The 63,185-nt window shown below is 38.3% G+C and overlaps 5 protein-coding genes, 5 long non-coding RNA genes and 1 pseudogene across 14 annotated transcripts; 6 read left to right on the plus strand and 5 right to left on the minus strand.

The window, feature by feature from the left end:
• The first annotated feature begins 1,991 nt into the window (after positions 1 to 1,991).
• LOC103511080 lies at positions 1,992 to 9,934 on the plus strand. Of its 3 annotated transcripts, none has more exons than XM_026824946.1 (3): positions 1,992 to 2,123; positions 4,671 to 5,012; positions 9,747 to 9,934. In XM_026824946.1, the coding sequence occupies exons 2-3, from the start codon at positions 4,820 to 4,822 to the stop codon at positions 9,917 to 9,919; spliced, it is 366 nt and encodes a 121-aa protein (XP_026680747.1). In that variant the 5' UTR covers positions 1,992 to 2,123; positions 4,671 to 4,819; the 3' UTR covers positions 9,920 to 9,934. The 3 variants fall into 3 exon arrangements, with proteins under 3 accessions (XP_026680747.1, XP_026680746.1, XP_026680748.1); XM_026824945.1 differs by having other exon boundaries at positions 1,999 to 2,123; positions 4,585 to 5,012; XM_026824947.1 differs by having other exon boundaries at positions 2,026 to 2,123; positions 4,626 to 5,012.
• A 966-nt stretch (positions 9,935 to 10,900) lies between these two features.
• Positions 10,901 to 21,042, plus strand: LOC103511072. 2 transcript variants are annotated; one of them, XM_017444847.2, is made up of 2 exons: positions 10,901 to 11,563; positions 20,172 to 21,042. In XM_017444847.2, exon 1 carries the CDS (start codon positions 10,933 to 10,935, stop codon positions 11,350 to 11,352), a length of 420 nt encoding a protein of 139 aa, XP_017300336.1. In that variant the 5' UTR covers positions 10,901 to 10,932; the 3' UTR covers positions 11,353 to 11,563; positions 20,172 to 21,042. The 2 variants fall into 2 exon arrangements, with proteins under 2 accessions (XP_017300336.1, XP_008474004.1); XM_008475782.3 differs by lacking the exon at positions 20,172 to 21,042 and adding an exon at positions 11,696 to 11,823.
• On the minus strand, positions 11,873 to 14,308 carry LOC103511081 (annotated as a pseudogene).
• LOC103511082 (tRNA-specific adenosine deaminase 1-like) lies at positions 17,006 to 21,662 on the minus strand. The gene is made up of 5 exons (XM_026824942.1): positions 21,351 to 21,662; positions 18,791 to 18,871; positions 18,073 to 18,347; positions 17,469 to 17,737; positions 17,006 to 17,169 (listed from the first exon to the last, which is right to left on the minus strand). Exons 1-5 carry the CDS (start codon positions 21,645 to 21,647, stop codon positions 17,150 to 17,152), a joined length of 942 nt encoding a protein of 313 aa, XP_026680743.1. The 5' UTR covers positions 21,648 to 21,662; the 3' UTR covers positions 17,006 to 17,149.
• Positions 21,663 to 23,233: 1,571 nt separating this feature from the next.
• On the plus strand, positions 23,234 to 24,055 carry LOC113468189. The gene is made up of 2 exons (XM_026824948.1): positions 23,234 to 23,460; positions 23,685 to 24,055. Exons 1-2 carry the CDS (start codon positions 23,367 to 23,369, stop codon positions 23,828 to 23,830), a joined length of 240 nt encoding a protein of 79 aa, XP_026680749.1. The 5' UTR covers positions 23,234 to 23,366; the 3' UTR covers positions 23,831 to 24,055.
• Positions 24,056 to 24,071: 16 nt separating this feature from the next.
• On the plus strand, positions 24,072 to 24,712 carry LOC113468190. The gene is made up of 2 exons (XR_003392038.1): positions 24,072 to 24,233; positions 24,416 to 24,712. It is a non-coding gene; the product is annotated as an uncharacterized LOC113468190 (long non-coding RNA).
• Positions 24,713 to 25,636: 924 nt separating this feature from the next.
• On the plus strand, positions 25,637 to 35,311 carry LOC103511073 (KRR1 small subunit processome component homolog). Of its 2 annotated transcripts, XM_026824944.1 has the most exons (5): positions 25,637 to 25,941; positions 29,516 to 29,794; positions 33,627 to 33,737; positions 34,340 to 34,804; positions 35,085 to 35,311. In XM_026824944.1, the coding sequence occupies exons 1-5, from the start codon at positions 25,828 to 25,830 to the stop codon at positions 35,097 to 35,099; spliced, it is 984 nt and encodes a 327-aa protein (XP_026680745.1). In that variant the 5' UTR covers positions 25,637 to 25,827; the 3' UTR covers positions 35,100 to 35,311. The 2 variants fall into 2 exon arrangements, with proteins under 2 accessions (XP_026680745.1, XP_026680744.1); XM_026824943.1 differs by lacking the exon at positions 35,085 to 35,311 and having other exon boundaries at positions 25,637 to 25,885; positions 29,460 to 29,794; positions 34,340 to 34,985.
• Positions 35,312 to 35,585: 274 nt separating this feature from the next.
• On the minus strand, positions 35,586 to 39,032 carry LOC113468192. The gene is made up of 2 exons (XR_003392040.1): positions 38,177 to 39,032; positions 35,586 to 35,628 (listed from the first exon to the last, which is right to left on the minus strand). It is a non-coding gene; the product is annotated as an uncharacterized LOC113468192 (long non-coding RNA).
• A 4,467-nt stretch (positions 39,033 to 43,499) lies between these two features.
• Positions 43,500 to 44,150, minus strand: LOC113468191. Its single transcript, XR_003392039.1, has 2 exons — positions 44,019 to 44,150; positions 43,500 to 43,648 (listed from the first exon to the last, which is right to left on the minus strand). It is a non-coding gene; the product is annotated as an uncharacterized LOC113468191 (long non-coding RNA).
• A 13,119-nt stretch (positions 44,151 to 57,269) lies between these two features.
• On the plus strand, positions 57,270 to 59,016 carry LOC103511075. The gene is made up of 3 exons (XR_541451.2): positions 57,270 to 57,290; positions 57,663 to 57,811; positions 58,918 to 59,016. It is a non-coding gene; the product is annotated as an uncharacterized LOC103511075 (long non-coding RNA).
• A 661-nt stretch (positions 59,017 to 59,677) lies between these two features.
• LOC113468187 lies at positions 59,678 to 60,122 on the minus strand. Its single transcript, XR_003392036.1, has 2 exons — positions 59,928 to 60,122; positions 59,678 to 59,797 (listed from the first exon to the last, which is right to left on the minus strand). It is a non-coding gene; the product is annotated as an uncharacterized LOC113468187 (long non-coding RNA).
• Positions 60,123 to 63,185: the final 3,063 nt, after the last annotated feature.

Genomic DNA, 63,185 nt, shown 5'->3' on the forward strand with positions numbered 1-63,185 from the left:
GTGTAAGAAAGGTGGATTTATTAAGGCAGTTGATTTGGTAAGTAACCTAAGGTCAGGGGTGAAATTTTGGTGATATTGCAATATTAACTCAAAAGTTACTTTAATACCTAATGGTCGGCTCTCTCTGAAATGGCTATTTGTAAAGGATTGGCTTAAATAAAAGAAGCAGAAAGAGAGGAGGGTAGATTTTCAGCCAAAATTAGAGCCTCTCTGAAAATTAGGTACTTAATCCTTGATTCCTGATCAAGTCATCACTATCATTTTTACTCAATACAAATCTACCAACCCACCCACTCAGACTTTAGGTACATACTCAGCTTCAGATCTGAAATTCTGAATCATACTTTCATAACATTGACTGAGACGGTCTTTGGTCCTCGCTGGGTAAACCCATAAAATGTCACAACGAATAGGTAGGTCTACACTTAAATCGTACGTGCACCTCATGTCAAACGACCTTGGTTTGTATCCTTGATTCCTGATCAAGTCATCACCATCATTTTTACTCAATACAAATCTACCAGCCCACCCACTCAGACTTTAGGTACATACTCAGTTTCAGATCTGAAATTCTGAATCATACTTTCATAACATTGACTGAGATGGTCTTTGGTCCTTGCTGGGTAAACCCATAAAATGTCACAACGAATAGGTAGGTCTACACTTAAATCGTACGTGCACCTCATGTCAAACGACCTTGGTTTGTTGGTTGGATCGAATTCTTGGAATTCAGAATAATTTCGTACCGGTCTGGAATCTAGAGCTTACTTAAAATGAAAGTTAAACCAAGTGTCTGATATTGGATATGCTCCAGGCAAGACTTTATCCATTGAAGCTATGCCGTATATGGACTTTATCCATTGAAGCTATGCCATATATGGACAGCATTAGGTAGAAAAGAACCATTCATAAGGCAGTTTCCCTTATCGATGATTCTCTTCTGCTTAATTCCGTCCATAATAATTATTTATGACATAGGATTGCGATCATCACACATGCACACAGACATTAGGAATAGAATATTATTTCGCTTTTTAGGTAGGTAGTTGAAAAATGACATGCAGATCATCAATTTTCCTTGTCACCTTCTTCTTCTCCTCCTTCGTTTCTACTTCGTGTAAGCTCAGCTTATCTGTTGATTAACTTGGCGATTTTACATTTAGTTTTTCTTCATTGTTCCGCGATTTTGGTTCCTACAGCTGGTCTGATACCTATTGAATCTCCTAAATGTTGATTGTTCCGTGATAACTCAAACCCCGAACGGTTCCAGTGGACAGTGGATTTCACCAATATTTTTTCAGCCCCTAGAAGACCTGTTGAGCTAACAGCCTGGTTCCATCTGACTTGGCGACTTTACATTTAGTTTTTGTTCATTGTTCCGCGATTTTGTTCAGCTGGTCTGATACCTATTGAATCTCCTAAATGTTGATTGTTCCGTGATAACTCAAATCCCGAACGGTTCCAGTGGACAGTGGATTTCACCAATATTTTTTCAGCCCCTAGAAGACCTGTTGAGCTAACAGCCTGGTTCCATCTGATTTGTACCTATAGGCTCTACATCTAACAGGAAAAAAGTTGCTGTATTTTTGTGGTGAAACATTCTAATTTTTCGACATTTCGTCAAATATTGACTGTCCTTTTTTTAAGGTAGGCACTTCTTATTACTTTCCGTTCTATACCTACCTATCTACTTTTTCCCGCAAAATGTACCGTATTAGAAGTCGTGTGATGTGCACACCAGATATTCATCGCGTGGTAGTTATACGAATGGCATGCGTGTCACAATACTTCTTACTACCAAACAACTCCTACAGTATTTTCTCTACTCTCCAAACAGTATCAAGATATTAAAGTTGAACCGAACACCTCAACAGTAGAGGAGGAGAACTATCGATAGTCGGCGCCATCGATAGTTATCGATAGTTTATCAAAAAACTATCGATAACTATCGATAGTTTTGGTACCAAACAACTCCTACAGTATTTTCTCTACTCTCCAAACAGTCTCTAGAATACTCAAGATATTAAAGTTTAACTGAACACCTTCAGTACCTGTGTTTATTTCAGTCAGTTTGTCTGTGCTGTGAGTGTGTCGAGTTAAAGATTGAATTCGCGATCTTTGCAGTGAGATATTTAGTATGTAATTATGTCATCAAAATTTCATGCCGCGAAACAAAAGTTATTGGCCTTCGTCTCATGGCCTCGGAAGTTATTGACCCACAGATGGGACTTTATAGACAGACTAGCAGACAGTATAGTTATGTAGCTTTACATCTTACTAAGTACATAATGTATTTATCTATCCATAAATTTTATTTATTCATCGATGGAGGCTATATCATTCATTCATTTATTCATTCATTCATTTTATTTATCAGAGGATAGAGGTTTCATTCATTCATTCATTCATTCATTCATTCATTCATTCATTTTATTTATTCTTAGATGGGTGCCAAGGTGAACGTTGTTTGCCAAAACTGATGCGACTTGTCGATTAGAGCTTTGTAGTCTCTGTCTACTGCCAGATGTTTCATCTCTTTATGACTCATCAACTCTCATAAGTGTTTATTCTGTTTATGTGTAGGCTTAATCCATGACAGACAATCAGTCTTAGTTGTGATAACCTTATCTTGATAATCATGTAGTCTTATCATTGGCTGTGCAATACTGTGGGTAAAGCGACAAGCCAACTAGACCAAACCTACTGCCGAAATCTAATGCTAATCAAACTTTGACTTGGCGGGGCGGAGCGCTACCGCGCTCCTTAATGAGAAAATTTCGTCCATGTAAAATTTCATCAGTATTCATCACAATCAGACATGTAATTATGTCATCAAAATTTCATGCCGTGAAACAAAAGTTATTGGCCTTCGTCTCATGGCCTCGGAAGTTATTGACCCACAGATGAGACAGACTAGTAGACAGTATAGTTAGTAGTAGCTTTACATCTTACTAAGTACACAATGTATTTATCTATCCATAAATTTTATTTATTCATAGATGGAGGATATATCATTCATCCATTTATTTTATTTATCAGAGGATAGAGGTTTCATTCATTCATTTTATTTATTCTTAGATGGGTGCCAAGGTGAACGTTGTTTGCCAAAACTGATGCGACTAGGGACTTTATAGTATAGACAGACTAGCAGACAGTATAGTTAGTAGCTTTACATCTTACTAAGTACTTAATGTATTTATCTATCCATAAATTTTATTTATTCATCGATGGAGGCTATATCATTCATTCATTCATTCATTCATTTATTTTATTTTTCAGAGGATAGAGGTTTCATTCATTCATTTTATTTATTCTTAGATGGGTGCCAAGGTGAACGTTGTTTGCCAAAACTGATGCGACTAGTCGACTATAGCTTTGTAGTCTCTGTCTACTGCCAGATGTTTCATCTCTTTATGACTCATCAACTCTCATAAGTGTTTATTCAGACAATCAGTCTTAGTTGTGATAACCTTATCTTGATAATCATGTAGTCTTATCATCGGCTGTGCAATACTGTGGGTAAAGCGACAAGCCAACTAGACCAAACCTACTGCCGAAATCTTTTTTTTTTTTTTTTTTTTTTTAAAAAATGGGTGGTCCTTTTAGGGCACAGGTCGTTCGCGCCGGCCGTTTCCACAGATTATTTCTACCGCATAGTTCAGCGAACTTTGAAATTCACTCACCCCGGTTTACGAACATCGAATTTTTTTAGCGGGCGACTCATTTAGCACGTTCCCAATGCTTCACTGAAGTTAAACAATGTTACCCGTGGCTGGTATCCGAATAGACGATCATCTGAGCAGTTGCATGCTGACTTTCTCCGGTCCCACTCAGGCTGGGTGAGGTGTGAGTAGGCGGATAGCTTGCGGCTTGCCCTCGAATGAACGGAAAAACCCCACGTCACTAAAAACCCTAGCAGGTACCTACACTACTCTTTCGGCAAGCCCAAAGCGTATTTCCATCATAAACGGTTGACTTGGGGTGTCAGAAGAAGACCTTTCCAGGCCCCCGCGATGACCCAATGTACCTAATTGAAAGTTTTATCAGCAAATGTCCTGTTTCCAAATTTTATAAAAATTGGACAATTGGATTTATATTATATTGTTTATCGCAAAACATTTTTTTTTAAAAGAGGTTTGACAGAGGGAACTGTAACTGCTATGGTCTTATCGTCCCGAAATCGCAGAGAGAAGGAAGACAGGATAGGAGAAAGCCAGCCGTTCCGAGAACGAACATTATCCCATCAGGATAAAATCCGCCCCGGGCGGGAACCGAACCCGCGGCCTAGCGCTTACAAGGCAGACGCACTACCAAAACTAAGCTAACTATAGGCTGGCTATCGCAAAACAAACGAAAAATCGTCGATTTAAAACAAAGAAATCACTTTTTTCGTTGAATAAATTTAAACCCGTGACCTGCCTATCTGCTGATCTGCTCGCTTATCAGTTATCATTTTTCTGTGTGACGTCATTGTTCATTATCTACTATGACGTCATAGTTTTGTATCTGTGATGACGTCACGAAATCTGGAGCACGCACAAGATTCAAGGCGCGAAAATTTGAAAATTTCAATTTTCTTTTCAGAAAAAAAAGTGTGGCGGAAAAAAAAGTCAAGCTTTTGTCAGTTTCTCTTTGATCATTTAATTTATTAACTTTATTTTAAATTAAAGTTAAACATGAACATTATAGTTCAATCCACGTTGAGAGGACAAAGAATCCATTTTGCCTGTTGGATTATGGACCTAAACACATCAAAAGTTTCATAGATATTGGTAAAAAGTGAAGAACCTAAAGAACCCTACAAGATCAAAAGTTCAATATGGTATCCCAACAGGTGGTTTTTCTTTTCATTGTGTGTTTGACTTCGATTTCAAATTCGTTTGCTGCTGTGACTACCACTCCGTATAATCCAGATATGGATGGGCTCATCAACTCTGGTCCGGGAGAACTAAATCAGCCTGAAGATACCGACCATCTTTTGGAGTCAGAAGAAGACGAGTTTCCACAAAAGAGTAAGTTGATTTCAATAAGAATTTTCAGCTTTATTTTTTAACAAATTTTGTTTGAACATCAAGCTCTCACAGCTGAGAATGAGTACGTAGGTACCTATGCATTAGGACAGTCTACATTCCTGAAAGCAACTAAGTATAACTTTGGCCTTAATAACTATCTCCTAGGGTGCATCAATGCATCTACACTACAGTTTATCAATATGTATCTTCAGATTAAGGAGCGCGGTAGCGCTCCGCCCCGCCAAGTCAAGAAAGTTTGACCGCGCTACTAGAGATATTATACGCAATCAATATTGATCAAAATTGCTTGGACACTATAAAATTACTGGGAGGAAATCCTAAAAATCCTATTAGGAACCGATAGCTTTCTCCTATCCTTTCTTCCTTCTCTCTTTGATTTTAAGACCCTAACAGTTAGGTACAGTTCCCTCTATCAAACCTTTTTAAAAAAATCCCATTTATTTTTTTAAATGAGATTTTGGTGAAATTGAGCATTTATACTTGCTACTTACCTAAGTATTAAAGTACCTACATAGAGTAGGCATGTTCCATTCAATGTCTTGTGAAATCAAAATAACAGAAGTGAGAAGTAGTGTTATAGAGATTAGAACTGAGTAGACCTTTCAGTTTGTTATTTGTCCTTCTTCAGTGTCAAGAGGTTCAACATACTGCTGCTAATAACTCATAGCACATTAAAATCATTAAATGCACCATTTCCTGACCAACAGCTTCCGACATTAAGCAATTTTGGGTATGATTAGTATCTGGGTACTTTAGTATGTGGCTAACTGAGATAATATAATAGGTATCAATGGTGTAGAACGAACCTGCCTAAATGTCAGCTTTTCAAGAGAGTCAAAACAACACTTTGTTTTTTAGATTAGTTCTAAGTTCCAAACTTCCAAACCATCTTACTTACTCTGATTTTCATGGAAATTAGTAGTTTTGTTGAAATCATTAAAAGTTAGATAACTGAAGAGGTAGGTTTTCATAGAGAAATAATAGAAAGTAAGTAAAAAGGGTGAGAGATTAGACAATAGATAAGGGGTAATTTCAGTAGGCTGGCCATTCAGAAGTATTACTACATATTTCTATTAATTTGTGTTTAGTTTGCTTTTTCCTGTAGAAAGCCATCTGTCTGCTCCCTGCTCTTGTGTTTTAAGTTCAAATAACAAATTCATATCTAACATAAGTACTTTACCTAGACCTAGGTACGCTAATGGGCAATTTGTAATAATCTTTCTCATTAGACACTATTAAGATTAGAACTAATTGATACTTTAACATCAGTCATTTGCCAAATTAAAGATTGCACAGGGTTATTTGCAGATACTTTTCAAAAACACTTAATTTCAAGTGCACTTCTTAAAACCTAAAATAATAGATACGAGATGAGTGTTTTATCTATTTTTTTTTTTTTTTTTATTTATTATAAACACAAAGTTAAAATAATACTAGATAAGATCTACATATAAACAAAAAATTGAAGTATTAGGTACCGTACTAGGTAAGCGTTTTATCTAAGTACGAGTATATGTAGATAGCCAGCCTAGTTAGCTTGGAGTCAGAAATACTTACCTTACGCTCAACCTTGCTAGAAAAAGGGTATTGTCCCAGTGCCTTTAGGCGTTACGTGTCCTATCTCAGCATCACATCACCATATTGCGTATTTAACATTGCCTTCCTGTGAAGTCAGCTGTCTTGCCACTAAGAAAACAATTGAACGTGCATTATTTAGCATCATTTGAAGAATCATTATTCAAGAGGAGTACCTCACACTTATGCGTAGTGTTGGCGTCGAATTGTCTGCGTTTAAACTTGGAGGGAGAAAAAATGTGGGTTGTCAAGTAATACTTACTTAACACTCACTTACGTTTGTGTTAGTCATTTCCGCCCAGTCGTGGATTTGAACCCAGCACCTCCGGGTTGAAAGTCAGTGCTCTTGACCACCCGGCCACAAAGGTGGGCTTCATCCATTTCTTACTGATTTTGATCTAAATTATGAAGTCATCCAAAGAGAGAAAAACTTAACCTCATAGTGTATGGTCCACGGTATATGACTCTAATCTCTACGCTCTATGGTAACTAGTAACAAGTAACAAAACTAAATTCAATTCCCTCAAGAAAACTAAATTGAATGGTACCTACCTATTTTACTATTCATAAGTCAGAAGGTTCAGAGCTTAGTGCTGATAACAGTGATTGTCACACAAGTCATGGCCTATTCTTATTGTGTACTCCGGAGTCCTCATTGTTTTGCATGAATTATACGTACGCTATTGTTTTCTTTATAGTTAAGACTTAAGGAATTCTTACGTACAGGGTCTAGCAGGAGACATTTACATATGAACATTATTGCAAAGCTTCGATATAATAATAGACTCGAGTGGAAGGTAACCGCTAGGCGAGGTTAACGCGGGAGGCGTTCTCTACCTCCTAACCTTTAGAGCTCCATTGTTATGTGGTCAGTGGTCACTTTATCAAATAAATGAGAATCTCGACTGGGATCGAACCCTCGCCCTCCTGTTTACCAGGCGAGCGTCTTAACCACTACGCCACCGAGGCCGACCTATTTAAAAATGGCATTGATAAATAATTAAATATATGCTTTTTCCAGAAGGAGATGCCCACATAACACAATTGAAATTCATTTTTCATGTTTCTTACCTTTTCAAACTCGTTTCTTCAGGCTTGTGATCGGTTCAAAAATGATTAAAATTTCACAAAACAAAACCGCCTTCTTGGGTCAGAAATAATATATAGGTATGCCATCTTTGATTGACAATTGTATAGGTATTATTCACAATCATTGAGACTATTGGGAGGTTACATAAAAAGTAAAAAACGTACCTACTTAGTTCATACCTAAAATATTACGTCACTGGTAAAAACCCAGATCTCTTAACCTACACATAGAGATGGTGTGACACTTGACTTGCTTAGTTAACGATGACAAGACCGAAACATTACCATGCAGCCTAGTTAGCTTGATTGGTAGCGCTTCTGCCTTCTAAGCGCTAGGCCACGGGTTCGATTCCCACCCGGGGCGGATTTTATCCTGAAGGGATAAGGTTCCTTCTCGGAACGGCTGGCTTTCTCCTATCCTGTCTTTCTTCTCTCTTCGCATTCGGGACGGATCAAACCTCTTAAAAAGAGAGAGGTTTGATAGAGGGAACTGTAACAAAACGGAGGTTTTATCGTCCTGAACTTGAAGAGAGAAGGACAGGATAGGAGGAAGCCAGCCGTTCCGAGAACGATCCTCATCTGTTTAGGATGAAGTTCGCGTCGAACGGGAATCAAACCCGTGACATAGCGCTTACAAAGCAGACGTGCTACCTTCCAAGGTAACTGGGCAGGCATATTAAGATAGAAGCGTGGTAGCGCTCCGCCCCACCAAGTCAAAATTTGACAGCGCTACTAAGAGATATTTTACGTAGGCACCTGGTTATCTTCTCGATTTATCTTGTGGACACGATAAACGATAACTCAAGAAACGTGTCTGAGTTAAACAATTTGTATTGAGTGTTTGTTTTGCTGATTAATTAACTGATAACGATATGTAGTTATCTAATTATGTTTATAGGTACGTAAAGATAATTCAAACATAAATATTCCATTAAAAAATGTAAAAAAATTACTCGTATATTCGGTAGATATAGGTACCTGATAACTATTGATCACAGTAATGCTATTGAATTTCCATTGACATGAATGCATTATTAGATATTGAATAGATTGAAACTGATCTAAGAAGAAATAAGAACTCATTGATAGAAGCCGCCCATAGTTTGAGGCCAAGGTCTATTCTCCATTGGAATCTTCGGATTTCGTCTGTTGTTCTCTATTGGAATTTTCCGATTTTGTCTGTTGGAATCTTTGAATGTTTTACAATCAGCATTAGCTGCAGGAAACGATTTTGTCTGTTGTTCTCTATTGGAATTTTCCGATTTTGTCTGTTGGAATCTTTTGATGTTTAACAATCAGCATTAGCTGCAGGAAATGAGCTGGCAATGAATTTAGGATGGGAGGATATTGTTCAGAATAATTAAAAACAAATATGTATGTACATTGTACATATCTACATAACCCAGCGGTGATAGCCCGTTAAATGCACCAGTTCCCAATAAATCACTGAAGCTAAGAAACGTTGCGCGTGGTTAGTATCTCAATGAGTGACCATCTGGACAATTGCGTGCTGCTTCCTTTGTCCGGCTCTAAAAGACTTTGTCAGCTGGGTGAGGTTAATATAGTGGGTAAAAACCCCGAAACTAAAGACCTTAGCAGTCATACAGTGACGTTAAAAGCAAAAAAGTTTTTTATCTGCAGAATTTGACCGCGTGCTGCTTCCTTTGTCAAGCTCTAAAAGAGTTTGTCAGCTGGCTGAGGTTAATGTAAGTAGGGTAGCTTGTTCCCAAATAGTGGGTAAAAACCCCGAAACTAAAGACCTTAGCAGTCATACAGTGACGTTAAAAGCAAAAAAGTTTTTTTATCTGCAGAATTTTACTCTGGCACAGAGGCACAATCGCACATCCTAGAAATTACACATCAGAGTATAATGAGATCACTATGATTACGAACGCGTTATCCACTACAGTTCACTACACCACTGACGTTGGTACTCTATTATTTATTTACTTATGTCTCAATAATATCACGCTTACGAAGTCTATGCTGATCTGTTTCTCTTCTTATTGTTTGAAATTTACCATGTTCTTCTTCTTTTATTTGACACAGGTGGCATGTACAATCCAATGCACGACATATTTCCCGGTGTCAACGATGATTATACGAAGATCAGTTGGATACATGCAGTCAACTCTCAGGATAAACTAGCCGCTGCTTTGAAAGGTGAGTTTTCCTATCTACTTAGGGTACCTACTTTTATTTTGAAATTTCAATCGCTTTAATTATTCATGCTTGTCACAAAAGCACAGATGTGAAAATCATAATCTAGGTAATGTTTTCTATATTTTATGACTTAACTTGGAATCGATGCACCAACTTCCAGATCCGAAATCCACCGCGCTAATCACTTGAACATTGAGGTTTGGCTAATTTCATATAATGTGTATTGTGTACCAATACTTAGATATTCTGATCATTAGCTACCTAATGGGATATGTGAGTAGGTATTAAAGTCTTGGATAATGACGCAAAATGTATACGTAATTGTAGGTACTTTTTCCGCGTGGCACCAAACATGAGTCCTACCAATGCATGTTTAACAGGCAGCTTGACAGACGGCTTGTCAAGCATGCTCGATGAGTGTGTGGTGGGCTAGGCTTATGCCGGCTACATACTCGAATTTTTTCTGGTCATAAGCAGCAGACCGCTATAGCGAAATAATCCACAATATCAAGATTTTGGACCTTTTACTTAAACCACTGAAAATTCCAATGGGAGATAAGTACCTACCCTTGTGTTATTGGTTTTTAGTCCGTCCTTCCTTAATTATTACTAATAATAAAAGGTATAGTGGACGGACTATTGTATTCGCTTCGGTGTCGTCTGTCTGTCTGTCGGTCGGTCGGTCTGTCCCCATAGAAGGACTTATCCAAACCCGGTCGACCTATATATCAAATTAAAGGTCTTTTTACCAGGAACACGAAAATGGTGGTGCAAATTTTGTCCAGAAGGACAGAATAGGAGAAAGCCAGCCGTCCCGAGACCGATCCTCATCTGTTCAGGATAAAATCCGCTCCGAACGGGAATCGAACCCGCGACCTAGCGCTTACAAGTCAGACACGTTACACTCCAGGCTAACTAGGCTGGAAATTCACTACTTATATCGCGACTTTCGCGAATACGGCTCTCGTTATTTTAATCTTAATTTAGATATAGCGCCCAGACAACGGAGTCTTTAATCTACCACTGCTTCTACTCGACAGGGAAATACACAAAGGACGACCACATCGAGCCCATGCTGAAAACTCTCAACAGGAACAAAGTCCTCACGCCGGTCACTTTTCCAGTACGCGCTGTGTTTGCCACTCAGTCCATCGAGTTGCTTCAATTCCTAATCGATACTTCACCTCTAGGAAGTTCCCTCACTATATGGATGAGTACAGACAGTGACAAAGTATGCATAAGTAAGTTGAAGGATCTCATAAGAACCATAGGAAAAGATAGAATTTTCCTAGACGTACCTGAATTTATTCGGGAGAAATTGAACTCCAATAATACAGAGCCTTGTCCGCAAGAGGATACACCAAAGGCAGAAGCAGACTCTGGTATCTTTGGTATTAGTTGGACGACACTGCTCATATTTGGGGTACTGGCACTTATACTAGTCCTAGTGGGTGTTTATATGAAGTGGAAGTCTCGTATTGACATCAACTAATGCGAGGTGGCATAGCCGTCCGTCTGTTGAGAAACAAACTGTACAATGTATACGGGAAAACTTATAGGTAAGTGATCTCTTACCTAATTGTTGAGTCTGAATAGGTAGGTAAGACTGGAACTTGGATTCTGTCGGGTTGTGACACCCTAAAGAAGAGGGAAAATTCAATTAATCAATTCGTAATACCGGTTTTAAGTTCGGGGTATAATAGGTAATCTAGTTCGGTTTTTCGAAGGGTTAAATTTTTCCCAAGTGAAATATTGAATTTGATTATTTGCTAATGCTATGTCTAACGCTTATCGTAATACAATATGTTTAAATATTATGAAAAAAAAAAGTATAGGTAATCTAGTTCGGTTTTTCGAAGGGTTAAATTTTTCCCAAGTGAAATAAATAGCATTGAATTTGATTATTTCCTAATGCTATGTCTAACGCTTATCATAATACAATATGTTTAAATATTATGAAATTTTTTTTAAAAAAAAAAAAAAAACTTAATGATGTAGGTATCTAGATAAAGTTACCAATATACCAATCCAAACCCCCTGCCTGGTTTAGTCCGCACCACTCCCGTCAGGTGAAACTCAGGCCCGGACCCTCGGGGATCTTGTCGTGAGGACCCGGGCAATATTTTGGCTCCCGTCCTGTGGAAGTCTTGCACCATACTGCCCACGTCTCCGCTGAGGGAGTCTTCCGCCCCTGATTCTTCTGAACTACTCGCGGCAAATATCTCCTGGGAAGACTCCTCGTTGGGAGAATTTGGACCAGCTCGTTTGAGATCGTTTTTAACCATATGGGGGTCCTTATTAGGAATCCCAGAATCATTATCGTGATTTTTGGACGATTCTTTTTCAGTTTGGTGGTCCCTCATCGGGTCTTTATCGGGACTTTTCGCACCCGTTTTCTACTGGTCTTGGGAATCATTATCGTGATTTTTGGACGATTCTTTTTCAGTTTGGTGGTCCCTCATCGGGTCTTTATCGGGACTTTTCGCACCCGTTTTCTCCCCCTTCCGAGGAGATTTCAAATTATTAACCTCAGTTTTCGATTTATCAACATCAGTTTTCGAGCTATCAATCTCAGTATTCGAGCTATCAACCTCAGTTTTCCTCCGTTTGAGGAAATCCTTCTCCAGCTTGAGTCGTTTGGCTTGGTTCTGTATCTTGATGAGGTATTTGTGTTTCACATGACGCGGGAATATAGACGCATCACCGCACGGGGTGTGGCTCGTGTAGAAATGAAACTTGATGTGCGGTCCAGAGGAGATTTCAAATTATTAACCTCAGTTTTCGATTTATCAACATCAGTTTTCGAGCTATCAATCTCAGTATTCGAGTTATCAATCTCAGTTTTTCTCCGTTTGAGGAAATCCTTCTCCAGCTTGAGTCGTTTGGCTTGGTTCTGTATCTTGACGAGGTATTTGTGTTTCACATGACGCGGGAATATAGACGCATCACCGCACGGGGTGTGGCTCGTGTAGAAATGAAACTTGATGTGCGGTTTGAGAACGAACCTGGGAGAAGAGATTTGGGGACTGTCCTGGGCAGAACTGTTATGGGGACTATTGTGGGCGCTGTGTTGGGGAGTGTTTTGGGGACTGTTCTGGGCAGAATTGTTGAGGTTAATGTCTTGCGCGGAATGATTGAGCTTAGTGTCTTGCGAGGAACTATTGTGAATGATGGCTTGGGCATTGTTCTGGGCACTACCTTGGGCAGAATTGTCTTGAGCGGGATTATCATGACTAGTTTCATGGGCAGAACTATTGTGACTAGCATCTCGGGTAGAAATGTTCGAGGGACTATTCTGGGCACCGTTTTGGGCAGAACCACTATCTTGTATCAGGTCGAAGATACGAGATGGTTGACCAGCCAGTGTGGGGTTCATTGCCTTGGGCAGAATTGTCTTGATTATCATGACTAGTTTCATGGGCAGAACTATTGTGACTAGCATCTCGGGTAGAAATGTTCGAAGAACTATTCTGGGCACCGTTTTGGGCAGAACCACTATCTTGTATCAGGTCGAAGATACGAGATGGTTGACCAGCCAGTGTGAGGTTCATTTGAGAGTAGAGATATCGCAGCCATGCCCGCCGTGTTAGAACCTGAAAGAAAAACAACATTTGACAGCCTGGTTAGCTTGAAAGGTAACGCGTTTACTTTGTAAGTGCTAGGTCGCGGGGTTGATTCCCGCCCGCGGCGAACTTTATCCCAAACAGATAAGGTTCGTTCTCGGAACGGCTGGCTTTCTATCCTGTCCTCCTTCGATTTCGGGACGATAAGACCTCCGTTGTTACACTTTCCTCTTTCAAATTTAAATCCTATTGTACAACACTCCACCAGCTTCATTAACTATTGAAATTAACCAAGTACCTTGGGGTAAATTTTATTTTATTTTTAACTAATTTGAGGGAGAATTTGAGTATGTACAGTATTTCTGATACTTACCTCAGCATGACTGTCATGCAGCACATCTCCATGTCTACTATAACTGGTCACCCCCAGACACTTGGTCCTCTTTCAAATTTAAATCCCCCCCCCTTCTTTTTTTTATAGTAGGTCGTTCGGGACAGCTTGTCATGCAAGGCTACCTCGTAAGGGCAATTGAGGAGCAAGTTGAAATTCCAAGGATCTTTTTTTTTTTCTAATTTGAGTGAGAATTTGAGTATGTACAGTATTTCTGATACTTACCTCAGCATGACTGTCATGCAGCACATCTCCATGTTCACTATAACTGGTCACCCCCAGACACTTGGTCCCCGTTGCCAAAGCTACCACACTCAGCTGCCCATTTTCCTCCAGACAGATCCCTGAAAGCAGGGTCCATTGAGATTCGTTCACATTGGGTTTACCAGTCTTAGGAAGCTTGTTGTACTTCTCGATAACTAGACGCGACACTTGATTAGCGAAGGCTTCATTGTAACTGGACGTGGAAGTCATTAGATCTGGAAATGATAAGATGGAAATGAGAACGAGTGTGCGAGTCATTCCGATTGAAACTAATAACAAGAAAGAAGAAGAATACCATCTGAGTACTGTAAAAAAGGAAAGGAAACAGACAAAAAGTGTGATAAAAGTAGGTAGGTACAAATCTATCTAAAAAAGAAGAGAAAGAACCCGAGAGAAGGTAGGTAGGTACCTGTTACGAACGCAACGTTGTGAGTGTGAACGGTGCTTTACAAAAATATATCAACCTTGCTAGAAAAAGGGTGTTGTCCCAGTGCCTTTAGGCGTTACGTGTCCTCTCTCAGCATCACATCACCATATTGCGTACCTACCTACTTAACATTGCCTTCCTGTGAAGTCAGCTGTCTTGCCACTAGGAAAACAATTGAACGTGCATTATTTAGCATCATTTGAAGAATCGTTATTCAAGAGGAGTACCTCACACTATGCGTAGTGTTGGCGTCGAATTGTCTGCGTTTAAACTTGGAGGAAAAAAAAATGTGGGTTGTCAAGTTGTCATGTCAAGTAATTCTTACTTAATTAACACGTTTATGTTAGTCATTTCCGCCCAGTCGTGGATTTGAACCCAGCACCTCCGGGCTGAAAGTCACAGTGCTCTTGACCACCCGGCCACAGAGGTGGGCTTCATCCATTTCTTACTGATTTTGATCTAAATTATGAAGTCATCCAAAGAGAGAAAAACTTAATCTCATAGTGTATGGTCCACGGTATATGACTCTAATCTCTACGCTCTATGGTAACTAGTAACAACTAAGTAACAAAACTAAATTCAAGTCCCTCAAGAAAACTAAATTGAATGGTACCTACCTATTTTACTATTCACAAGTCAGAAGGTTCAGAGCTTAGTGCTGATAACAGTGATTGTCACACAAATCATGGCGTATGCTTATTGTATACTCTGGAGTCCTCATTGTTTTGCATGAATTATACGTACGCTATTGTTTTCTTTATAGTTAAGACTCAAGGAATTCTGATGTACAGGGTTTATCAGGAGAATTTACATATGAACATTATTGCATAGTTTCGATATAATAATAGACTCTCGAGTGGAAGGTAACCGCTAGACGAGGTTAACGCCGGAGGCGTTCTCTACCTCCTAACCTTTAGAGCTCCATTGTTATGTGGTCACTTTATCAAATAAATGAGAATCTCGGCTGGGATCGAACCCTCGCCCTCCTGTTTACCAGGCGAGCGTCTTAACCACTACGCCACCGAGGCCGACCTATTTAAAAATGGCATTGATAAATATATGCTTTTTCCAGAAGGATATGCCCACATAACACAATTGAAATTCATTTTTCATGTTTCTTACCTTTTCAAACTCGTTTCTTCAGGCTTGTGATCGGTTCAAAAATGATTAAAATTTCACAAAACAAAACCGCCTTCTTGGGTCAGAAATAATATATAGGTATGCCATCTTTGATTGACAATTGTATAGGTATTATTCACAATCATTGAGACTATTGGGAGGTTACATAAAAAGTAAAAAACGTACCTACTTAGTTCATACCTAAAATATTACGTCACTGGTAAAAACCCAGATCTCTTAACCTACACATAGAGATGGTGTGACACTTGACTTGCTTAGTTAACGATGACAAGACCGAAACATTACCATGCAGCCTAGTTAGCTTGATTGGTAGCGCTTCTGCCTTCTAGGCGCTAGGCCACGGGTTCGATTCCCACCCGGGGCGGATTTTATCCTGAAGGGATAAGGTTCCTTCTCGGAACGGCTGGCTTTCTCCTATCCTGTCTTTCTTCTCTCTTCGCATTCGGGACGGATCAAACCTCTTAAAAAGAGAGAGGTTTGATAGAGGGAACTGTAACAAAACGGAGGTTTTATCGTCCTGAACTTGAAGAGAGAAGGACAGGATAGGAGGAAGCCAGCCGTTCCGAGAACGATCCTCATCTGTTTAGGATGAAGTTCGCGTCGAACGGGAATCAAACCCGTGACATAGCGCTTACAAAGCAGACGTGCTACCTTCCAAGGTAACTGGGCAGGCATATTAAGATAGAAGCGTGGTAGCGCTCCGCCCCACCAAGTCAAAATTTGACAGCGCTACTAAGAGATATTTTACGTAGGCACCTGGTTATCTTCTCGATTTATCTTGTGGACACGATAAACGATAACTCAAGAAACGTGTCTGAGTTAAACAATTTGTATTGAGTGTTCTTCTACTTCTCTTCATCTTCTTCTCTATTTTATGTCTACATAGTAGGTAAAGGAAACCCTATAGAGTACTAAAACAAAAATGGTAAGGACTAGGGAGGGAGAGAAAGAAGGAAAGGGCAGATTGAGAATGATGTAAAAGTATGATGACGTTCACCCCGACATGGAACCTATTCAAGGTAGCATTGAGAATTCCAGTACGGGGGAAATTAAACATTAGAAGGAGAAAGTGAAAAGAGTCCCTAAAAACTTTTTGCTGAAAAGGACGCAAAAGACGAGAGCTCTTGGAGACCTTTTCACCAATATTTTTTCAGCCCCTAGAAGACCTGTTAAGCTAACAGTCTGGTTCCATCTGATTTGTACCTATAGGCTCTACATCTAACAGGAAAAAAGTTGCTGTCCTTTTGTGGTGAAACGTTCTAATTTTTCGACATTTCGTCAAATATTGACTGTCCGTTTTTTTTTTTTTTTAAGGTAGGCACTTCTTTTACTTTCCGTTCTATACCTACCTATCGGTCAGATTTCCGTCCAAGTCCAACTTTATCCGAAACAAATTAGGTGCGTTCTCGGAACGGCTAAAACTGCCATTTCATTATTGGCCTTTAAACCAATATCGCCAAAATACTGTCACACTTACATGGTCAATAACTCAATTGCCAATAAGTCACAACTTCTCATTCATATCTTTCACCGCGAACTGCCGAAACTCTTCCGGTACCTCTAGCCATTTCCCCAGGGCTTCCTTACAATGGTTCATTCTCTCCTGATACCCAGACGCTAACAGTTTGACCTTGGTATAAGGGAGGTTTACACATTCCTCTCTCCTGCTAACCTGTATGAATTGGAGTAGGAGTTTATATGAGGAGACGAGTAGGGTAGAGGTGGCGTTATTCATGTTGTGCCGCTTGCGAGACACGCCCTGCTTGATGCCCTCGATGGAAATCTCCAGAGGTCTGAAACAGAAAACAACTTCTCATTCATATCTTTCACCGCGAACTGCCGAAACTCTTCCGGGACCTCTAGCCATTTCCCCAGGGCTTCCTTACAATGGTTCATTCTCTCCTGATACTCAGACGCTAACAGTTTGACCTTGGTATAAGGGAGGTTCACACATTCCTCTCTCCTGCTAAGCTGTATGAATTGGAGTAGGAGTTTATATGAGGAGACGAGTAGCGTGGAGGTGGCGTTATTCATGTTGTGCCGCTTGCGAGACACGCCCTGCTTGATGCCCTCGATGGAAATCTCCAGAGGTCTGAAACAGAAAAGTTCGATTTTTATTATTATTTTTAAGAGAGAGGTTTGATAGAGGGAACTCTAATTGGCAAGGTCTTTACATCCCGAAAGCGAAGAGAGAAGGAAGGCAGGGCAGGAGAAAGCCAGCCATCGTCCCGAAAGCGAAGAGAGAAAGAAGGCAGGGCAGGAGAAAGCCAGCCATCGTCCCGAAAGCGAAGAGAGAAAGAAGACAGGGTAGGAGAAAGCCAGCTGCTCTCCGAGAACGAACATTATCCGTTCAGGATAAAATCCGCCCCGGCGGAAATCGAACCCGCGACCTGGCGCTACCAAAAATTAATTAACACAGACACTCACCTATAAGTAGCATTACACCAAATAATACTAGCTCCTACAGGGTGTGCTGAACAGATGGGTCTACCCAGACGTTTCATTTCCCTCTTCACACTTCTCTTGCCCGCCGGGAACACCACGTCCGCCTTCAGTAGAGCAGGGGGAGGGGGAACTATCAAATGAGACACCCTGGTAAGTAGCGCTCTCTGTAGGGCATCTTGGGAGAATGCTATGCCTCCGCCGACTGAAATGGAGGACATGAATATGGGAGCCGTGACTAACATGGATAGGAGGGTTCCCTGAAACAATGATAATGATTTTTTTTTTTAGATAGTACCAAGGCACCGCTCTCGCAATACTTCTAGGCACTTTCTTTTACAGCCATATCTATCCAAGAACAGAAAAGTTAGATAAAAAAATTTCCGCCCTCGCTGGGACACTCACCTATTTACTTTCACCATCGACAAGAGTTCTTTAGTTGATGTCGATGGGCGTTTGACAAGCTATCTTACAGCTGGCTTATTCAGGGGATACTCAGCGTCGTAAGGCTGAGGACAAATGAAGAGCTCAGCAGGTTACCTCAACAAATTGAAAGGGAACCAAATGTATGTTAGCATCACAAAAAGATCAGTCTTTTACATATTTAACGGGGATGGCGACAAACGCCGACCTTTCGAAAGGGGAAAAGCCAAGAAGAAGAAAGCAAGGGGAAAAAATCTTTTTGGTTTTGTGGTCAACTTACCTCCCAGCCGACTGCATTCCACTTGGCTATCTTATCACTACAGGACATGGAATACGTAGGATCCCCCCTGCCTTTTCCGCCCTCGCTGGGACACTCACCTATTTACTCTCACCATCGACCAGAGTTCTTTAGTTGATGTCGATGGGCGTTTGACAAGCTATCTTACTGCTGGCTTATTCAGGGGATACTCAGGGTCGTAAGGCTGAGGACAAATGAAGAGCTCAGCTAGTTACCTCAACAAATTGAAAGGGAACCAAATGTATTTCAGCCTCACAAAAAGATCAGTCTTGTGGTGATTTCACAAGGATGACGACAAACGCCGACCTTTCGAAAGGGGAAAAGCCAAGAAGAAGAAAGTAAGGGGAAAAAAATCTTTTCAGGCTTGTGGTCAACTTACCTCCCAGCCGACTGCATTCCACTTGGCTATCTTATCACTACAGGACATGGAATACGAATCAGGATAAAATCCGCCCCGGGCAGGAATCGAACCCGCGGCCTAGCGCTTACAAGGCAGACACGTTACACTCCAGGCTGACTAGGCTGGAAATTCACTACTTATATCGCGACTTTCGCGAATACGGCTCTCGTTATTTTAATCTTAATTTAGATATAGCGCCCAGACAACGGAGTCTTTATCTACCACTGCTTCTACTCGACAGGGAAATACACAAAGGACGACCACATCGAGCCCATGCTGAAAACTCTCAACAGGAACAAAGTCCTCACGCCGGTCACTTTTCCAGTACGCGCTGTGTTTGCCGCTCAGTCCATCGAGTTGCTTCAATTCCTGGTCGATACTTCACCTCTAGGAAGTTCCCTCACTATATGGATGAGTACAGACAGTGACAAAGTATGCATAAGTAAGTTGAAGGATCTCATAAGAACCATAGGAAAAGATAGAATTTTCCTAGACGTACCTGAATTTATTCGGGAGAAATTGAACTCCAATAATACAGAGCCTTGTCCGCAAGAGGATACACCAAAGGCAGAAGCAGACTCTGGTATCTTTGGTATTAGTTGGACGACACTGCTCATATTTGGGGTACTGGCACTTATACTTGTCCTAGTGGGGGTTTATATGAAGTGGAAATCCCGTATTGACATCAACTAATGCGGTCTGGCATCAGCTAATGCGATCTGGCATCAACTAATGCGATCTGACATCAACTAATGCGATCTGGCATAGCCGTCCGTCTGTTGAGAAACAAACTGTACAATGTATACGGGAAAACTTATAGGTAAGTGATTTCTTACCTAATTGTTGAGTCTGAATAGGTAGGTAAGACTGGAACTTGGATTCTGTAGGGTTGTGACACCCTAAAGAAGAGGGAAAGTTCAATTAATCAATTCGTAAACCGGTTTTAAGTTCGGGGTATAATAGGTAATCTAGTTCGGTTTTTCGAAGGGTTAAATTTTTCCCAAGTGAGATAAATAGCCTTGAATTTGATTATTTCCTAATGCTATGTCTAACGCTTATCTAATACAATATGTTTAAATATTATGAAATTAAAAAAGCAAGTATTTTAATGATGTAGGTGTCTAGATAAAGTTACCAATATACCAATCCAAATCCATACACTGTTGATATGGAGCTTCGGAAATTTATTCATGTACATGCATTATTAGTTCAATGGTATATGAAAGTGTTGATTATTCCTTCTGATTCTATGTTCCAATTTTCCATCATGTTGTGTTCGTCCATTGCAACATTTGCAACTATGACTAGTAATTTCCATGTTGATATTATTGTACTTATTTTTCTCTTCATATTGCTTATTATTTATCTAATTTTAAATTTAATCTAGGACATATTTTTGTATGTGCCTTTAATTGTATGTACTATTGTACAACACTCCACCAGCTTCATTAACTATTGAAATTAACCAAGTACCTTGGGGTAAATTTTATTTTATTTTTAACGATGTTCAGTTTTAAATTCCTATTTGAGACCAAATTTTTTATTTGCACCTTTTAATCTTCTTTTTTTTTACAATGTAATATTGTTATGAGAACTTTCTAGCCCAAAAAATGTTGAAATACCTATACATTTGTGATGGTCACACTATTTTAGTTCTAATATTACCTGCTTTCGTTTTTCACGAGAGATGGAAAAATACCTCCTTTTTTTCCACTTGCTACTCATAAAGTATTATTTTTGTCTTTCATATTTTGGCTTAGATTAGCCAATTTGGCTTCTTGGTTGTATACGAAAGCTAAATTTACACTAGGAATTGAAGTCATATAACTCAAAATTAATTAAAAAACTCGAAATTCCTGTTATTAAAAAACTAAACTAAATTGTTGAAATCCAACTCATGCTAAACTGTACCAAGCCAAGGTAATTTTCACCTCAGGGGAAAAATTACTTGTTGCCTTTTTAATTTATGCCCTTCTTTCAAATTCAAATCCCCCCCTTTTTTATAGTAAGTCGTTTGGGACAGTTTGTCATGCAAGGCTACCTCGTAAGGGCAATTGAGGAGCAAGTTGAAATTCCAAGGATCTTTTTTTTCTAATTTGAGGGAGAATTTGAGTATGTACCTACAGTATTTCTGATACTTACCTCAGCATGACTGTCATGCAGCACATCTCCATGTCTACTATAACTGGTCACCCCCAGACACTTGGTCCCCGTTGCCAAAGCTACCACACTCAGCTGCCCATTTTCCTCCAGACAGATCCCTGATAGCAGGGTCCATTGAGATTCGTTCACATTGGGTTTACCAGTCTTGGGAAGCTTGTTGTACTTCTCGATAACTAGACGCGACACTTGATTAGCGAAGGCTTCATTGTAACTGGACGTGGAAGTCATTAGATCTGGAAATGATAAGATGGAAATGAGAACGAGTGTGCGAGTCATTCCGATTGAAACTAATAACAAGAAAGAAGAAGAATACCATCTGAGTACTGTGAAAAAGGAAAGGAAACAGGCAAAAAGTGATAAAAGTAGGTACAAATCTATATAAAAAACAAGAGAAAGAACCCGAGAGAAGGTAGGTAGGTACCTATTACGAACGCAACGTTGTGAGTGTGAACAGTGCTTTACAAAAATATTATTTTTTCTTCTGTTGGCTACACTGCGTCTCTTATCAAAAAAAAAAAAAAAAAAAAAATAAACAAAAAACTGGGGATCAATAGCGAAAGAACTGCCTAAATAAAAGCCAAATGTGAAATAAGTAAAACCATGTAATGAAAAGTAAACAAGGTTTATTTTACTTGAAAACATTGCCAAGTAAATCTGTATTCTGTCAATAGTTGTGTACTTTGTGCAATATAAATAACATTGTATTCCTATTGTTGAATAATGTGTTTCTTCTTGAAACAGAGGAAACAATATTTTTGGAAATCGAAGCCGAAAAAATATCTTTCAAAATTCAAACAATAAAAGAAAAAAAGCTGTTACAAAATAATAATAATAACTCATCAAATTAAAATATTAAAAATAAATAAAACTACATCGACATAAGAAACACGAAAAAAATTGCGTGAGGTTTTTTTAATCTACCCCACCCGACTGCCCTCCAAAGTACTCAACTTTGACAGCACAACAGAAAAGCTCAAGAAGAGGAGTCAAGTCAGAATTTTAGGAGAAATATTTCCCCTAGTCTGCCTTTGAACTAAACCAGTTAGCATCGTGTGAAAAGTTCAGTAGAAAGTGCATCGTCTAGAAAGCTCTACCTTAAGTCAAAACAAGTTAGCATCGTGTGAAAAGTTCAGTAGAAAGTGCATCGTCTAGAAAGCTCTGCCTTGAGTCAAAACAAGTTAGCATCGTGTGAAAAGTTCAGTAGAAAGTGCATCGTCTAGAAAGCTCAAAGCTCTGGGCATGCGTAGGAGAAATTCCCCCACTCTTGACTTTGACTTGGCTCCTCCTCTTTTTAAAATTTTCAGTATGCTGACAAAGATAGGCACTTTGGGTGGGCATTCGGGTGGGGACCATGCTTCTCGACAGTCCGGGTAGCTGAAAAAAAACTCGCGCAAATTTTTTTCTGAATTTATTTTTCTTTTCAGTAATTTTTTTCGTTATTACCTAATATTTAAATTATTTGCTACTGAGGCTGAGAGTCGAAATTTATCTTACATACTGAAATATTCTTTTATTGATTAATTAATTTGTGCCTTGTATTTATTTTGCAAATATTTATGTTTAGTGCAAATTGTATTCTACATTTAACTTTTTTTGGTGTAATAATTCTCGTATTATATTATATGATCATGTAAAAATTAATATTAAATAAAGTTGTTTATTTTTAAGTATAAATCACAAAAAGTTATAAAAGTAGGTACAAATCTGTCTAGAAAAGAAGAGAAAGAACCCGAGAGAAGGTAGGTAGGTACCTGTTACGAACGCAACGTTGTGAGTGTGAACGGTGCTTTACAAAAATATTATTTTTTCTTCTGTTGGCTACACTGCGTCTCTTATCACAAAAAATGTAAACAAATAAAAACAGCTGTTTTTTCCAAATGCAGATTGCAAACACCCGAAAACTCGGAAAAGAGCTTTTTGAAGATTTTTTTCTCACTTTTAAAACGTAAAAGCTATAATTATTAGTACAATTTATTAAAAGGTCAGTATCAAAACATGTTCAGTAGAACAATAGTCCGAAGTGTATCCACAGTGAAACCCCATGTTCCACTGATAAAATTCAGAGGCAGCAAATTGCCATCATCAGGAGGCCATTCAGTTGAAAAAAAACAGCTGTTTTTTCCAAATGCAGATTGCAAAAAATGCAAACACCCGAAAAGTAACTCGGAAAAGAGCTTTTTGAAGATTAGTACAATTTATTAAAAGGTCAATATCAAAACATGTTCAGTAGAACAATAGTACGAAGTGTATCCACAGTGAAACCCCATGTTCCACTGATAAAATTCAGAGGCAGCAAATTGCCATCATCAGGAGGCCATTCAGTTGAAAGTCAATCAAGTTCAAAAGCATCCGCTAGCCAAAGGCCCATCATTGAAGATTATCAGTTGCCACAGAGATATAGACGTGCACGATTAGATGAAGCTGAGATCAATGCTATCAACAGTGGAGGAGCTTATTAGATCTAGAGATATGGTTTGTTTGTTTGTTGAAAGTCAAGAATGATGTGAATCTTATGATTGATCTGATGAACTACTGATTTAAGTCTGCAGCTGATTAGAGTAGTGGTGATGATCAAACACAACATGAAAATAAATTGATTGCTGACCATACAATCTCATATTAGTTTTATTAATGTGTGAGAAAGGTTGAAAATGATGCCCCAACAATTGAACATGCTGGGAAGGTTGCCAAACATGTTGAAAGTCAAAAATCAAGAATGATGGGAATCCTATGATTGATCTGATGAACTACCGATTTAAGTCTGCAGCTGATTAGAGTAGTGGTGATGATCAAACACAACATGAAAATAAATTGATTGCTGACTATACAATCTCATATTAGTTTTATTAATGTGTGAGAAAGGTGAAAGTCAAAAATCAAGAATGATGGGAATCCTATGATTGATCTGATGAACTACCTACGTACCTACTGATTTGGGTCTGCAGCTGATTAGAGTAGGTAGTGGTGATGATCAAACACAACATGAAAATAAATTGATTGCTGACTATACAATCTCATATTAGTTTTATTAATGTGTGAGAAAGGTTGAAAATGATGCCCCAACAATTGAACATGCTGGGAAGGTTGCCAAACACTTCAACATGAGAGCCTAGACAAAACTTTCAGATGAACAAAATTTCCAATAATGGTGGCAGTTTGTGTCAACTTTGGTGGCATTTGTTCTGGTAGTCAGATTCAGTTTAAAGTAAAATTATTACAGAGGTACAAATTTATCAAAGTAGGTGCCTACCTAGGTTTCAATGTAATTCAATAACTCCTAATGTACTTATTTATGAAGATTGCAAAATTTGAAATGTACATAAATGTCAAATCTTGTGTTTGCCAAACACTTCAACATGAGAGCCTAGACAAAACTTTCAGATGAACAAAATTTCCAATAATGTTGGCAGTTTGTGTGAACTTTGGTGGCATTTGTTCTGGTAGTCAGATTCAGTTTAAAAGTAAAATTATTACAGCGGTACAAATATATCAAAGTAGGTGCCTAGGTACCTAGGTTTCAATGTAATTCAATAACTCCTAATGTACTTATTTATGAAAATTGCCAAATTTGAAATGTACATAAATGTCAAATCTTGTGTTTCCATACACCAACGTATTTATTTATTTTCTTAGTAAAGTTGATTTCTGAAATTATTATGGTTATGTGCTGTGTTAGGCTGGGGTAGAATAAGGAGGAAAAAAATCAATCCAAATCTAGCCAAATCCAGCATATAACCACAGCGCATTATCTTTGAAATTGGAATAATGAGACCTTAGAATGTACTTACAGTTCCCTCTATCAAACCTCTCAAGAAGAATGCAGAGAGAAAGGTTTTAGAGTGGTTTACACAAATAAAATTAGCTTTTTAATGAACCTCTGGTTTACAGCTTATTCAAGCACAAGTAAATTTAACTCAGGGTGACAATTTGTTTCATTGACCAGGGAGAGTTGCCATTGTACCCAAACAAACTTCAATATGAATGACAGTCAGCTTTGCTGGTAGTGCATCTGCCTTGTAAGCACTAGGCCAGTGGTTCCCAACCGGGGGTATGCATACCCCTGGGGGTACATGAGAGACCTTCCGGGGGTATGCGAGAAAAAATTGTGTAATGGTGGACAAAGGCAAATTTTGAATTTTGATCGGTTATCAATGCAGCACAGTCCAGAAAAGTGTTGAATTTTGACCTCAAGGTACTGAAGTACTGATTTTTTTTTTTTTTTATTAAAAAGGCACTGAGTGTTTAGACAGTTCCAGTAAACAAAAATCAAAAATCATTTTTTGAAATTTGAAAAAGGAAAAAGTGAAAAGAAAAATAATTTTCCAGAATAATGAATAAATAAATTTTACTAAATTAATATTTAATTAATAACTTTGCTAATAGTATAATAGTGCACCTACCTTTCAATGAGACAGCAGACACAGTAGTGAAGTGATCCCTAGTTCAAAATCACACCATGGAGAATGCTTGGTCAATGAAGATTCCTGAGTTCAAGAAAGAAGACAATCCTCATGGTTTGCTGGAACAAAGTTCTTTTTCAACTTTATTTCCAAAATATAGAGAAGAATATCTCATTTGGGCATTGTTCTGGGCACTGCCTTGGGCAGAATTGTCTTGAGTGGGATTATCATGACTAGATTCATGGACAAAACTATTGTGACTAGCATCTCGGGTAGAAATGTTCGAGGAACTATTCTGGGCACCGTTTTGGGCAGAACCACTATCTTGAATCAGGTCGAAGATACGAGATGGTTGACCAGCCAGAGTGAGGTTCATTTGAGAGTAGAGATATCGCAGCCATGCCCTCCGTGTTAGAACCTGAAAGAAAAACAACATTTGACAGCCTGGTTAGCTTGAAAGGTAACGCGTTTACTTTGTAAGTGCTAGGTCGCGGTTATCAACCAGAGGGAAAGAGACCAAAGGGTAGACCAAGGATGAGATACCAAGACATGATAAAAAAGGATTTAGAAGAGAGAGGAGTAAGTTGGGAAGATGTCGAGGGAAATGAACGATATAATGATAGGAGGTGGTGGCTTTATCCTGAATGGATAATGTTCATTCTCAGAACAGCTACCTTTCTCCTATCCTGACTTTCTTTCCTCTTTGATTTTCGGATGATAAGACCTTAGCAATTACAGTTCCCTCTATCAAATCTCTAAAAAAAAGTTACTTTGAGGGTGGCCATTTGTTTCATTGACCAGGGAGATTTACCATTGTACCCTACCCATACAAACTTCAATAAGGAAAGGTCTTTGGTTTTGTCTTTCCAGTAATCAGAACAATATGGACCAGAGGACATACAGCTCACAATAAGATCTTGTATGGTTCTCTAATCATGGTTCACACTAGTCTGAAGACTATGGACCAAAATTTTCAAATAAACAAATGCCTGTGATGTGGCTTGCCTCAAATCAGCTTAACCTTTTGCGGACAGATTCATGTGCCACATGAAATCATGGTTCCGCCATTATGGTAGGAGAAATATAACTTAAATCTGGCGATACAGTAGGATTCATGTCCAGCATGAAGCTACAGATTTACTCGATACGGTCGGCTTGATTTTTACAGATAGGAGGCGTTACGGTAGGACGTGCTTAGGAACTTGTGTATCTGTTGCTCCTTTCAAATGCAGACTGAAAAGCCGGTGTTTGTTTATTATGATTCCAAAGCATTCGGAATTATAGTCCGAAGATTTCCGAAGAAGACAAAAAAAACCAGATGTTTCTATCTCAACTAGGAAAAAAAAGAAAATAAATTAAAAGCGAGGGAACAATTTCATGTGTGACATGAAGCCTACCACAAATCGCTTTTCGGAGGTTTCATGTCTCACATGAATCCTACCGTATTTGAAAAAAATGTTTTGTTTACGTCTGACTGTAACAACAACGCTTGAGGTTCATGTGGGACATGAATCCTACCGTAAGAGCGATTCTGGTGAAATTGATTCTGTACGCAAAAGGTTAACTTCAATGATTAAACAAAAACTGAAACTTTTCATTATTGATAGAGCAATGTGACGTCATCACATGCTTTCATAAATGTACAACTTGAAAGTTAATTATAACTTTGTTACGTCATTGTCATTGATAAAGAGGAAGTACGCCTCCATACCTACACAGAGCGAATTCCAGAATTTTCTACCTTTGAGTCCTTTTGTCATCCCTCGTTTTTCAATGGTTAAGCGAGGGATCAATTTCATGTGTGACATGAAGCCTACCACAAATTGCTTTTCGGAGGTTTCATGTCTCACATGAGTCCTACCGTATTTGAAAAAAATGTTTTCTTTACATCCCACTGTAACAACAACACTTAAGGTTCATGTAGGACATGAATCCTACCATTAGAGCAATTCTGATGAAATTGATTCTGTACGCAAAAGGTTAAAGGGATTGTGGCTCCCTAAAATAAAGTGAGTGCCCGAGTTCAAGAAAGAAGACAATCCTCATGGTTTGCTGGAACAAAGTTCTTTTTCAACTTTATTTCCAAAATATAGAGAAGAATATCTCAAAGAATGTTGGCCTCTTGTTAAAAATGCCCTAGAGTTGCACTTCATCAAAGCTGAGCTAGATGTGATTGAAGGTAGTATGACCGTGTTCACCACAAGAAAAACATGGGATCCATACATTATCATCAAAGCAAGGGATATGATTAAGCTCCTCTCTCGCAGTGTTCCATATGAGCCGTTGAAGTTTTAGCATGACTTTGAGAAAGTCTCTGGTTAATTACGATATTTTCATGGTACCATCGTCTAGACTCTAGGTTACCAATGTTACCTATTTGATTCGCTTTTAAATCTCTGAAACTTTTTCCCATTTCTCCAGAACTCCAAGAAAAGCTCTGAATATTTAAAAGTCTTTGATAACTTATTTTATTAGTTGACTACTTATATTCTTAATTTACAAAGAATTGAGTATAGTTACAAGTAATAAATCTTCTAAGTAGAGAGAATAAGTTTTCTTTCTTGCTTTAAATTATTCAAACTATTTCCAACCAAAAGAAGCGTTTCAAGTTTTAGGCTGATTATTAGGGGGTAAAGCCATCTTGGACTTGATTGTCATCAGGAGGCTGAATGCACCCCGATTTGGCCAGAACTTCTAAGTAGAGAGAATAAGTTTTCTTGCTTTAAATTATTCAAACTACTTCCAACCAAAAGAAGCCTTTCAAGTTTTAGGCTGATTATTAGGGGGTAAAGCCATCTTGGACTTGATTGTCATCAGGAGGCTGAATGCACCCCGATTTGGCCAGAATCATAAAACATCTTAGATTTCGGATTTCGCGTAAAACACATCACAAAGGTCTGTTTGTAAACCCAATAGTAGTATACTGAGGTGCCTTTCAAGTTTTAGGCTGATTATTAGGGGGTAAAGCCATCTTGGACTTCATTGTCATCAGGAGGCTGAATGCACCCCGATTTGGTCAGAATCATAAAACATCTTAGATTTCGGATTTCGCGTAAAACACATCACAAAGGTCTATTTGTAAACCCAATAGTAGTATACTGAGGTAGGATATAAGAGAGTACTTGCTTGAAAACTCTCGGAGTTCAAACCCCGAAGAGATTGGCAGTTATTTCGTTTAGTATACCTAATTGTGACCAGAAATAATAAAATTAGCGTAACTCGAAATCTTAAACCTAGTGGACACAACACAAAACACATTTATAAAGCCATGTCCACACACAGTCGACCAGTCGTCGTGTGGACACACCTTAATATGTAGCTTAAGTAAAACAGGAGGGCGTGGGTTCAATCCCAGCCGAGGTATGGAATTTTGTCAGTGCAATGAGAATTTGACCATAATAATTGTAATAGCCTACTGCTGGAGTAGGTAAGGGGACTTTTTAGTCCTATTCAGGCATAGTCGACCAGCCGTCGTGTGGACACACCTTAATATGTAGCTTAAGTAAAACAGGAGGGCGTGGGTTCAATCCCAGCCGAGGTATGGAAATTTGTCAGTGCAATGAGAATTTGACCATAATAATTGTAATAGCCTACTGCTGGAGTAGGTAAGGGGACTTTTTAGTCCTATTCAGGCATAATGCTTGGTCAATGAAGATTCCCGAGTTCAAGAAAGAAGACAATCCTCATGGTTTGCTGGAACAAAGTTCTTTTTCAACTTTATTTCCAAAATATAGAGAAGAATATCTCAAAGAATGTTGGCCTCTTGTTAAAAATGCCCTAGAGTTGCATTTCATCAAAGCTGAGCTAGATGTGATCGAAGGTAGTATGACCGTATTCACCACAAGAAAAACATGGGATCCATACATTATCATCAAAGCAAGGGATATGATTAAGCTCCTCTCTCGCAGTGTTCCATATGAGCAAGCTGTGCGAGTGCTCCAGGATGACATCAGTTGTGATATTATTAAGATAGGAAATCTAGTTCAGAACAAGCAGAGGTTCGTCAAGAGAAGACAAAGGCTCATTGGACCCAATGGTTGTACACTCAAGTCTATTGAATTGTTGACCAATTGCTACATGTTGGTGCAAGGACAAACAGTTGCTGCCCTTGGTCCTCACAAAGGTCTTCTGCAGGTATGACCCTTTTCATTTTCCTACTTTAGATAGGTATGACCAACTTGAATATAGGTTATTCAGGCAGTATAAATAAGCACTAAAATTAAAGTGTTATTTCAGTGAAATTGGAGGGTAGCGCGTCTGCCTTGTAAGTGCTAGGTCGCGTGATTCTCACCCGGGGCGGATTTTATCCTAAATAAAAAGGTTCGTTCTCGGAACGACTGACTTTCTCCTATCCTGTCTTTCTTCTCTTTTCGTTTTCTAAACGATAAGACCTTAACCGTAACAGTTCCCTCTATCAAACCTCTTAAAAAAGCGGGGATTCGAAACCACCATCTCCAGATTACAAGGCCGGAGCGCTTCATTGAGTTCCCAATGCAGGAGTTTAAAGTTTTAAGAAGACGAGATCGTGGCGGTATTAGTCGTAGCGGCTGACTCGCTTTACAGATTGCTGGCGTAAGTCCACTGCTGGGTAGAGGAGGACGAGTCGCACTTTTCCACCGTGAGGCCTCCGTTGTGCGTGTTCTTCGAGTCTAAACACAGACTGAGGGATTTGCTCTTCAGAAGTCCGTTCTCAGAGACATGTTTCCACAACTAAAATAAAATAATTTTTTTTCTCTTACCCAGTGGCGTAGCGTGGTCTAACTCCAAGTGTAGGGCGGACACTAATTTCTATCACAATATCTATCTAATAAGAATACAATAATTATTTAAAGTCAATATTTAAGGGTATTTGAGTGGAATTTTTGAGTGTATGGCCGCCATACACGCCCTACATGGACGCTACGCCACTGCCGGGTACCTATGTTATGCTACCAAACCTAACTATACCTACCTATGTTCCTATGCTAACTATGACATCTCTTACCTAATGTATCGAGACACCAAGCGCCCTGGTGTATAATACCGATAGTAATCTGACTAGATGAAGGTACTTGGAGCGGTTCAGCGGATTTTATCCTAAATAAAAAGGTTCGCTCTCGGAACGACTGACTTTCTCCTATCCTGTCTTCCTTCTCTCTTGGTTTTCTAAACGATAAGACCTTAGCCGTAACAGTTCCCTCTATCAAACCTCTTAAAAAAGCGGGGATTCGAAACCACCATCTCCAAATTACAAGGTCGGAGCGCTTCATTGAGTTTCCATTGCAGGAGTTTAAAGTTTTAAGAAGACGAGATCGTGGCGGTATTAGTCGTAGCGGCTGACTCGCTTTACAGATTGCTGGCGTAAGTCCACTGCTGGGTAGAGGAGGACGAGTCGCACTTTTCCACCGTGAGGCCTCCGTTGTGCGTGTTCTTCGAGTCTAAACACAGACTGAGGGATTTGCTCTTCAGAAGTCCGTTCTCAGAGACATGTTTCCACAACTAAAATAAAATAATAAATAAATATTACAATTTGCTTTGTTGGGGCTTGGGGCATCATTTATATCCTCAGAGGATTTGGTGACACCTAGAGGACAATAGAGAGAATATTGAATGATTGTCACAAATGTCGTTCCCCGATTAATACACTACCCTAAATTTCATGATGACTGAGTGCTCCTGGCTTTTCCTGGCCTCCCAGACTTTGCTTTGTTGGGGCATCATTTATATCCTCAGAGGATTTGACACCTAGACCTAGAAGACATTAGAGAGAATATTGAATGATTGTCACTAAAGACGTTCCCCGATTAATACACTACCCTAAATTTCATGATGACTGAGTGCTCCTGGCTTTTCCTGGCCTCCCATACTAGGTGAGTTTAATGTGAAATGTGAGGAGGCGGGTTACTTGACGAATGGAGGGGTAAAATTAAAATCCCCCTAAAGAGCTAAACGCCTTAGCAGTTATCAGTTATACAGAGATGTTAAAATCCTACGTGTATTTAAATAATAAATCGTCAGGGCTGGTGGTTACTTGACGAATGGAGGAGTAAAATTAAAATCCCCCTTACTAAAGAGCTAAACGCCTTAGCAGTTATCAGTTATACAGAGATGTTAAAATCCTACGCTTATTTAAATAATAATAATCGTCAGGGCTGCGAGGTCTTCTGAAAAGAGTACATACCTAGTCCTTTTTCAGCAATTATGTAGTCTATTTATTTATTTTTAAATCCGTGTTTCACCGCCACGCCGTGTTTACTTTGAAGCAATGAAACAACTGCTACATTAGACCCATGCGGTCTGTGTCGTAGCATGCCCATCCCGTAGTGTGTCCCTCATCCTTATCAGATGGGCGATAAGAGACACAATACTTCCCATTTAGGCGCTGGGTCAACATGAGACCATCAGAAAGTCTTCTAGTCTTTTCCTATTTAAATAGGGTCGGCGTTCCTTGTCCATCTCTTCCAGAACATCAGAAAGTAACCCGTTGAAATATTTACAATCGAAAAACGATTGCAAAATTTTTGTCGATGGTGGGATTTGAACCCGGGACCTTCTGCATGGCAAGCAAGCGCGTTACCATTGGGCTAACTGGTACGTTACCTCTGCTATACGAGCTAGGAGGGGTTCCAGCCAGTCCTTGTTACACTCAACATGACTGTCTAGGAACGTAAGTACAGGAGCCGTGGCAGCATCTGCCCCCTTCACTCGAGACCGCATCAGCCCTAGAACAAGACCAAGAGAATAAGCGAACATATAAACTTTACCTATGAAATATACACATAAGACCTTGTTTAGACTGCGGGAAGGAACTTTTCTGTCTCATTCTGGCAGGATAAACAATAATTTTATCAATTGGGATGTTGTACCTAGTCGCTATTTACTTACAGACTTACACTTACCAGCTGTTTTGGTGGTGTAGTAGTCAACGCATTTGCCTGGTAATAATCAGGAGAGCGGTGTTAAGGGACTCTTTGGTCGTATTTGAGCAGTACGATTAGGTACTTACCAATGAATACCTATTCACTTTACCAATGAATACCTATTCACTAACAGGCCATTCTTTACCATAACTTACCCTCTCTTTTATCATTGCGAAGAACTGAAACTTTCTCAATTCTCTCCAATTCCTCTCCATCGGAGGTCGCATCAGCCCTGGAACAAGAACAAGAGAACATAATATTGAACATGTCATAATTTTATCAATTGGAATGCTGAAATTAGTTGCTATTTACTTACACGTACCACCTGTTTTGGTGGTGTAGTGGTCAAGACACTTGCTTGTTAATCAGCTGGGATCAATGTCCAATCCCAGCCAAAGTATGTTACTTTTATCCACAACTTCTTCTTTCACTTTGCCACTATCCCGATTTCATTTGAGGTCGGCATTTCCCTCTTTTAGTATCCGCCTCCACAATCCTCTATTCACTGCTTCCTCTCTTCTCCATCCCTTCTCTCTCAAATTTACTTCGGTCTTTTCTCTCCACCTTAACGTTGGTCTTTCTTTAAGCTCTTTCCTCGTACGTCCTGTCTCTCCACCCTCTTTCCCACACAACTCACCTCTCCACGTGCTCAAAACATCTCAAATTCTTATCCTCAATACCTGTTCACTTACAACAAGCCATTCCCCATCCGTGGCACAAGCTCCGGCTTTTACGGATGGGTAGGTATACCATTATTTGTTAACTATTTATTTGATGAGAAAAGAAAAACAACATTTGACAGCCTGGTTAGCTTGAAAGGTAACGCGTTTACTTTGTAAGTGCTAGGTCGCGGGGTTGATTCCCGCCCAGATTAGATGAAGCCGAGATCAATGCTATCAACAGTGGAGGAGCTTATTAGATGGAGACATGGTTTGTTTGTTTGTTGAAAGTCAAATATCGGACCCAATGGTTGTACACTCAAGTCTATTGAATTGTTGACCAATTGCTACATGTTGGTGCAAGGACAAACAGTTGCTGCCCTTGGTCCTCACAAAGGTCTTCTGCAGGTATGACCCTTTTCATTTTCCTACTTTAGATAGGTATGACCAACTTAAATATAGGTACCTACTGACCAGAAGTCTTGGGTTCCTTGAGGGACATTATGCATAAAAATAGGTTTAGTTAACTGTACTTAGGTATCTCACAGTCATTGTATCCTGTATTCTCATCATTTTATTTTTACTATTGAAATTTTGTCTTCTTTTTGAATATAGGTACCTACTAACCAGAAGTCTTGGGTTCCTTGAGGGACAATATGCATAAAAACAGGTTTAGTTAACTGTACTTAGGTATCTCATAGTCATTGTATCCTGTATTCTCATCATTTTATTTTTACTATTGAAATTTTGTCTTCTTTTTCAGGTCAGGCGAATAGTTGAAGATACAATGAAGAACATTCATCCAATATACAACATCAAAGCACTTATGATAAAGAGAGAACTGGCTAAAGATCCAAAACTAAAGAATGAGAACTGGGAAAGATTCCTTCCCAACTTCAAATCTAAAACCTTGAGCAAAAGAAAAATGCCCAAGAAGAGGAAAACAAAATCCGAGTACACACCATTCCCTCCACCACAACCTGAAAGTAAAATTGACTCTTCTTTTTCAGGTGAGGCGAATAGTTGAAGATACAATGAAGAACATTCATCCAATATACAACATCAAAGCACTTATGATAAAGAGAGAACTGGCTAAAGATCCCAAACTAAAGAATGAGAACTGGGAAAGATTCCTTCCCAACTTCAAATCTAAAAACTTGAGCAAAAGAAAAATGCCCAAGAAGAGGAAAACAAAATCCGAGTACACACCATTCCCTCCACCACAACCTGAAAGTAAAATTGACAAGATGTTGGCATCGGGTGAATACTTCCTCAAGAAAGATGAAAGAAAAGAGAAGCAAAAACAGGAGAAGGAAGAGAAACAGAAAGAAGCTGAGAAGAAAAGGCAAGAGAAGAGAAAGCAGGCATTTATTCCTCCACAAGAACCTGAGTACAAGAGACCGGATAATAAATCAAGTGATGTGGATATTGAGGCACTTAAACAGAAAGTCAAGAAAGCAAACAAAAAGAGAAAGGTGGTAGGAAAATGAAATTGGAACTTATGCTAGTTTGTGGGTAAGATTGAGTGCTGTGAAAAAGTTCTGTTGGATTCCCAAATTACAATATTTTCTTCTGATTGGAATGGATATTTCCAAGGTTCTATTGGTAGTGTATGAAATCCACGTACACTGGGGCATTGCAGTATCTTCTTGACCATTAGAGATTGATTGCTAGCATAGTTAATCCTAACTATGTATAAATATCTGTATGAGAGAAATCAAACATCTTTTTTTTTATACAAAAAAGAAGAGAAAGGTGGCAGGAAAATGAATTTGGAACTTTTGCTAGTTTGTGGGTAAGATTGATTTCTGTGAAAAAGTTCTGTTGGATTCCCAAATTACAATAATTTGTTCTGATTGGAATGGATATTTCCAAGGCTCTATTGCTAGTGTATGAAATCCATGTACACTGGGGCATTGCAGTATCTTCTTGACCATTAGAGATTGATTGCTAACATCCTAACTATAAATATCTGTATGAGAGAAATAAAACATCCGTTATTTTTGTATACAAAAAAGTTTTTATTTTTCATGAGTATAAATGCTGGTAACAAGAAATGAAAGGAGACAAAAATCATAGAACTTATAAGATCTTAGGTAGGTACCAAAGTTTACTAAGATAGGTAGTACCTAGATAATAAGTAATGGGCTATACCTAAATCTTGTCCTACATGAGCAGCTAAGGCGTTTTTGTTGTTTCTTGTGAAACAAGTGATTTCCTTAAAAAAAAAAAAAAAAAAAAAAAAAAAATATTTTTTGGGTGCCCCACATAAACAAGTAAACACTATTGTCACTCACTGCTACTAGCTATTGTCGAGAGTTTTTTTGTTATAAAAGCACAGGAAAATACGACTCAAAAAAGCTTTTCTTGCTTAAAACGCCTCGCAGTGACATAGCAGGTATTCATTAATCACTCTATTGCCGCTCACGTAGGACATATAATAATGTCCTACGTTAAGATATATCTTAATTCTATTGGCAAGAAACTAGACTGTGTGGGTGTGTGGTGGTGAAACATGCTGGATTGAATATCAATTTGTCTGAATTAATTTTATAGACACCCACACACATACCCACCCACTCACACCCACACACATACCTACCCCCACACACACACACCCACCCACACACATCTGTCTCCTAGGATGAAAAGGGACCCAAAGTGTTTTGTTGATGTAGACGAAAGCAAATGACTTGAAAAACTGCGGATTTTTAACAGCTATCGTAGACGAACTTTATTTCACCTAATCAGGAGAAAAGAATAATGATTCTGGATATATTAGAGGTATAATTTTATTACAACACAAGTACCTAGGTAATAGAGAACCAAGATTTCCTTTAAATTGTGTAAATCATGGAAAAGGGGAATAATGTGCGGTAGGTACTCAATGGACATTTTCAGCTAAATTCCCTTTAGGGATGATTTATTCTATTCATGTTTAGTATTAAACTCTTGGTAGATTTGGTTCCCTATTATATCATTTAGGTAGAAAGAGAAATTATTTACAAAATGAAAACGTCTTAATATCTATAACAAGAAGAAAATGAAGATCATTAAAAATCACAATGCCATTTTACAAATATAGGTACCTACTGACCAGAAGTCTTGGGTTCCTTGAGGGACATTATGCATAAAAATAGGTTTAGTTAACTGTATTATTCTTACCGTTTCTATTATTACTGGATACTAGGTATTTGTGTTTTTCTACTCTGACTCGAGTTTCGCCTATCTTATAGGCATCTTCATGGGAAACTTCGTGGGAATGGGAAACTTCATGGGAAACCAGTAATAATAGAAACGGTAAGAATAATGTTAATACATAGGATGTCTAATATAAACCTAACAAATAATTAGTTAACTGTACTTAGGTATCTCACAGTCATTGTATCCTGTATTCTCATCATTTTATTTTTACTATTGAAATTTTGTCTTCTTTTTATTATCGAATTATGTTTATAGGTACGTAAAGATAATTCAAACATAAATATTCCATTAAAAAAATGTAAAAAAATTACTCGTATATTCGGTAGATATAGGTACCTGATAACTATTGATCACAGTAATGCTATTGAATTTCCATCGACATGAATGCATTATTAGATATTGAATAGATTGAAACTGATTTAAGAAGAAATAAGAACTCATTGATAGAAGCCGCCCATATTTTGAGGCCAAGGTCTATTCTCCATTGGAATCTTCCGATTTCGTCTGTTGTTCTCTATTGGAATTTTCCGATTTTGTCTGTTGGAATCTTTGAATGTTTTACAATCAGCATTAGCTGCAGGAAAATTGATAGAAGCCGCCCATAGTTTGAGGCCAAGGTCTATTCTCCATTGGAATCTTCCGATTTCGTCTGTTGAGTGTTGTTCTCTATTGGAATTTTCCGATTTTGTCTGTTGGAATCTTTGAATGTTTTACAATCAGCATTAGCTGCAGGAAATGAGCTGGCAGAGGGGGAATTTCTCATAAGATTTTCCATCATTTTTTGCGGGTTCGATTCCCGTTCGGAGCGAACTTTATCCTTAAGAGATGAGGTTCGTTCTCGGACGACTGGCTTTTTCCTATCCTATTCGAGACGACAATAAGATCTCCGTTGGTACCGTTCCCTCTAGCAATTTTTTTTTTTTTTTACCGCCAGCCTAATAATAACCTTGGAAGCGCCTGCCTTGTAAGTGCTAGGTTGCGGGTCAGATTCCCGTCCAAGTTAGACTTTATCCTTGACATCTAAGGTGCGTTCTCGGAACGGCTAAACTTTCCATTTCATTGGCCTTTAAACCAATATCGCCAAAATACCGTCACACTTACATGGTCAATAACTCAATTGCCAATAAGGGCCGAATTTTAAACTCGGATTATCATATAATCCTGGTCAGGATTAGCTTCTAGGAGAGCTATTCTATGTGGGAAAGTAATGTTGGACAATTAGTTTGACTAACTACGGTACAAATTTATCAAAGTAGGTGCCTAGGTACCTAGGTTTCAATGTAATTCAATAACTCCTAATGTACTTATTTATGAAGGTTGCAAAATTTGAAATGTACATAAATGTCAAATCTTGTGTTTCCATACACCAACATATTTATTTATTTTCTTAGTAAAGTTGATTTCTGAAATTATTATGGTTATGTGCTGTGTTAAGGCTGGGGTAGAATAGGGAGGAAAAAAAATCAATCCAAGTCTAGCCAAACCCAGTATATAACCACAGTGCATTATCTCTGAATTTGTAATAATGAGACCTTAGAAGGTACTTACACTTACAGTAACAGTTCCCTCCATCAAACCTCTCAAGAAGAATAGAGAGAGAAAGGAGAGTGGTTTACACAAATAAAATTAGCTTTTTATTGAACCTCCTAGCTATTGTCAAGAGTTTTTTGTTATAAAAGCACAGGGAAATTGCTTTGACTTGTCTTGGAGAGGTGCAAGCACATAATACGACTCAAAAAAGCTTTTCTTGCTTAAAACGCCTCGCAGTGACATAGCAGGTATTCATCAATCGCTCTATTGCCGCTCACGTAGGACATGATATATCTTACTTCTATTGGCAAGAAACTAGACTGTGTGGGTGTGTGGTGGTGAAACATGCTGGATTGAATATCAATTTGTCTGAATTAATTTTATAGGCTTGAAAAACTGCGGATTTTTAACAGGATTTTTTTCAGGAGAAAAGAATAATGATTCTGGATATATTAGAGGTATAATTTTATTACAACACAAGTACCTAGGTAATAGAGAACCAAGATTTCCTTTAAATTGTGTAAATCATGGAAAAGGGGAATAATGTGCGGTAGGTACTCAATGGACATTTTCAGCTAAATTCCCTTTAGGGATGATTTATTCTATTCATGTTTAGTATTAAACTCTTGGTAGATTTGGTTCCCTATTATATCATTTAGGTAGAAAGAGAAATTATTTACAAAATGAAAACGTCTTAATATCTATAACAAGAAGAAAATGAAGATCATTAAAAATCACAATGCCATTTTACACAAAATTGTGTCCGTGACGGTGTAGTGTGCGTTTAGGTTTCGTGAGTGTGTAAGTAGATAGGAAGAAGGGTTAGGTAGTTAAGGTGGATAGAAGGATAAGCTATGTAGGTAGATTTTTTTTTTTTCATCTTAATAGAAAGGTAGATTACTATACGGTCGAACCTAGAAAAGAGAAGTCATGGGACAAAATATTAAAGAATTCTTGCTATTTCGTAATTTAAATTAAAGGACAAGAAAGATAAGTAGATAGAAGGATAAGCCATGTAGGTAGATTTTTTTTTCATCTTAATAGAAAGGTAGATTACTACGGTCGAACCTAGAAAAGAGAAGTCATGGGACAAAATATTAAAGAATTCTTGCTATTTCGTAATTTAAATTAAAGGACAAGAAAGAGGGGAGAGGACAAGAAATAAGCAGTTTTATTACTTAATCTAAAAACAAAACTTGGAATCTATTCTAATAAAATTATCACTTAAATATTGACAAGAGCTTAAATCGTACGAAATAAATTGCACGTAAAATTATAAATTAATGTAATTCGTATTTGTCTCTACTCTTTTATTGAACACGAAAAGATTTTCGTCAGATTTCAAAATTTCGTTGGAATATTCATGGACAAAAGGAAAATTTTCCATCTCCTACAAGGTTTGGCGATCACAATTCTTCCATACACGAAGTATGAAGACTTTGCGTTCACTTAATATACTGTGCTGAGAAAATTCTTTAACATAAATGCGTTCATAATTCTAGAGGGTAAGGTAATATTAATACGTAATCTAAGTAGTACATTAAAACAAATCGTATTTACAGTATGTAGTTATTTTACAGAGAATGAAATGCAAGTTGCCTTAGTTATCAAAGGCAAGAGACTAGATTTTCCTTCCACACCAATAGATCAGTTGCGCTTACTTGTGTGATGTTTCAAAGTCATAGAGCAGGAAAAATGAGGACCAACGGAATTTTTCTTTTTCTTTCCCTCCATCAAACCTCTCAAGAAGAATAGAGAGAGAAAGGAGAGTGGTTTACACAAATAAAATTAGCTTTTTATTGAACCTCTGGTTTACAGCTTATTCAAGCACAAGTGTAAACTTAACTCAGGGTGACTATTTGTTTCATTGACCAGGAAGATTTACCATTGTACCCAAACAAACTTCAATATGAATGACAGTTAACTTGGTTGGTAGTGCATCTGTGTTGTAAGCACTAGGCCAGCGGTTCCCAACTGGGGGTATGCATACTCCTGGGGATACATGAGAGACCTTCCGGGGTATGCAAGAAAAAATTGTGTAATGGACGTAATGGTGGACAAAGGCAATTTTTGAATTTTGATGGGTTATCAATGCAGCACAGTCCAGAAACTGAATTTTGACCTCAAGGTACTGAAGTACTGATTTTTTTTTTTTTTTTTTTAAGGTACCTACTGAGTGTTTAAAACTCAGTAGTAATGGTACACATCAACCTAGGTATGTAATTTTGAAATCGTTGGAATATTCATGGACAAAAGGAAAATTTTCCATCTCCTACATGGTTTGGCGATCACAATTCTTCCATACACGAAGTATGAAGTTCACTTAATATACTGAGCTGAGAAAATTCTTTAACATAAATGCGTTCATAATTCTATAGGGTAAGGTAATTTTAATATGTAATCTAAGTAGTACATTAAAACAAATCGTATTTACAGTATGTAGTTATTTTACAGAGAATGAAATGCAAGTTGCCTTAGTTATCAAAGGCAAGAGACTAGATTTTCCTTCCACACCAATTCTAGACATTTTCACTCGATAATATTGTACTCAAAAACTTCCTTGCAATAAAGTATTTAATCATAAAAGGGAAAGAGAGAGTGAGGACAAGAAATGATCTTTGATTATTTTATCAGAATACGGACTTGACAGATTTCCCATAGTTTGGCAGTCCAAAGAAAACACCCAATTTCACTCATTTTCACTCGATAATATTGTACTCAAAAACTTCCTTGCAATAAAACGGAGTTATATGAGTATTTAATCATAAAAGGGAAAGAGAGAGTGAGCACAAGAAATGATCTTTGATTATTTTATCAGAATACGGACTTGACAGATTTCCCATAGTTTGGCAGTCCCAAGAAAACACCTAATTTCACTTAGGAATACTATCTATACATAAACATTATAATTATAACAGAGAGGAAAAATATATTTACAACGGGGGTAAACGTCACTACAATTTCACTTAGGAATACTATCTATACATAAACATTATAATTATAACAGAGAGGAAAAATATATTTACAACGGGGGTAAACGTCACTATAATTTCACTTAGGAATACTATCTATACATAACCATTATAATTATAACAGAGAGGAAAAATATATTTACAACGGGGGTAAACGTCACTAGAAACTTGCCAGCAAGCTTTAAGACAAACTATTATTATATATTAACAGTGTAGGTATAGTTTTAAATGCGGATAAATCAACAGGTGCCGCACCCCAAGAAATGCTAGACCAAAATCTAGCAACTTATAGTATTAGGTCATAGGTAGTTGAAGTTTTAGCATGACTTTGAGAAAGTCTCTGGTTAATTACGATAGTTTCATGGTACCATCGTCTAGGTTACCAATGTTACCTATTTGATTCGCTTTTAATTCCCATTTCTCCAGAACTCCAAGAAAAGCTCTGAATATTTAAAAGTCTTTGATAACTTATTTTATTAGTTGACTACTTCTATTCTTAATTTACAAAGAATTGAGTATAGTTACAAGTAATAAATCTTCTAAGTAGAGAGAATAAGTTTTCTGGCTTTCAATTAGTCAAACTATTTCCAACCAGAAGAAGCCTTTCAAGTTTTAGGCTGATTATTAGGGGGTAAAGCCATCTTGGACTTCATTGTCATCAGGAGGATGAATGCACCCCGATTTGGCCAGAATCATAAAACATCTTGGATTTCGGATTTCGCGTAAAACACATCACAAAGGTCTATTTGTAAACCCAATAGTAGTATACTGAGGTAGGATATAAGAGAGTACTTGCTTGAAAACTCTCGGAGTTCAAACCCCGAAGAGATTGGCAGTTATTTCGTTAAGTAGTATACTGCGGTAGGATATAAGAGAGTACTTGCTTGAAAACTCGGAGTTCAAACCCCGAAGAGATTGGCAGTTATTTCGTTTAGTATACCTAATTGTGACCAGAAATAATAAAATTAGCGTAACTCGAAAATAATCCTCCAGCGATCATGGGAGTTCTGAAAAAGATTACAAGAATAATAAAAGAGAGATATTTCAAAGATTACAAGAATAATAAAAGAGATATATTTCATTGAACAAATGGGGATACAAATTTGGATTTGTAACTAAATCGTTATTGCACCGGTCGGTAAGCCCTAGGTCGAGGGTTCGATTCCCCCCCGGAGCAAACTTTATCCTCAATAGATAAGATTTGTTCTCGGAACGGCTGACTTTCTCGTGTCCTGCCCTCCTCCTCTCTTCGATTTCTGGATGATTTCCCTCTATGAAAACTCTTAAAAACAAGCTGGGTCCGTCCCTCCGGGAATTTTTTAGGCCGTAGTTTATTCGATCGTGGTTAAAGAATACCTATGTATCTACCTAATTATGTACAATGTATGGGAGATGGGTTAATAAGATATGCGAAGAGATCTAATGATGAACACACTGGACTCTCACTCGTTTGCCATTAAACATAATAAGATGGTTACCGACCAGCGACCTAGAGCCCATATCCTCATACAGTCGGCATAAAATAGAACCAAGAGGAAGGCATAACTATGAAAGCAGAAGTATACATAGAAGCATAAGACATAAAGTATGATTTAGAGCACCAGCGGTGCGCAAAACTAGAAAATGCGGCATCCATTGAGTGAACTTTGCCATCAACCAATTTTTTCATTTTTTTTTTTTTTTTTATTAGTAACGAACGAAATGTCCCATCGACTATATTAATATTGTTTCAGCCTCAATAACTCAAATAAAATGCAAACTAATATGACTTCGCTCCTGGGTAGCAAAAAAGGTGAAAACGACTACGTAGGTGCCCATGAAACATTGTAGGAATAGCTTCAAGCTACTGAACAGCAATCATAGATCATTGCAAGCTTACCTAAGATTACTCTTATACTTAGATATAAGTATGTATACTAGTTATACTTTGATAAAAATAGAATTATTGCAAGTTATTCCAAGTACACGAGAGAAGAAAGTAAAATTAATTCCGACGTGCAATGCTCTCTGCTCGCCATGGAACTTGTGAAGGTTTCACTCAAGGATAACAAGAAAAATATTTGCAACTACATTAAGATTGGTACAAAACCAACGATTTGTCTACAAATTTATCTCACAACCTTGTCTTTCGGCGGATCGAACGCACGGCAAGTCTATGCAGAATGCATGTCTGAAATTTGCGTACACAGGAAAGATCTGTGGAAAGACATAGTTGCGAGACCAAGTTGGAAGATAAGTTTGGAGAAAAATCGTTGCGTGTGTGCTGGGCTTTAAACTCAATCATTTTGTAACATTTTCATTCAGTCTCCTTTTACCAAATGGTTCAAACCAGAAACATACTTGTAGGTAGTGCTTCTTGTACAATAAGGCAGTTTGCACTTTCGCAATCATTCTGTTAGAGAAGAATTTTCTTTGTTACCATTATTTATACTTGGCGGGATGGCTTACACTTATTTATACTTACGCGGGATGCCTCGTGTCGGGTACGTCCCGGTTACTAGGCGTATTATCACTAGCAGCCTGGTTGTATTTGTTACTCTCATACGGGTCTTGGCCCGGCCTTAGAGCCCCTTTCTCCAGATAAGCGCTCTCATCAAAGTATCGCACGTCCACCTGAAATAGACACACAAAGAAGTGAGTACACTGAGGAAAAAACCAAGGTGTCGAAAGCCCAATCGAGTGACTGAGTTCCAGAACTCTAATATATCAAAAAACTCGACACTTTAATATAGCATTCCAGCATCCTATATCAGGGGAAATAACCCAGCAATAGAGTTCTTCGATCCTACTGCCAAACTTCTAGCACCCTATCGTTCCCCCTAAAAAGTTTTTACCTTGTTAAACCTAAAAAGTTCTTACCTTGTTACTATTGGTGGCATTATAGTTCTTACCTTGTTACTATTGGTGGCATTGGTTCTTACCTTGATACTATTGGTGGAATCATAGTTCTTACCTTGTTACTATTGGTGGCATTAGGTCTTACCTTGTTACTATTGGTGGCATTGGTAGTCGTGCTAAACTCACTGGACGCAAAGTTAATAAACACTTCATTGTCACTGTGTAAAGATCTTAGTGTGTCTTTCAGTCTTAGTGCTCTGTGTTCCTCCACCTGAGAACAAAACAGAAAGGAGATAATTGATATCTGATATATTCAAAATTAAAATAAATCAAATTATATTGAGGATAAAAGATATACTCACACTATGTTGTGGCAATATCTATTAGTAAGCAATGGAGGGTGGTACAATTGCACAGATATACACACACTATGTTGTGGCAATATCTATTAGTAAGCAATGGAGGGTGGTACAATTGCACAGATATACACACACTATGTTGTGGCAATATCTATTAGTAAGCAATGGAGGGTGGTACTATTGCACAGATATTCACACACTATGTTGTGGCAATATCTATTAGTAAGCAATGGAGGGTGGTACAATTGCACAGATATACACACACTATGTTGTGGCAATATTGTTTACCAGGCGAGTGTCTTGACCACTACAATCACCGAGACAGGTATAGCTCAATCCTAGATTTATCTCAAGATTTGGTAAACCCCGCTTTCAACTGAAGGTAAAAATTTGCCCCTATTATCGAGATTTGACCGGATTATCCCATTATCCTATAAAGACTTTAAGACTACCCAGAACCAGACTATCCCATTATCTTATAGACTCCCAAGAGACCTCAGAGTAATTGACCACTCCAATTATGAAGACAATTTCACAGCATTATAAAATAACATTTATGTTTCCACTTAGCATTATTGAGCTAATAAAGTAACATTAGTCATCTAATAATGTGGCATTATTGTCATTATTATAATAATGACAATAATGCAAGCTGATAAAATAACATTAATAGTTTGTTGTTATGATTTGCTGTAAATGACAATGAAAGGAAGTTATTTACATTTCAGATAGACGACTAATTTAGATCGTAAAGCTATGTTGTTAAGAGACCTCAGTTGTTAACACTTTAATAACTGCCGTGTGTAACATTTTTGTTCACATTGACATTTCTTGTGTGATTATTAATGTTATAACAGCAGAATTCTTTTCAAGAGCTGATTAGATTCTCTCGGCACTGCAGTTTCATATGGTATATGGTTAAAATCGCCGTTGGCACTGGCTTATGGTATTGGTGAAATGGCTCGGCAGTTAAAGTGTTAAGAGTCTCAGTTGTTAAGAGTCTCTCTTAACAACTGAGTCATATTTGTAGTCCGGCACAGTTGTTAAGAGACCTCAGTTGAGACTCAAGGTATGTAAAATAAGAGATCCCCTGACAGCTCTCCCATATAAATAGATTCCTAGACGCCACCTTACCCTTTTCGGTCAGATCAAATTGGATTCGGTGCTTTAGAATTTGACGAATCTTACGACTTCATCCGAACTTTGCAACTGATGATGATAGGCTATCTTATTTTCTAAACGTGGATAACACATATCTTGGGCTGTGGTATGATTGTATGAAGTATGTTGGTGATGCATGATTAGTCTGACTACAAATATGACTCCGGCACATTATTCATCAAGCATGCGGTAGCTACTAGCTGTGATACTAAAGTTGTGAAGAGGTTCTCTGCTTCACCCGGAATGATTCATGATTTGAATGATTCTTTAAAAACTACATAGTATAAATATTTACCTATACTTACAGACTTACACATTATGATATTACATACGAGTATTTCAAAATATTCAGGTTTTCACCCAAACATTAGGATATTGGAACGACAATACTTGTTACATCAGTCTAGGACCTAGGTGTAGACTGTAGAGTACCGTAGACAATAAACCGGTATAAGGAAAAATAGACAGACAGCTCAGACTCTAACCTAACTACTACGTACCTACACATCCTCACAATTCTCATTTCCATAATCATAACGTACTCATATTTTGATTGACTCGGTTGTAATCACTTGGCCAGAGTTATAGAGACAGAGTATTTTTGGGAACATGTACGTACATATTTGGATAGCAGATTGATTTTAGTGATAAAATCCAAACTCTACGGCCGAGATAAGGGTTGGTTCCTGCAACTTTGTTACAGAAGATAAACTTGATATTCTTGATAATAATTATAAACTCACAACTCACAATTTTTTTATGGCAAATGACCAAACCGCTTAATTCCAGGACTAGTCATGAGTCATGGTCATGACAGATCGAATGGAAACAAGACCCTTCGCTTTGTAAAGAGGGTCAAATGGTCTCAGACGGTCGGTCGATACTCGATAAATAATGAAATATAGGTCAAAGTTTGAAATGTAAGGGATATATAAATTCATATGACGTAATGGGAGCTAGAAGTTATGAGGGATAAAAAAAAAGGTGGGATGGACAGGGATATGTATTAATGCTGACAGACGTACAAGTGGGATCGTTTGAAATTTACTACGTACATAAAGGTAGGATCACACGATATGGCAGAGCGACATATACCGATGATCACATTAATTATGACAATTGGAAGCTATGAGGGATAAAAAAAAAGGTGGGATGGACAGGGATATGTATTAATGCTGACAGACTTACTATAGTGGGGTCGTTTGAAATTTACTACGTACATAAAGGTAGGATCACACGATATGGCAGAGCGACATATACCGATGATCACATTAATTATGACAATTTTCTATGGTACGAGAACTACAAAAATTTGACACCATAGGTGTATGATCATGTTAACGAAGACCGATCACATGGTATGGAAGAGAAAATTAACAGATTTTCTATCCTGTGATCCTACCTTTCAGTCCGGAGGCCGCTATGAGAAGAGGTTTTTTACTGCTCAAGTAAGACTAAAGAGTCCATTTACTCCAGCAATAGGCTACTACCATTTATTGCGGTCGAATTCGCAAACAATGTTGAGGATAAAGTTCTATACCTAGGGTGGGATTGAACCCGCGTCCTCCGTCTCGGAACTCTAATCACTGGTTCTTTTGGCAGACTTGTTGACGCCATGTGTCGAGATAGTATTGACACAACATTAAGTACCAACAAAGAACTAATAGATGATATTAACACAACAATAAGCACCAACAATAGTACTAATAACTATAAATATGCTAATATGTAGGACATATGTACCTTGAAACAAAGTAATAAGTTGCATCCTGTATCTGTGCAATTGTACCACCCTCCATTGCTTATTAATAGATATTGCCACAACATAGTGTACGGAGTCTGAGGCTTCAAGGTAGAAACACACTTCTATCACGTTACGTGTAGGGGCAGCTGGGCAACAGCCCTAAAATTCGGGTTAAGCTTATACGAATCTACCCTCCATTACTTACCTAGCAATGAAAGAGGAAATACAACAATACACACAAGATATGGGGTGAAGACAACAGCCCTAAAATTTGGGTTAAGCTTATACGAATCTACCCTCCATTACTTACCTAGCAATGAAAGAGGAAATACAACAATACACACAAGATATGGGGTGAAGATGGAAAATTTGGGACTCAAAGTGATCCACTTTTATCAAAAATGTCTTGCCCTAGGTTCAGCTTCTTTGAAAATTTTCTCTGGATCCATCAAAATCAAGCCAATCGGTACGAGCATCAGGAAACCCCTGAAACCTAATCCTTTGCTCATGGGAGAAATCACAAGATGCTTTCAAAGATCAGATCAACCGCGAATGAAATATGCAATTATTCCGAATAAAATATGCAATTAATCTGTCAAATAATCTTGCTCTTCCTAGTTTGATTTGTGTTCACGATTCCCTGAGATCCATGATGTATTCATTCTCGATGTTTGGACCTGGTAATCGAGTTCAAGATTCTCAGATATCCCTTTATCCGTCATTAATGTTCTTTAGAATCGAATATGAACTTTGTGATTCAATGTGCTGGGTTTGTGACTGTGCAGTCTAATTAATTATTAATTCCACTATCCGTGTTTCGTGCCAGACTGCAATTAAGAGCAAATGTGAGAGGGACCGCCCATACACCTTTCTGTGACAGATTCTAAAGAACTTGGGAAATTTCAAAATCTTTCTTTCCTGTAAATTCTTTAATTCTCTCTTTCTCTCTCTCTCTCCCCTCCTCCCTAACAACTGAGGCTCTTAAGGGAGACTCTTAACAACGTCCCTTGAGTCTCTCATTTGTTAATCTCTCTTAAGAGACTCTTAACAACTGAGAGGGACGTAAAATAAGAGATCCCCTGACAGCTTTCCCACATAAATAGATTCCTAGACACCATCTTACCCTTTTCGGTCGGATCAAATTGGATTCGGTGCTTTAGAATCTTACGACTTCATCCGAACTTTGCAACTGATGATGATAGGCTATCTTATTTCCTAAACGCGGATATCTTGGGCTGTGGTATGAAGTATGTTGGTGATGCATGATTAGTCTGACTACAAATATGACTCCGGCACATTATTCATCAAGCATGCGGTAGCTACTAGCTATCTAGCTACATACTAGCTAAAGCTTGAGAGACGCACGTAATATGATGGGTGTGAGATATTTTGCGTGATCTATCAACATAACGAGACCAGCGGTCAAGTATGACCTTCTACATAGGTAACCAATATACTTATAGGTAGCTTTTACTTAGGTAACTCATGTATGTACTTAAAGATAACTTCTACATAGGTAACCAATATACTTATAGGTAGCTTTTACTTAGGTAACTCATGTATGTACTTAAAGATAACTTCTAGATAGGTAACCAATATACTTATCCGTAGCTTTTACTTAGGTAACTCATGTATGTAGGTACTTAAAGATAACTTCTAGATAGGTAACAGGTAACTTCTATTTCAACATTTTCAACATAGGTAACATCCACATAGGTCACAACATGGATTAACTCATGCAAAGGAAGCTATGCATTTAGGTTAAAAAAAAACAAAAAACTAAAGGTGGAAAGGTATACCTACTAATAGAGCCTTTGAAGAGAGAGAGAAAGAAACTGAGAGGTCAAGAGGGAATACAGAAAAGGGAAAGGAGAAAGAGGAGAGAGACAAATAGGAGGAGACTAAAGATGGAATAGAAGAGAGAGATAAAACATGGGAGAGGGGGAAGAGAAAAGAGAGGAGGGAAGCGACGAGAAGAGAAGAAAGTAGAAAGGAGGGAGAGAGAGAGAGGAGAGAGAGAAAGGGAGAAAAGAGAGAAATTGTCTCTTCCTCTCTCCCTCCCTCTCCCTCTTTCAGTACATTAGCATGGTCTGATTTCAAAAATTCCAATTCTTGGGAACTTTGTACTCATCGTCCATCTTGTTTGAGACCGGACGGAAGTATAAGTGCATGTTTTGTTTTAATTTTAATCCGAAGTATTCCGGTCTCAATGTTCTCATCATTAGGATATTGAGGGCATGGTTTAGGATCAGTCAGGGCCGTATTTCAAAAAATAACCATAGATCCCAGATGGTCCGCCATCCGGATACTAAACTTGCGTAACACTGATAAACTTCTTTGCTGTTTAAATGTTTAAAAATGAAAATAATGAATTGATTATAAGACAATTTTACTAAAAACCAAATATATCATAACTTATTTCTCTTTTTTATATAAGACAACGAACAAATGGGTTTGTATGTGATGGATGAGGATAATCATGTTGTATTGTATTTCACTTTCCGTTACCATGACAACCACCCAGTGAAAGTATTATGTATTTACAATAGAACCATATTGTTAGAACATTCTCCTATTCTCGTTTATCTCGTCCAATTCTATGACTCCAGGTTCAGCTTGTTTCAATTTTGACGGGTCAAACTTTGAACGTGCTATATGACGTACCTATCTATGGTTATTTTTTGAAATACGGCCCTGACTGATCCTAAACCATGCCCTCAATATCCTAATGATGAGAACATTGAGACCGGAATATTTCGGATTAAAATTAAAACAAAACATGCACTTATACTTCCGTCCGGTCTCAAACAAGATGGACGATGAGTCTGAAGTTCCCAAGAATTGGAATTTTTGAAATCAGACCATGCTAATGCTAATGTCCTGATGATTAGAACAGAAAGGGAGAGAGAGAAAGAAAGAGACCATTTCTCTCCCTCGCTCTCTGTCTCCTTCTCCCTCTCTGTCTCTGTCTCCCTCTCTCTCTTTCTCTCTCTGTCTCCCTCTCTCTCTTTCTCTCTCTGTCTCCCTCTCTCTCTCTCTCTCTCTCTGTCCCTCTCCCTCTTTCTTTCTCTTTCCCCCCTTCGTCCCTCCCTCCCCAAGAATTGGAATTTTTGAAATCAGACCATGCTAATGCTAATGTCCTGAAAGAGGGAGAGGGAGGGAGAGAAAGAAAGAGACCATTTCTCTCCCTCGCTCTCTCTCTCTCTCTCTCTCTCTCTCTCTCCTTTTTTGTTTCCCTTTTCTTCATAAAAGTCTTTATCTCTCATTTTTAGTCCGTCCTTCCTTTATTATTACAATAGTAATAACAAGCTGGGTCCGTCCCTCCGGGAATTTTTTATTCGATCGTGGTTAAAGAATACCTATGTACCTACCTAATTTGTTTAATATTCAAACACGAAACAAAACCAACAATGAGACACGAATAATTGGCGAATATAACGTGCTGAGTCACTTTACAACAGGACAAAACCTCAGTGATCGTGATCTTATAAATCTGAAATCTTCAATATTCCGGTTGACATGTTCTGAATCTTTACTGGGCAATCAGGATTAGAATTAGACTATAGTTAAAGTTGAAACTATTAGAAGGTATAATACGGTATCACTGGTATCAGACTAATTGTAACAGTTGACTCAAGACAGGTAGGAATAGACGAAGAAAGCTCAACTAACAACGCTTTTCAGGAGGTTCTGGGCCCACGAGGTGTTGTGAGAACCCAGCAGTAAAGGAAGATGTTAGAAAGGTAACAAAAAGGAAAGTAAAAAGTATAAAGAACCAACACTAAGGTGGATTTCACATCTAGACTGCAACTTGTAGTATACGGCAGTTTGTAGTATACGGAGAGGAAAAAAGTTGCTGGATTGTTCCAAAAACATTTTCTGGATTGTTGAGAAACAATGTTCCGGATAAAAATATTGCTGGTGTGTACCAGGCATAATAAATAATTAAATATAACAAATAGGAGTTTGAATATCATTTCACTTATCACATTAATCACCGGTAATGATGATGTTTATGACAGGTGGATATAATATGCTAATGCTAATCATTACTAAGCTAGTTACTATTACTATGATTGTTATGATTAGTCTAATGATAGTTATGATGTCTGATTCATTGTCACGCTAGCGCTAGGAGTATTGTGTACCAGGCATAATAAATAATTAAATATAACAAATAGGAGTTTGAATATCATTTCACTTATCGCATTAATCACCGGTAATGATGATGTTTATGACAGGTGGATATAATATGCTAATGCTAATCATTAGTAAGCTAGTTACTATTACTATGAAATCACATTAATCACCGGTAATGATGATGTTTATGACAGGTGGATATAATATGCTAATGCTAATCATTAGTAAGCTAGTTACTATTACTATGATTGTTATGATTAGTCTAATGATAGTTATGATGTCTGATTCATTGTCACGCTAGCGCTAGGAGTATGAATGAAATTAGTTCAGGCCTAGCAGTGATTGGTCGTGTGACACAAACAGGGTCGGATAAAACACAATTGAACATTGGTTTGGGTAGGTACTTGTTCAGAAGTCGCGTCAATGGAAAATTGCTACAAACAGGAGCTGTCACAAATGAGCAGTGACCAGTGTTTTTATAGGGTTAGGTTAAACACAAAAAAGAGCTTTCTTTTTCATTGTCGTGGATTCTGAACAATTAAATCGGTTTGTTCTGTGCTTAATTTATGGAGGTTTAACAAGGTTCGCCCGGAGTGGAGCCGGGAAAAGCCAGCAGCACGCGACTGATGCCCAGATGGTTCGCCAAATCGCCATCCGGATACTAACCATGCGTAACATTGATAAACTTCTTTGCTGTTTAAATGTTTAAAAATGAAAATAATGAATTGATTATAAGACAATTTTACCAAAAACCAAATATATCATAACTTATTTCTCTTTTTTACATAAGACAACGAACAAATGGGTTTGTATGTGATGGATGAGGATAACCATGTTGTATTGTATTTCACTTTCCGTTACCATGACAACCACGCTGAGTGCATTACAACTGCATACGAGTATACTGCCCTATCGTGGATTCAGAACAATTAAATCGGTTTGTTCTGTGCTTAATTTATGGAGGTTTAACAAGGTTCGCCCGAAGTGGAGCCGGGAAAAGCCAGCAGCACGCGACTGCCCAGATGGTTCGCCATCCGGATACTAACCATGCGTAACATTGATAAACTTCTTTGCTGTTTAAATGTTGAAAAATGAAAATAATGAATTGATTATAAGACAATTTTACTAAAAACCAAATATATCATAACTTATTTCTCTTTTTTACATAAGACAACGAACAAATGGGTTTGTATGTGATGGATGAGGATAATCATGTTGTATTGTATTTCACTTTCCGTTACCATGACAACCACGCTGAGTGCATTACAACTGCATACGAGTATATACTGTCCTAGTGTGCACTTATGAACTATGCAGATGCACTCAATGTCAGTTCATTTAGGTCTGAAGTGTGTGCTCTATCAGCTCATAAGTCATATAACAAACATGATCTATCTACACATCTAATTCCTTTAATGGAATGTAATAGAATTGAAATTCGGAAACGGTAATTTGGACTTAGTAATAGGACAATCAGCAATCTTAGTGGTCTAGTGGTAAATACGGTGGACTTTGGATCTGGATGTTGGTGGTTCTAGTCTTAGTTAATTCATAAAAACATTTGTGACAACCATTCGAATGATTCGTGATGCTTAACGCAATAAATTATCAATTTAATTTACGAAGGAAATCAAAATTAATAATAAGTGAGTTCTGAAATTACATGGATACCTACTTGGTAATAATGGTACCTACTTCTTGAATGGAATGAGCAGACTAGAAAGATAAAATGACAAGACACAAGACATACAGCATACAGATACTACTCGACTCGGTCAGTTATTATTAATAAGTGAGTTCTGAGATTACATGGATACCTACTTGAGTACTTGGTAATAATGGTAGATACTTCTTGAATGGAATGAGCAGACTGGAAAGATAAAATTACAAGACATACAGCATACAGATACTACTCGACTCGGTCAGTTTTCTTCACACATATATCAAGCTTTCGACAAAGTTGATGACTAAATTACGATTCCAGTATTCAGAAGTATCCAGTTTCTAAAGATAATCTTCTTGCATCTATTTATAGACTGGATGTCTGGATCGGTAAGACTAAACTTAAGAGTGGAAAAATAAAGAATCGACGTAGATATTTGACTTTGTTGAGACCTGATGTCCGATGTTCTCGAAGTGAAAATGTCATAAAACATATCTTCAAGATACAGGAAGAAGACAATTTGGTTCGTAATCGCTGGACAGCAGGATGACTAAATTACGATTCCAGTATTCAGAAGTATCCAGTTTCTAAAGATAATCTTCTTGCATCTATTTATAGACTGGATGTCTGGATCTATCAATTAATCAGCTCAAACTTTGCACTAACGTCTTTATTATGTTTACGGTCGATAAAAAATAATAATTAATACCGAGTAGAAACAAGTATCGATTAACAAGAAAGTGAAACTGAACCAGTAAGTACTAGATGCAACGAGAGAGTTGATGGAGGAAAAAAAAACCTGCATTCAATAATCTAATGGGCTTATACAATGTCTGTATAGAACTATAGACCAAAAGACGCCTCTGATAGAAGGATGTATAAGGACAAAGTACAATATACAATAGTGAAAGAAGTACATGGAACTATACTGTATACAGCATTAGACAACATAGCTATACCACACAATGATATAGTAGAGCTCAACCAGATTAATACAAAAGACAGTGAAAGTAGATTAGACCTGCATTCAATATTCTAATGGGCTTATACAATGTCTGTATAGAACTATAGACCAAAAGACGCCTCTGATAGAAGGATGACATACGAGTATACTGCCCTAGTGTGCACTTATGAACTATGCACTCAATGCCAGTTCATTTAGCTCTGAAGTGTGTGCTCTATCAGCTCATAATCATAAGTCATATAACAAACATGATCTATCTACACATCTAATTCCCTTAATGGAATGTAATAGAATTGAAATTCGGAAATGGTAATTTTTGTGCACTTATGAACTATGCACTCAATGTCAGTTCATTTAGCTCTGAAGTGTGTGCTCTATCAGCTCATAAGTCATATAACAAACATGATCTATCTACACATCTAATTCCCTTAATGGAATGTAATAGAATTGAAATTCGGAAATGGTAATTTGGACTTAGTAATAGGACAATCAGCAATCTTGGTCTAGTGGTAAATACAGCGGACTTTGGATCTGGATGTTGGTGGTTCTAGTCTTAAGTTAATTCATAAAAACGACATTTGTGACAACCATTCGAATGATTCGTGATGCTTAACGCAATATAAAATTAAAATCCCCCTTATTAAAGAGCTAAACGCCTTAGCAGTTATCAGTTATACAGAGACGTTAAAATCCTACGCGTATTTAAATAATAATAATCGTCAGGGCTGGTTCGAAGCTCACCTGGTCTGAAGAGTTCTCGCACTTCCTCATGAGTACCCGTGCCTGGCATCTCATTCACAATGGTCAGACAGGTGTCGTGGTGTTTGATGAACCCTTCCTTGGTAAGTGACCATGCCTGATTACCGCCTGTGTGGTGACATGGGTATAAGCCTACCACACCGTCGTTCACATTGCCTGCGCGGACATAAAGGGTTAATATGAGCAATTAATGTGAAAATAGTCGGTATTTTCCTTCCAGAATTTCCCCCTTATCGGAAGCTTGTTTTCAACTCTTTTTGCGTGATAACGCCTGTACTCAACCAGACCCTACAAAAGGCTAAGAATAAGAGCGCCTCGCGCCTGTACTAAACCATAGGTCCCATAGGAAATCCAAGACGGCAAGCCATCGGAATAGTCCCGTTTTCGAAAGCAAAATACAACTAATAACTGAAGGCATAAAGGATCTATTAAAGTGGCAGTCGCCAGCTTAGTTATGTAGCTAGGAGGGTAACGCGCCTGCCTTGTAAGTGCTAGGTCGCAAGTTTGATTCCCGCCCGGGGCGAACTTAATCGTAAAGTATAAATTTCTTTCTCGGAACGGCTAGCTTTCTCCTAGCCTGTTCTTTTTCTCCCGAATTTCGGGACGGTAAGACCTCAGAAGATACGGTTCCCTCTATCAAACCTCTTTGGGGCCTAGTGATTTTTCTGCGGTGCGATGGTTTTGTATACATTTCTCATAACATTCTAACTTCAAAATTTTCAAGCGTATCTAAATAAACAGGAGGTTCAAGACTCCGTTGTGGACACACTGGTGCGCGGGTCGATGGTCTACGGTCTAGACCAGAGTCAATGGTCCATGGTCTATCGTTGCCCTTGTCCATAGTCTATCGTGGCACAATAAGTACTGTGGCGAGAGTTTCAGCCACATATTTTTGTGAAGATTTCGATTTCGTTTCCCGAATAAAATTCAGTCCATATTAAAACTTTCTCACGAAACGTTTCCTCCTCTCTATTCTTTTCAATGTCTCTCGAAGGAGATACTAACTCCTTAGTACCATAGATTTTTTTTTCTCTTACCTAATGTATCGAGACACCAAGCGCCCTGGTGTATAATACCGATAGTAATCTGACTAGATGAAGGTACTTGTAATTCCGGGTATACATGTTCAAGGTACCACTTGAATGGTTTACACTGAAGTCTCTCCCGGAGTGCCACTCGGTCTGAAATGCTGAAAAAAAGAAGAATGCCCAATGGATCACTTAAGTTAAGCAAAGTTGAGAATGGTTGGTATCCCGATGGGTCACGATCTGGGCAATTGCGTGCTGTTGGCTTTTTCCAGTCCCACTCAGACTAGGTGAGGTTAATCGTATGGTTGATATCCCGATGGGTCACGATCTGGGCAATTGCGTGATGTTGGCTTTTTCCAGTCCCACACAAACTGGATGAGGTTATTGTGAGGTGTCTTGTCGTCAAATGGAGGGTAACACTGTTCTATCAGACCTTCAAAATTCCTTTTCCTGAGGTTTATAAAACCTTAAGTTAAGCAAAGTTGCGAATGGTTGGTATCCCGATGGGTCACGATCTGGGCAATTGTGTCCTGTTGGCTTTTTCCAGTCCCACTCAGACTGGGTGAGGTTATTGTGAGGTGTCTTGTCGTCAAATGGAGGGTAAAACTGTTCTATCAGACCTTCAAAATTCCCTTTCCTGAGGCTTATAAAACAGGGGTTTGAGACAAAAATCAAAGATAACTAATTAAAAATAGGAAATAGCCAATGTTCACACCAGCTTTTTACGTTAACACTAGTTGTAAAACCATATTGTGAAGATATTCTGGTCTTTTGTTCGAAAAAAAAGAAGAATGGTTGGTATCCCGATGGGTCACGATCTGGGCAATTGCGTGCTGTTGGCTTTTTCCAGTCCCACTCAGACTAGGTGAGGTTAATGTGAGGTGTCTTATCGTCAAATGGAGGGTAAAACTGTTCTATCAGACCTTCAAAATTCCCTTTCCTGAGGTTTATAAAACAGGGGTTTGAGACAAAAATCAAAGATAACTATCAAATCAAATCAAATCAAATATTTATTTAATGTATATCAATATAGGTTATTGTTTACACAGGTCAAGATAAAAATAAACAAAATATATGGAAATACAAATATACAAAATGGTTTAAAATAGGAAAAGCAAATGTTCACACCAGCTTTTTACGTTAACACTAGTTGTAAAACCATATTGTGAAGATATTCTGGTCTTTTGTTCGAAAAAAAGAAAGAAAAAAGCTTCAGCACGAACAAATAGGCAAAAAGTGATTTAAAAAATCGAGTTGCCCCTTATTGATCTTTACGGATACTTACTCTCCAAAGGGTATAGTCTTGGCCAGGGGCACCTCAGCGTAGTAGTAGTGTTTATAATTGTCCATCCAAACTTCGGCCGCCCTCCTTGTGTTTCTAGCAAACACATTGCCCGAGCCACCGGGAAATGACGGTCAAGTATGACCTTCTACATAGGTAACCAATATACTTACATATAGCGTATAATGGACTAATGGGACAGAAATGAGATTACATTAATTTAATTTGATCAGGGAAAGGGCCGAAATTTAATGGACAAAAAACTAGATTCCACCAATAGTAACAAGGTAAGACCTAATGCCACCAATAGTAACAAGGTAAGAACTATGATTCCACCAATAGTATCAAGGTAAGAACTTTTTAGGTTTAACAAGGTAAAAACTTTTTAGGGGGAACGATAGGGTGCTAGAAGTTTGGCAGTAGGATCGAAGAACTCTATTGCTGGGTTATTTCCCCTGATAAGGTTTAACAAGGTAAAAACTTTTTAGGGGAACGATAGGGTGCTAGAAGTTTGGCAGTAGGATCGAAGAACTGTATTGCTGGGTTGTTTCCCCTGATATAGGATGCTGGAATGCTATATTAAAGTGTCGAGTTTCTTGATATATTAGAGTTCTGGAACTCAGTCACTCGATTGGGCTTTCGACACCTTGGTTTTTTCCTCAGTGTACTCACTTCTTTGTCTATTTCAGGTGGACGTGCGATACTTTGATGAGAGCGCCTATCTGGAGAAAGGGGCTCTAAGGCCGGGCCAAGACCCGTATGAGAGCAACAAATACAACCAGGCTGCTAGTGATAATACGCCTAGTAACCGGGACGTACCCGACACGAGGCATCCCGCGTAAGTATAAATAAGTGTAAGCCATCCCGCGTAAGTATACGAGTAAATAAGTGTAAGCTATCCCGCCAAGTATAAATAATGGTAACAAAGAAAATTCTTCTCTTACAGAATGATTGCGAAAGTGCAAACTGCCTTATTGTACTACCTACAAGTATGTTTCTGGTTTGAACCATTTGGTAAAAGGAGACTGAATGAAAATGTTACAAAATGATTGAGTTTAAAACTCAGCACGCACGCAACGATTTGTCTCCAAACTTATCTTCCAACTTGGTCTCGCAACCATGTCTTTCCACAGATCTTTCCTGTGTACGCAAATTTCAGACATGCAGTCTGCATAGACCTGCCGTGCGTTCGATCCGTCGAAAGACAAGGTTGTGGGATAAATTTGTAGACAAATCGTTGGGTTTGTACCAATCTTAATGTAGTTGCAAATATTTTTCTTGTTATCCTTGAGTGAAACCTTCACAAGTTCCATGGTGATCAGAGAGCATTGCACGTCGAATTAATTTTACTTTCTTCTCTCGTGTACTTGGAATAACTTGCAATAATTCTATTTTTTATCAAAGTATAGCTAGTACACATACTTATATCTAAGTATAAGAGTAATCTTGGGTAAGCTTGCAATGATCTATGATTGCTGTTCAGTAGCTTGAAGGCTTGAAGCTATTCTTACAATGTTTCATGGGCACCTACGTAGTCGTTTTCACCTTACTTACTTGCTACCCAGGAGCTTGAAAGATAGAAGTCATATTATTTTGCATTTTATTTGAGTTATTGAGGCTGAAACAATATTAATATAGTCGATGAGATTTGAAGTAAAATCCTTGTCTCGGAGACGTTGTGGTCAACTCATCTGGTAAACAGGAGGTCTTGGGTTCAATCCTATCCGAGGCATGAAATTTTATCCTCATTTGATGATTTGACCACATAATAATGGAGCTGTAAGGGTCAGGTGGTAGAAAAAGCCTTCGGTATTAACCTCGCCTATTACGTTCCACTCAAAAGTACTATTATTATTTAATATTATTTTGTTTTCTTCTTGTAAAAAATTGAATTTATTACAGATAAATCAAATCTTAATCTTATCTTACTATTTTGTTTTGCAGATGTACGCGTCACGCACTGCCCAGGGATTTACCTGCAACCAGCGTGATCATAACTTTCCACAATGAAGCCAGGTCTGCCCTGTTGAGATCAGTAGTCAGGTAAGACTCCAACTGTCCACGGAATAATCAACTTTGAGTTTTAATTAGACTTACCATCATCTAGCCCTAGACTCATTGAGAGATGGGAGCTCCAGGAGAGATTAGGAGAGCCCCAGGAGAGACTAACTATAAATAAGTCTAAGAAGAGAAGAGTAGCCTCAACACTTTCTTCAAAATGGAGTAAAAGCCTGAGCCAAGTGTCGGGATGGCTTTAATTAGACTTATCATCATCTAGCCCTAGACTCATCAGGAGATGGGAGCCCCAGGAGAGATTAGGTCTACTAACTATAAATAAGTCTAAGAAGAGAAGAGTAGCCTCAACACTACTTTCTTCAAAATGGAGTAAAAGCCTGAGCCAAGTGTCGGAATGGATTATGCTAGACTCATTGGGAGATGGGAGCCCCAGGAGAGATTAGGTCTACTAACTATAAATAAGTCTAAGAAGAGAAGAGTAGCCTCAACACTTTCTTCAAAATGGAGTAAAAGCCTGAGCCAAGTGTCGGGATGGATTATGACAAACATTGAAATTGTCATAATAAGGGCAGTTTTGCTTAGATTATGAGGAAGTCGGTATACAACAAGGAGTTTGAACATGGAAGACGGTGCGGTCCGATCCCTTCAAGTTGTTAATCTTCGGAAGATTAAAAATTAATAAAATTAATCCCTTTTTTTATATGGATTATGAACTGAAGAATCCTTGTGATTATATTGACTGACTACAGGTTGATACTAAACTATGGACAGTGCCCAGCACATCTGCATACTGTGTGCCAATATGCACCTAGCTTTTCTTCTTTATAACTCACTTCTCTCTGTTCCCCAGGATCCTACCCGCGTGGTAAGTCCAGTGATAGATGTGATCAGTATGGATGATTTCTCCTACATTGCTGCCTCATCAGAGCTACGCGTACCTAGCTTTGGTTCTCAAGACATCAACGCTAGACTTGCCTTTTGGTCGATTAGTTTCGTGAAGACACTCCATCATACTTCCCTATTGGTTATTTTCCCTGTACTCCCACACTCGATATCTCGTTTTGCATTCCGCTTTCTCATCGTTAGATAATAATCTTCATTCTTCTCATCAGGGTGATGTCTCTTCATTTTGCTGTTGGTAGGTTTAACAAGGTAAAAACTTTTTAGGGGGAACGATAGGGTGCTAGAAGTTTGGCAGTAGGATCGAAGAACTCTATTGCTGGCTTGTTTCCCCTGATATAGGATGCTGGAATGCTATATTAAAGTGTCGAGTTTCTTGATATATTAGAGTTCTGGAACTCAGTCACTCGATTGGTAGGATGCTGGAATGCTATATTAAAGTGTCGAGTTTCTTGATATATTAGAGTTCTGGAACTCAGTCAATCGATTGGGCTTTCGACACCTTGTTTTTTTCCTCAGTGTACTCACTTCTTTGTGTGTCTATTTCAGGTGGACGTGCGATACTTTGATGAGAGCGCCTATCTGGAGAAAGGGGCGTAACGCGCTTGCTTGCCATGCAGAAGGTCCCGGGTTCAAATCCCACCATCGCATCGACAAAAATTTTGCAATCGTTTTTCGATTGTAAATATTTCAAAGGGTTAATTTCTGATGTTCTGGAAGAGATCGACAAGGAACGCCGACCCCATTTAAATAGGAAAAGGCTAGCAAGAAGAAGACTTTCTGGTGTTCTCGTGTTGACCCAGCGCCTAAATGGGAAGTATTGTGTCTCTTATCGCCCATCTAATGAGGGACACACTACGGGATGGGCATGCTATGACACAGACTACATGCGTCTAATGTGGCAGTTGTTTCATTGGTACGATATAAAAACGGCGGTGAAACAACGATTAAAAAATAAATAAATAGACTATATTATTGCTGAAAAAGGACTAGGTATGTACTCTTTTCAGAAGACCTCGCAGTGAAGGAGTTAGGATCAGACTATTGACTGAATGAGTTAGAATCTGACTCCTTGACTGAGTAGTCTACTAAAAAGAGTAGTTCTTCTTTAAAAATGTAAATGCAGTTTCTTTGTGTTATTATGTCACAACATTGGTGCTCACTGCAGCATTGTAGGATTTTCCCAATATCTCAATAATCCTAAAATCCAATGTTTACCTACCATGCTGGCACCGGTCGCTATGCGCATTTATATGCCATAGCTACTCATTTTCCTCACGAGGCTGAGTGGGCCCCGCAAAAACCAGTCACGGAACATTTGCATGATACAAATTTCTTGACCCCGCCGGGAATCGAACCCGGGTCTATTAGAAGCAGACTATATCTATGTACATAGGTAATTATATACCTAGATAAGAACATACACAGATTGATATGGATATCGCACATGTGTATATGGACTTGTCTGAGGATGACCATGAGTCAGGAATTCAGTGATGTCCAACCTACAGGCGGTGGACAAATCTTCAGAATACTCATATTTTAGCCTGTAGTACAAACCATAGGAGCTGTACTGTTTCTAAATTGATTTGACCTTACCTTTACAGCATCATCGGTTATTCCGTAGATTAGACCCCCTCGCCTGAACAAAGGTTCTGACATCACCCCCCATAATCCGCCACCGAAATGTACTGCTGAGGCATCCAACGGATCATCCACTGAAAATTAAAAAAAAAAAAAAATGCTTGTTACAATCAAAGGGTTAAAAAAAGAGGTTTAACAGAGGGAACTGTAACTGCTAAGGTCTTATCGTCCCGAAATCGAAGGGAAAAAGAAGACAGGATAGGAGCAAGCCGGCTATTCCGAGAACGATCATTATCCGTTCAGGATAAAATCCGCCCCGGGCGGGAATCGAACCCGCGGCCTAGTGCTTACAAGGCAGACGCGCTACCAACCAAGCTAACTAGGCTGGCCAAAGGGGGGTTTTAAATAAGAAATTCTTTCGAAAATGCGGGGGGGGTATTTTCGATAGACTTTCTTTCTGACCCCCCTGTATGCTTAAAAAAAGAAGAAGATTTCTGTCACCGCGTCTTTTTTAGTTCTTTACGAGTCCGTGTCGTAGAATGCCCATCCCGTAGTGAGTACCTACCTGTATTCGATTATGCGACTTTTTCCAGTCATCATATACGAAATTTCTTTGGACTAGTTGCTGGACTGGCAACGGGTGTGGTACGGGACCATTGTCCAATCTAGTCCAAAGAGAAATTTCTTATGATGATTGAAAAAAGTCACATAGGGTAAGTGTACCATTTATTCGCCCACCTAAAAAACGTACCATTTATTGGCCCACCTGTACCATACGCCACATAAGTCTGAACTGGACGAACTTTTTCAAGATCCAATTTCATCAAAAGAAAGGGCTTAAAGACTGCTAGCGAACCAGTGCTATTCAAAAATTGTACTCATAAAAACAAAAATTAGAAAAATAAATGTGGGCAGGTGGGCCAATAAATGGTGTGTTTTTACTTTTTTAAGTGGGCGAATAAATGGTACACTTACCATATGTATGTACATATGTATATTATGTATACTGGGTATGCATATGTATGTACATTGTACATATGTATATTATGTATACTGGGTAACTGGGTATGCATATGTATGTACATATGTATATTATGTATACTGGGTATGCTCTGATTTCATTTGATTTTCCTCGTATGGATTAGTATTGGTTCTACGGGTAACTAGACTTGCGGTAAGAGTTCACAAGTTCTAGGAATGAGCATATTGGACTGACAACAATCGTGGAGAAATCATTGAATTTGCTGGGGATGATCAGTAAAATTGAGCAAAACTAGATGGACACTACACTTGATGCAAAAAATTTGGAACAGTTTGCATAAACATTCCTTTATGACAGCCTTTTCTGAGTATTTTAAAAACAGTTCTTAACATTTTTTTGGTACCAGCTTAAAGCTCATATTGTTTGTCTTCAAGATACCTACCATCTTTGGTTTTCTAGTCTGTTGTCTGTATTTTTGATGGAGATATTCTTGATGGAGGAAAAATTCCAGAAATGATAGTGTACATACTGACTTACATATTTATGATATTTATGACCTACGTATTTATTTATGACCGCGATATCGAAATAATCTTGTTTCCTATTTAAATTAGTTATCTTTGATTTTTGTCTCAAACGCTTGTTTTGTAAGCCTCAGGAAAGGGAATTTTGAAGGTCTGATAGAACAGTTTTACCCTCCATTTGACGATAAGACACCTCACATTAACCT

The sequence above is a fragment of the Diaphorina citri genome, unplaced genomic scaffold (assembly GCF_000475195.1).
Source record: "Diaphorina citri unplaced genomic scaffold, Diaci psyllid genome assembly version 1.1 scaffold673, whole genome shotgun sequence".
NCBI lineage: Eukaryota > Metazoa > Arthropoda > Insecta > Hemiptera > Psyllidae > Diaphorina > Diaphorina citri.

Coding starts and splice junctions, on each gene's coding strand:
- LOC103511080 (XM_026824946.1), top strand. CDS start 4,820: ATGGTATCCCAACAGGTGGTTTTTCTTTTCATTGTGTGTTTGACTTCG. Junction 5,013..9,746: donor AGACGAGTTTCCACAAAAGA/GTAAGTTGATTT, acceptor TATTTGACACAG/GTGGCATGTACAATCCAATG.
- LOC103511072 (XM_017444847.2), top strand. CDS start 10,933: ATGCTGAAAACTCTCAACAGGAACAAAGTCCTCACGCCGGTCACTTTT.
- LOC103511082 (XM_026824942.1), bottom strand. CDS start 21,647: ATGACTCGCACACTCGTTCTCATTTCCATCTTATCATTTCCAGATCTA. Junction 18,348..18,790: donor GGAATGCAGTCGGCTGGGAG/GTAAGTTGACCA, acceptor TCATTGTTTCAG/GGAACCCTCCTATCCATGTT. Junction 17,170..17,468: donor TCGGCAGTTCGCGGTGAAAG/ATATGAATGAGA, acceptor TCGCGGTGAAAG/ATATGAATGAGAAGTTGTGA.
- LOC113468189 (XM_026824948.1), top strand. CDS start 23,367: ATGTTCAGTAGAACAATAGTCCGAAGTGTATCCACAGTGAAACCCCAT. Junction 23,461..23,684: donor CAAATTGCCATCATCAGGAG/GCCATTCAGTTG, acceptor CATCATCAGGAG/GCCATTCAGTTGAAAGTCAA.
- LOC103511073 (XM_026824944.1), top strand. CDS start 25,828: ATGGAGAATGCTTGGTCAATGAAGATTCCTGAGTTCAAGAAAGAAGAC. Junction 25,942..29,515: donor CAAAATATAGAGAAGAATAT/CTCATTTGGGCA, acceptor AGAGAAGAATAT/CTCAAAGAATGTTGGCCTCT. Junction 29,795..33,626: donor TCAAGAGAAGACAAAGGCTC/ATTGGACCCAAT, acceptor TGAAAGTCAAAT/ATCGGACCCAATGGTTGTAC.